The sequence below is a fragment of the Ambystoma mexicanum genome, chromosome 3q (assembly GCF_040938575.1).
Source record: "Ambystoma mexicanum isolate Mex_15411 chromosome 3q, UKY_AmexF1_1, whole genome shotgun sequence".
NCBI lineage: Eukaryota > Metazoa > Chordata > Amphibia > Caudata > Ambystomatidae > Ambystoma > Ambystoma mexicanum.
In genome coordinates, this window is record NC_090926.1 from 990,127,636 (window position 1) to 990,193,295 (window position 65,660).

The 65,660-nt window shown below is 48.1% G+C and overlaps 1 protein-coding gene across 1 annotated transcript; it reads right to left on the reverse strand.

Moving 5' to 3' along the window:
- Window positions 1–4,143: 4,143 nt before the first annotated feature.
- Window positions 4,144–34,527, reverse strand: TSPAN10 (tetraspanin 10). Its single transcript, XM_069655140.1, has 3 exons — window positions 34,357–34,527; window positions 23,171–23,868; window positions 4,144–10,106 (listed from the first exon to the last, which is right to left on the reverse strand). Exons 1-3 carry the CDS (start codon window positions 34,465–34,467, stop codon window positions 9,800–9,802), a joined length of 1,116 nt encoding a protein of 371 aa, XP_069511241.1. The 5' UTR covers window positions 34,468–34,527; the 3' UTR covers window positions 4,144–9,799.
- Window positions 34,528–65,660: the final 31,133 nt, after the last annotated feature.

A 65,660-nucleotide genomic window follows, 5' to 3' on the forward strand; every position in this document is an offset into this window, starting at 1 on the left:
TGAATTCCTCTCCTTGGAATGGTGGACCACTGTCGCTTCGAATCCGCTGTGGAAGGCCTTGGGTAGCGAACATTTTTTCCATTGCGGGTATGACCACCTCTGCCACCGTGGAGGTTACGATTTCGACTTCAGCGTACCTGGAGTGGTCATCAATTGCCACCAATAGGTGTATTCCCTCTTGTATCTTGCAGAAGTCTATGCTAATGGCGTCCCACCTGGAGCACCCCCGCTCGGCAGACAGTATGGGCTTTGGATTGGGCGGGGCTCCCGTTATTTGGCAGGGGAGGCATGTTGCGATGAGCTGCTCCACTTTTTCATCGATGTGTGGAAACCAGACACGGTGTCTGATTCGTGCCTTCGTTCTCACCATTCCCTGGTGACCTTCGTGTGCCGACGCTATGACACTGTTCTGCATGCTCGTGGGGATGACAATCCGGGTCCCTCTTAGGATGAGCCCTTCCTCTGTGATGGATAGGTCTTGTCTTACTGTGAATATGCCATTGAGGAATGCTTTGGCTTCAGCCGTGCGTTGGTGAATGTTCCGCAGGAAGGACCTCCATTCCCCGGAGATGATTGCCTCTTTCACCAGGTCGCAGCATGGGTCAGCTTGTCTAGCCTCTGCAATGTCTTCGATGCCAATGGCTCTTGGCTTCATCGTGTGGACAAGCAGGCAGATGTGTTCCTCCGTTTCTTCTGCCATGTGCATCTCCCCCTGCGTGGCCGCTCTTGGGTGCCTGGACAGGAAGTCTGCTGGGTTTCCACTGCCTGGTTGGTATGCCAGCTCAAAGTCATATTGTTGTAGGTGCAGTAGCCACTTTCCAATCCTGGCTGGGGGGGTGAGATGAGGAGCCAGTGAAGATGGTAAGGAGTGGTTTGTGGTCCGTGTAGGCCTTGAACTTTCAGCCATACAGGTATAGATGAAAATGGCGGCAACCCCACAGCACTGCGATTGCTTCCTTTTCAATGTGGGAGTACCTCTGCTCCGTCAGTGTCAAAGCGCGGGAGGCATTTGTGATTGGCATTGACTCTCCTGTGTTGGTCACTTGGATGAGAATGGCTCCTAAACCCACTGGGCTGGCGTCGACGTACAGCTCAGTCGATAGCGTGGGATTGTAGTATGCCATGGTGGTGTCTGCCGAGAGTGACGCCTTGATCTGTTCGAATGCTTCTTGGCACGTTGGGCTCCAAACCCATTTCGTGCTGGCCTTTGTGAGTTCCCTTAGAGGTTCTGATAGTGTGGCTAGGTTTGGGATGAACCTCCCGCAGTAGGTTGCGATTCCAAGAAAACTGCGTACCTCTGTTGGTGTGGTGGGGGGCGAAGCAGCCTGTATGTCTGCTACTTTTGGAGGATCCGCAGAGATGCCTGCGCTATTGAAGGTGTACCCGAAGAACGAAATAGAACAGTGGGGAGGAATTATAGGAGTTGTTATTGGGACGGATTATAGAAATACTCTGGGGCCTCTATTCAGGGGGTAAAAGGGTGAGAGTATGAGATTGGTTATAATTTCCTGGGATGCATTTTCCTTTTTGTTTCAGAAATATACTGGGGTATGAGGGAATTTGGTTGACAGTTTCCCATAGCAACTGAAGGGGTGTCAGTTAGGGTTACACCGAAAAGGGTGAAATACTGTGTCTTTCCCTTGGATGTTTCCTCATCATTCCCTAAGGTTCTGGGCAGTGAAATATCCTCGTGTTTTTCACACCTTCCACACCCAATCGCCTTCAGCCTCTGCCCGCCCACAGCACTTACCATGGCACTCACTGGCCTTCGCCTCTGTAGCCCTGCACTTCCCCATTTATTTATTACAGCTGAAAGTTCCCTAGCACTTCCTCCACTGGGCACATACACCTGTTGCTCACTCACAAGCACATGCACTCCAGAACTTTCCCCCCAACCCCTTCCCCTCTCCTCTTTCTGCACTTGAACGCTCTGAATGCTCACACGCCTAGTAGGTTCGTCTTTATCCTCCAGTGTATTTATTGTTTTTTTAGCCCATGGACCCTCCCTGTTGTCGTGTGGGTGATTTGAAACACAATATACTTGTTGTACAAGCGCCTAACAAATGCACAATAAATAAATAAATATGCCATGAAGTGACAAAAGGTATTTTTTTGGAATTGGGAAAGTGGTAAGAAGAATGTGCAGCTGATATTGAAATGAATAGAATATGTCAGATGTTGGAAAAAGGATGACGTAAGGCCTCATCATGTGGGAGAGTGCAGTCCAACCAAGTTAAAATGAACTATGGGTGGATGGTGGAACATTGTGTAGAGGGGAAAAGATTGTTCCGCTCAAAGGTCTGATATCCTAGAATTGGCTCATAAGGGTCGTTTGGGGAGGAACATGACCAAAAGGAGAGTCAGGGAGACATATTGTTGGCCTAGCATGGATAATGATGTACAACATATGGTAGTTCATTGTTTTCCATGTGCGGTGAGTGACAAGTCGCACATCAGAGTTGAACCTCCTTTGCATCCTGTAAAAATACAAGTGCAACCATGGGAGAAAACACCTTTAGATATCATAGGTTCTTTACCGAAGTGTTATCAGGGCAAGAGGTTTATATTTGTTTTGATGGATTATCATAGAACGTGGCTTTGTGTGGAATGGTCCAATGAGATTACTGCCAGATCAGTGGTGGAGTTATTAGATGGTGTTTTCAGAGCGGAAGGATTTCCTGCAGTAGTACTAACTGATAATGGAGTCCACTTTCAGTCAAATGTTTTTGCCGAGTACCTGGGGAGTGCAGGAGTAAAGCATGAGCCACAGCTCTGTAGTATCCCTGGCAAAATGGAATGGTGGAGTGGTTTAGCCAGGTGGTAAAAGGGACATCGCAGTGGGCATTAATGTCCAAATTAGATATTTTTAGTGTGTTGAGAGATGTAGTATGGGCATATAGGACAACGCCCCATTCCACCACTGGCTTGTCAGCGTTCTTGTCATTGAAGGGGAGGAAGCCGCTGAGTGAGCTAGCGCCAGAACAGCTAGGTACTTCATGTCCTTGTACACTTAAAAGAGAAGAGTTGATCAGTAGGGCCCAGAAATGCCAAGAAAAGTACAAAAAGTGGTTTGAGGCGACAAGACGAATTTATATAGAATGGTTTCAAGTGAGCGAATGCCGGAGTGAGGGGTAAAGGAGCTCCGTATTTGTCAGCTCCCAGGAGAATAATGCAAATTGTTGGAACTATGGTATTTCTGGACGATGGAACAAAGTGGAGAGATAGGCAGATGGTTAAGTGCCATGAAGGGGAATGTAGAATGTGTGAGAGAAGGGGGAAGTATGGAGAATGTGTTAGGTGAGGACGAGATTACACACAGTGTTGGTGACGTTATAGGTGGGGATGCTGAGGGAAGCTCAAGGGGGATCCCAGCCTGGTAAGTGTTGCAAGGGACATTATGATGTCAGATGTAAGGGGAGAACCAAGTGTTGAGGCTGGAGAGGTACATCAAGATTCAATATCTGGAAAAAGAAGAGTGGAAAAGGGGAATTAGTATTTACATTTGGGAGGAGAACCTGGATGTCCACAGCAGAACAGTGAAAGAGTGAACGAGAGAGGAGTGAGAAGAGGGCAGAGGCTGCAAAGAGCTCCTTCTAAAATGAAAGAGTTTGTGTTGTGTTTATTATCTGAGGGGGGAGGTGTGTAGTGGAAACGGGCAGCGCCTCAGCACGGCCTCTGACAGTGCAGGAGTCGGTCTCTCTGTATGGTAGCGGATGCAGTACGGGTTTCAATCCGACTGCAGTGGACACAGCAGACGAAGAGGCAGACGGTTGTTCGAGTTGTGCTCGGGAGGTCGGGCACGGCACGGTACAGCTCCCTTGATCATACTACCAATAAAGAGGTCGTAGACTTACCTTACTGACTCTGCATCTTCTGTTCACTCCACAACAGTGGGTCCTTCATTTGAACTGTTTTTCAAATCACTCTTGGCCTGATTGCATGCAGTAGGGCATCTAAAAGTATGCAATGAGGATTATAGTGTCTTGGTTTCACTAACAGAAATGGCCATTTGTGAAGCAAAATAATTATACTTCAACTTGTTTCCCTGTGATAGAGGATCCATCCTGTGAAACTACTCACTTGCCCAGAATAATCAAACCGATTATTTTAATGCGTACATTTCTGATGCAATTATGAGCACTGTTCAGAGTGTAAGAACGGCTTTAAAGAAAATGTATATTAAATAAGACACACACATACAAAGTTCCAGGAAGCGCGTGAAACATCATCAGGAAGCCGAAGCAGGTTACTCCAAAACAAATCATTTCAAATAAACGTTCACTTCGAAGAATAGAAATGAAAGTGAAGCGGATACTGACTTTTATTTTGTGCTTCGTGGTCCCTCATCCTCCAGTACTGATTCGACCAAGGAAAGTGCACGTTACATTTATCTTTCAGTAAATATACACCACATGCTTTGAGGAGGGGTGAGAAACGCCCTGGAGGATAATCACTCAGCAGTGAGTCTGTTGCTGGTGCACTGGCTGTGGGCATGCAGTGCTGGGATTTGGCAGAAGGCAAAACACCCACTGAAACACGGGTACTGATGAGTGCTCCAGAGAATTAAACACATTTACTCTGCTGTTAAATATCCGTACATTTGGTTTTAGGTACTTTTCATGTCTTTGAATCTGGTGCTTTGTTTTTACAGGTAAGAGCCTCTGCTTCTTTTACACACATCCACATGTTGTCAGATAAAGTTCAACCCATCCCTTCCAAGCCTGGCCACAGAGCTGGGGCATGCTCACGTTCTACAGGCGCTAGTAAACAAATACCCTAGAGACGAAATGTGAACTAAACTCCCACTGTAAATGCTGGGATCAGGAATGCAAGGGAGACGGGGCTGAAAGGACTGCAAACGAGCCAAGAATTGTGTACCTGTAAAATGTAATTCCAAAATCCTAAGTACTCTGGGTCTCTGCGTCAGAGGTGACAGTAGTTCACTAATTGTAGCGCAGGAATAATAACAGGAAAAGCAGAAATACAAGTACCAGCATGCAAACAGAAAAGTAATCTGGCACTTGGGACAACTTGAGATGTCTGCATATTCAGTTAGACAAAATGTCAATGGAAATCAGGGCTTATGGAGAACATATTTGAACAAGTTGATAAAGAACTGGGTTACTTTCTCCTCATTAACGGTTACAAACTCTCCATTTGTAGAGCCTGGTTGTTTTTCACCAGCTTTATCAAAGATGCACAGTTTTGGAGCAATGTCATGGTTCCATTATTGAAAAGGGAAATTATGTTACTTCATCTCAAGTTGTCCTATCTTGGGAGAAAATTGATTATTTAGTCTTTTTATACTTTTGAGAGTTCTGATCTTCCCCAAAGCACTTATTTGCCCCCAAAATAATATCAAAATTAACTGAACAATCAGGTGCAAATAGAGCCAAGGAAGTCATCTTTTCCATAAAACCCTTCAAGCTACAAAATAGTCAGGGCAATCACTGGTGCTCAAATTACCTACGGCTACATCTGAAACGTCGACCTGCAATCTACGGATTAGAAAGGATGCATAAGGCTGAAACCAAAGCATAGAGGGCAACCCAAAACTTGTACACACCACTCCAGCTCTCTGGAGATGAAACTGGCTCAAAGTATATTCACAAATCAAACTCATAATTCCATGGATTAGTCATGGGTTCTGCACTTCCGCCCTCCCAAATACCTTCAAGCGAAGCTCAGACCTCACATTCCGTCTCAGAGCTTCAGATAAAACTCAATAGCGCATGGTGTGGGGGCGGTGGGATACGGGTGGCTTTAAGAAGCGTACATTGTCCACAGTTGCATACATTGGCTACAACCCCCAGCATGCTACAGGCAAACAGAAATAGACTTAGACTTTGCTTATCTCTGCAAGGAACCAAAACAACAAAAAGAGACATCTCTCGCCATAATCATTTGAGCCTTAGCTCTGCATGAAAATCCACACAGCGCTTGAATATCTTGGGTTTTAAACTCTATGCAAATTAACCAACATTCAAATACAACTCAGATCTCTGCCTATAAGTGCCCGAATGCAAAGGTAAGGAAATGATTGTATGAGCTACTCGCACGCGACATGGGATACCTTGAGAAGTGGGTTTTATTTGTGAGTGTAGTGGGCAAGTAATGGCCTTGGTGGGCAGTGTTATTTCTGCTCCACTACCCACCACCTTGCTCCAGAGAGGGAATTTCGTGTTTCATGGCCATCTGATCCCCAAGCAAAAAGCCATAGTGGTCAGAGTTCACTGGTGGGAGTGGGGAGCGACCAACTCGAATGACATGGAGCAACACCAGAAGGCATTTCACGCATGATACTTCCAGTCAGTCTGGGCCTTGTAGGCAATAGCACTTTGCCTGCTGGGGCATGGAGGCCCAAATTAAGAATGGCCAAAACTAAACTATGGAGAATACATAGTTTTCTCATCTAAGATACCAGAATTGGCTGAAGAGATCAAAGGACTTGGAGGTATCTCGGAGGAAATTCCATGCTAGATCACGACAGGGCTAGTGCAATCATTATATAGCTCTATCACATATTCCATATTTTGGCCATTTTGTGAGAACACAACATTGCCATCCACACCAAATGCTGAGTAACCCATGTACTACGGAATATAGGAATACCCATCTCAGAGCTAGGCTAGCTAAAATATATGAGCCCCCTAGAAGTTCGCTACCCTTCTCTTTAGGAAAAAGAACACCTAAAATTCTGCCTGTCCCTACGCCCACAAGTACCGAATCTGCACATAACCACCCTCCTAAGACAAAAAGCGTCCTAGGACAGCACCTGAATCCTAAAGATCAACTATCTTCCCATCCAATAACTACAGCTCCCACTAACCCCCCCATTAAAGGAGCCTTGATAAACTCTAGATCACTAGTTGTTCATGCCACGGAGATTGCAGATCTGATTCTGAGGAATAACTTAGACTTCCTCTCCATCACCGAGACATGGCTACATGCAGCAGCAGGCCCTATGCTTATGCTAACAGTGCCTAATGACTATACTATTCTAAGACAAGATAGACAAGGGACTAGAGGAGGAGGCATTGCCATTATCTGTAAATGCAGCCTCTCTATGAGATTAGCCCCCTCTTACGATCTACAATCATGCAAAGTATTCTCAGCTAAAGTACCTCTGAATAACTCTCAAACCCTGAACATTCACCCGATATATCGCCCCCCGGGCCCAATTGGGACATTTGAGGATGACATAAACACGACCCTAGCTAATAACCTCAAAAACACCACTCAAGCACTACTATTAGGCGACCGGCTTCAATGACCCTTTGGACCAGCCTGCCATGGCAATCGTGAATACTGTCTCAGAACTAGGCTTCACCCAAAGAAGCACAACCCCTACCCATAAAAATGGTAGAATACTAGATTGGGTGGCAGACCACAATTGCCATGCCAACATCCTCTCCATCTCACCGCTAGCTTGGACCGACCACCACCTACTCTCATTTACGCTCTCTACTAATAGACCCTTTCCTATTCCTACCCCACCCACTCTAACCAGAATTAAAAAGTGTATCACAGTGGATAGACTAATCCCTGCCTTACTCCCCACCCTCAACTCACTTCCTGACAATACTGACCGAGAGAGCATGGTTGTGGAATATGATAAAATTATGACCTCAACTTTAGACCAGATCACAACCATTAAACTCAGACCAAGCAAGACAAAAAACCATCTGAACAAATTGTACACTCCCTTCCTAAAAAATCTAAGGCAACGTAAAAGAAATTGCAAGGCTGCCTGGAAACTAGTATCCTCGCAAGCTAATAAATTAAAGCTCACCAAATTCTCATCCTTATATAAAAAATAAATTTGCCTAGCTAAGCGGGTCTCCTACGACACTCGTATCTCCCAAGCCAATTCCAATATGAAAGAACTATTTACCATACTCAAGGAAATAGAGACCCCCATCGCTATTCCGGACACTTGCAACAGAGATAAAAAATGGTGTGCAGACATCCAACATGCACTCACTCACAAAGTATCTACTCTACAACATAAAATATCCCAAATAAAAGATTCCTTAAATAACCCACCACCACACAAAATAACTGGGAACATAGCTGAAACCCAACCTACCCAATTTAACTTCTCCAAAGTATCCATCCTTGAGGTGGAAAGAATCATTCTGGCCCTCAAACCCTCCAACTGTCAGGGTGATCTTTGCCCTTCACAGCTCATTAAGGATGCAGCTCAAGACCTATCACCTTTCACAGCCAAGCTCATCAACGCTTCCTTCGCCACTGGTACTATCCCCACTAACCTCAAACAATCATGGGTACTCCCACTCCTAAAAACACCAACGTTAGATCCTTCTACAACTACCAACTATAGCCCTATCACAACTGTCCCCTTTGTCCCCTTTCTCTTCAAAATATTAGACAAGGTAACCTATACGCAAATACAAAAACATCTGGAATTACACCACTTTCTAGGAGCTAGACAATCAGGCTTCCGTCCACAACACGGAACAGAGACGGCCCTCATTGACCTCAAGACTCAAGTTTATGAGCTCAGAGACAGCGGGAAATCAGCCCTGCTCCTCCTCCTAGATCTCTCAGCTGCGTTCGATTTGGTGGATCATACAATATTATGCAACCATCTCGACACCGCAGCACACTTCTCCAAGGACGCCATAACTTGGATTAGATTGTTCCTAAGTGGCAGAACTATGAGAGTCTTCTCGCCCTCCGCAGCGGCTGACCCTATACCCATCACTTGCGGCATACCACAGGGACCTTGCGTCTCACCCACACTGAACAACATCTTCACCGAGCCCCTTTTGGATGATCTGGACCATCTGGTGTATCACCTAAACTAACTATGCAGATGATAACCAGATACTCCTCCCACTTTCAGGGGATTACGACATGGATTTGGCCAAGGTGAATAGAGTGTGCATTATCATCCAGGCATGGATGGCCACGCACGGTATCATCTTGGGCACCCCTATCAACCTAAAAACCTAAAAAAACTGGGACCTGACTACTCCTCATTTATAATTGACGGTAATTGTATCAAGGTAGCACAGGAGGTAAAACAAACCGATTTCCACAAGACCCACCAGATCAGCAAATAGGGACCTTCTGTCCATCCCTAGATTTAAACTATTTACAATTGGAGGCAACAATTTCCCTGTTAAAGCAGCTAGACTATGGAACTCCTTGTCCCCCACTCTGAGAACAGACCAGTCCTACCATAATTTTAGAACCAACACCATCTTGTGGCTGAAATCCAATGACTATTAGTCATCCGTTGTTAACCCTTAGCCTACAAAACTGAATGGCAATTAACCACCCCAACCCCTAGTATGCCTTCCCCCACTTTGTGTACCTTTCTGTATATACTGCCACTGTAAAACTGCATCACCTCATGTTTCACTATATATTACGCGCTGAGATAATCTATATCCCTTGCACAAAATACCTGTAATATCTGTAAATAACTGTATACCCTGCTTTGTAGATAATGTACTTTTTATGTAACCAAGCTTTGCATTATCTTGTAACTGCTGCGCCCTGTTACCCCTGGGTCTGTTGTGCATTATAAATAATAAACAAACAAACAGACAACAAATTATGAATGGGATGGTAGGAGTGATTCCGTTTGCAGAGTTGGCAAATGTAATCACAACAGATCAGTAGAAAGGGAGCCTACAGACACACTGGTAACCTGGATGTTTTCCCTGTCTGCATTTAAGCGAGTGCCCGTCCGAACTCTTCCAATAACCTACAGGCCAATTCACCAGCCTGCACCTGTGATTCTAGTCAGTGCCCCATGCTCCATTGTCTACCACTGACTTTTGATCTGTTCAATGTCCTCCAGAACCCTGCAGGCAAGCAGAAGACACATGACCTCCAGGACCAAGAGGATCGCAGCTGCTGTTCCGAGGAGACCCGTGTTGCTGCTGACCCAGCGGACAAGCTGAGGCACACAACCACCCAGGTAGACAAAGTTCTGGGCTGCCATTTCTTCGGCCCTGAGCGCTCCAAAGCCACACTGGGAATTGGCCACTGTCCCGTTCTGCAGTGGATCGATGCAGCAGGAGAAAGGCACCCCGCAGGCGTTGGCACCAGGGGAGCTGCAATTGAAGTATCTGAAAAACATTTAATGAAAATCAGACTTTTAGAGCAGATGGGGCTCATGATTAATCCAACGTCTAATTATACAGCTGATATTGATATAAAAAACCCACTAAGTTGTCTCTCAATTCTTAGTAATAGATAGTATTACTCCTAAACTGAATGGTACTCAATTTGTCAACAGCGGAAACGAGCAGCAAAATGTGGGATAGCTTTGCGACTATCTTTATAAATTTCATTGCCATCTCATTGGCTTTGAAGACAATCTGCGTAATCTTGTTCAATTGCTAAAGGCGATAACGTCGATTAGCAGCCGGATTGGAGCGTTGCCAGCCAGTCACCCATTTTGGTGCTGATCATCCAAGCAATCATTGCTAGTATGGCCACACATCCCGATAGCACTCGCCACTCTGTCAGCTTTCTGGCACCCTTGTATGTTTGGCCTCTTATTTGCCACAGCCACCATCTGCTGGCCCTGTGCTGCACAACCCAACGCAGAGATTATAGAAATAGAAAAAGCAGTTCTTGCAAGTGGCTTTTTTTGACTTTGACCTTCATTTCTAGGACAACGAGGATCAAAATAACTCCTCTTTTGTGTGGTCCCCCAATTCCGCTGACAGGTGCTAATAGCCGTATTACTCAACCCCATTGGCAACACAGGCAGTGATGTCCAATCCATTCACACTCTTATGTTCTTACCATTTCCCGCCTTGTGAACCCCACCTCCCTGCACCGTGCTCTCCCTGCACCGTGCAACACTCATATTTCTCTATTGGGGCTCCTACAGAGTGAGCGGAGACAGCACCAGAGCATAGGAATCTTTGGTTGCGCTATTCCCTATGGAGGTGCTGTCTCGGAGGCTCAGAATCTGTTACTCACACTCTGATTATCTAGATCTGTGCATGTATTTCTGATCTGTCCCCATACGCCTGGAGTTGCCAGAGAGAGAGCGTGTGAAGGAGCCACCAAAAGCACACAAAGGGAGCCATCAAAGCAGAAACAACACTGCTGGCCCTCACCAAGGTACTCACCCAATGCAGTGTGAACTCTCCTAAACTGGTTCAGCCATATTGAAGTCACTCGCTCAGTCACCAAGTCTCTTTCATACCTCCCAGAGAGTTAAGAGTGCAGTGTTTGCGATATACTGGACTAAACGTAGCATGAATGTGCGACCATTGTGGTTCAAAAACGCAAGAGTGTCGGTGGTAGAGCACAGGCAGGCGTTCACATCGACAATGAGAGATGTGTGTGAGGGGTGCAGAGGTTACAGTTTTAGAACAGGAGAAGGCATAGTAAAGAGTGTGAATGGGTAAATACCCTGCCATGAAGAAATATAAAATGGGTTTAAGAAACGCACGATTAGTGTGAGGGGAACCTTTCAAGGTGGAGGAAACATATCATTTTTTGCATTTTGATTAGCATGTTGATCAAATACATCAAGCTCTGCAGTGCAGAGTGACTCATTCTTTATCTTATATTTTAGACTGCTGAGTTCCTTGACCATAAATGGTGCTTTGTTGGTATGGGAAGCAATGTTCCCAGTCAAATGTTGCTTGGTGGCCACCTTCTGATTGTGGGATTGTTGTCAAAAGCTACATTACATTACTGGGAATGGTGCATGTGTCATACAGTGTGTTCAAGTGGAATTCTATGTTATAAAGCAGGGGCATGCAGCCTTTGGAACCCAACAAGGTTTTGGGTTACAACACTAATCAGCCCTACCCAGCGTAGTCCACAGTGAGGAATCATGGGAGTGGAATCCCTGTTATAATGCAATTAAAGCCTGTTCCCATGTCGCTGATAGTGGTGCTAAAGAGGGGTACATGGGCTCTGATGCAGCCCGGACTCCCAACCGGTTTCTCTTGCCCCACCTCTTCAATCTCACAATAATCCGCGAACCCTGCCCCATTACTCCTCCCACAGTTGGATCATTTCTAGGGTCATCAGAGGTTGCCTGCTCTGGCTGAGTGAATGTTTTCTTTCGTCAACTCAATCTTTCTCTCACCATCCCTCAGGATGTACCTTGTGCTCTGTTATTTGTGCCAGCTGATGTTTCATGCTCTGTGTCACATTCAACCTGTGTTACCACTTTTAATCCCCCTTGGGTTTCACCACTTCCTCCTGCACCCCGACTACCTCCTCTTGACTTCCTCCTTTGGGTCCTTATATTACCACCTTCTCCTGAAACCATCCTCCTGTTGATCCCTTAATTGTCACCACCCACTCTTGCCATTCCCCCTTGTTTTGATGGTATGACCTCCACCCTCTAATATCCCCTCCTTCAGACTTTTCTCACCGTCTGATGCCACCACCTCCTTCTTCTTTACCCTCTTAGCTCTCACCACCTCTTTCAACTCTACACTGCTGCCAGCTCTCTTATATTTCAGGCTCTTCTCCTTTCACCACCATCCAGACCCTAGCCTTGTCCAAACATGATGCCCAAGCTCCTGCAACCCACACTGAACAGATAGGGATGTGTGATTCCATACTGTGTTCTCTCCCACACTGTGACGTTCAGTAACTGTTGGCACTGGTGGCATGCAATTGTCTGGCATTGGTGCACCAGAGGCTGGACCAAGCCTATAACTGGCCATCTTAATTGTCCTTCCCGTCCCTGGTGCTGCCAGTCCTAACCAGAGGTCATCTCTGTTTAGAGCATTTTATATAGAGTCTGCAAGCACACTGGGTACTGTGAGAAACCTGAGGGTATTCTCCCAAGTAGACCTCGGGAATCCCTTATTCAGGTGGCCAGGGAGGGGCCGACACTCTCAGACCCCAACCTTGGGGGTGGTCGAGCGAGGGAGGAACACCTGGGTAGGGGAACCTGGGGTCATGTTTGGGAAAATGCCCCAGATGAGACGCAGTATTGTACCGGGGAAGGAGAGGATGACGAGATCCCTTCCTCTAGTGGAATCTTTCTTACAAAGAACCATTGTTTCCCTATGTCCTACCCAAACACTCCCAGTAATTTGTTTTCCCGTCCCTCCGATTATTATTTCCCGCAATCCCAACTTGCTCAGATAAAACACTACCGTTCCCACAATTCCCCTTGTTTATTTCAAGATAATACTCCCGGTCATTCCCGCTTACGTCACCAACTTAACCAATCCCAGCCATCTGGATTTACAAACCCCCCCTAGGGCGAATAATATAATTTCTCATAATAAAACCACACTTTTTGACACAAACATTTTCTTACCCCATGGAAGACAGCAGACTAATTCTAGAGCAGTTTACCTAACATGTCTTGACACAAGAGTCGGGCAGAGCCAGGAAATTGACAGGAATCATGCACACCTGACGGCCCCTTCTCTTCCCCACAGGGATAAAATGTGGAGCAAGAAAGCACAGTCAGCTTAGCAAGGCAGACCGCACGACATGAGGGCCAGTTCTGTCCGGCAGTTCAAGGGTTGGCGAAAGACAGCGCAAGTCGAGAGGAGACCAAGGGGAGAAGTGACCTTGCCCTTGTCGACAGAGACCCGTAAAGCTTCAAGAGAAGGAATCGTAAGGCCAGGAACAATAGCCTGCGTGTCTTGCATCAGATGTCAACGGTATCCGGAGCCTCCTCTGCTGACAGCCAAGCCGGGGAGAGAGGCATGGCCCCATGGTACCTGTTATAATGTACTTGTTGTAAGTGCATGTCTGCAAGGAATTCTTATGTGAGCTAGCATGGAATCCTGTTTGAGCCAGCAGAATTTTTGGTAATGAACTCAGCTCCAAGGTTCCAGTCTGGGCATTGAGCCTGGGTGATGGGACCCAGTGGTCTCCTAAGAGAACATCTTAATTTAACTTACAATAAAGAACTTGTGATTAAGCTCAAGAAGTCAATAAAGAACTTGTAATTAAGCTCAAGAAGTGTACAGAAGTGCTTTCCTTTTTAACATTGGCAAAGAGGATTACCAAGAACCTGTGCAGAGCGGAAGAAGGCTGCTGAGGGGGGAGCAGCAGAAGAAGGAGAGGGACAACTGCCCCCCAGAGAACAAGAAATCAAGAAGTAAGTCCCATCACCCTGGGGTGCAATGCGCAGGGGCCTGAGAAGCAAAGAAACTAAGAAGTTCAGACCCAAAGCATAGAGAAACAGAAGAAGAGCCCATTGTAGGGGGGGCCACACCCAGAGGGCAGAGAGTAGTGAAGAAATGTCAAGTTAAGAGAAGCCCCAAGCAGAGGGTCGAAGTTAAGAGCATGAGTAGCCTGAAGTAGAAGATATACCGGCAGGGTGTGAAGTACAGGAACGATACTTTGTAGCAGAAGCATCGTCCAAGGGGCTGTAAACCGGTGTAAATTGAATTCCACTTACAGCCGGGTACCCAGAGAAGTGAAGTGGTGAAATGTTGTGAAGTTCCCATGCCCATTCAGGCCTTTTAGTGCTTGCTGAATGGAGAGTATTTAAGCGTGACCCAAAGGGGAAAATATTCACAAATGGTTCTGGGTTTAGAACATGCTCCATGTATAATACATGTAGGAGTCGAAAAGGTTTATTAGACCTGTAGCCCTCTAGGTCCTGGAGTTGCTTCTATACAAGGAAGCAACTCATCTTGCAGGTGCCAACGTGACAGGGGGAACTGGGTCAGCTTGTGGAATACAATTGCTGGCCTGAGGATGTTTGTTAAATAAGTACTAATCGGACATATGGATCAATACAGCCCCCTTGCACATAGTACACGTTTCGGCGGAAAAATTATCCCATTTGGAAATGCTTCTGAGGGATACATTTTGTTCTACGTGAACCGCCTTCATCAGGGCGAGTGGGTGGCCCCACAGAAACCTTGAGGTGAATCTCACTGTGAGGCAGGCACTCCTTGTGGGCCGGACCAGTCAAGCCGCACTGTAGGTTGCTTGATTGAAGAGGAAGTGGCTGAATTCAGTCCACAAAAATGGATACTGCAGGGAACATCATTCTTGTTAATGTCCATTATTACAGTCCATATCAAATATTGAATTAGCTTTCCCCCGTTTTTTTCATCATCTTGTAAAGCATGGGTATTTTACACAAAACATAATTTCCTATTTGAGGCTCGCCGCAGATCCAACACAGGATACGCAAAATAATCTAGATGTCATCTTGAAAATAGCATGGATCAGCTGATTTTGCAGCATATGAAGATTCGACCACAGTCACGCTGTGGAGCGCGGCTAGTCAGTCCTTGTAGTTGCAGTAGAGGAGAATGAATGAAATGAGTACAGTTACTGCCCAGGACTGATTTGAAAATGATGATGTAGCGTTTCCGCCGCAGGAGTTGGTGGAGAAAGGAACATTGTGACGTAATGAAGTGAGCAGATGAAGTGAGACGAGCAAACGTAGATTCATTCGGAACTGTTGGTTTGTGGAATGCTCCTACGAAGAAACTACGCTTGCAATGCAGATAGAGAGCATTGAAGTAAAGAATAGAGTAAAGTACCCGTCAAAACGAGTTGACGTCCAGCTATACAGAGGAAGGGAGGCGGTCTTGTACGATCCTATGAGAACGTGACAGCATGAAGGGAAGCGGTTCCTCGCATCAATGTCAAGTCGCGCCGGCATCCGCAAGGAGAAGTTAATGGAAAAAGAAGAACCGTCCGAAAGGCTGCATTAATGGGCGGGTCTTTGTGAATGGAAGAAGAAGAACCATCCGAAAGGCTGCACCATCCGAAAGAACAGAGGGACAATCGAGAAGCGAAGCTCCCGAGTTGCGGGCAACTAGAGTATTCTGTGTAACCTTTACTGAGTTTTGGAGAAATTGTTAACACTGCGAGAGGGGAAGGAGTGTGCGCGTGAAGCAGTATGGAGAGAGTTTGTGTTGTGGCACAGCTGATGTGGCATGTTAAGGCTTTTGATAAGCGTAGGGTCACTCCTTTTATGGACACTTAATGTGGACTACATTTCTTATGGACGCTTAAAGTATGAAGTAAGATGAGATGACCAATGATGTTGAAGAATGAGGTATAGTAGGGTGAACGTGCTAGTATAGCCCAATTGAGGATTTGTAGGATAGAAGTTGCCCAGGTGCAACACGGATTTATAGAATGCCCATGAACTTACAGCTGAATAAGCGTTAAATGTGAGTGTCAAGAACATACTGGTTTTGGTGTCACACAATGGATGGAAGTGGAAGAGTGTCACTTGTGATTTGAGATTTGCCTCATTTTAGCGGAAGGTAGCGCCTTCCCAGTGCTAGCCCTAGTGTCCTAGTGTTCTGGGAGGGTAGCGTTTTTCCAGTGTGTTTGAGTATGAAGTCTGTGTAGGGATTCTGTCCCAGAGCAGGCGAAGGGTAGTGCTTTCCCAGTGTGTTTGAGTATGAAGTCTGTGTAGGGATTCTGTTCCAGAGCAGGAGAAGGGTAGTGCTTTCCCAGTGTGTTTGAGTATGAAGTCTGTGTAGGGATTCTGTCCCAGAACAGGAGAAGGGTAGTGCTTTCCCAGTGTGTTTGAGTATGAAGTCTGTGTAGGGTTTCTGTCCCAGAGCAGGAGAAGGGTAGTGCTTTCCCAGTGTGTTTGAGTATGAAGTCTGTGTAGGGATTCTGTCCCAGAGCAGGAGAAGGGTAGTGCTTTCCCTGTGCGTTTGAGTATGAAGTCTGTGTAGGGATTCTGTCCCAGAGCAGGAGAAGGGTAGTGCTTTCCCTGTGCGTTTGAGTATGAAGTCTGTGTAGGGATACTGTCCCAGAGCAGGAGAAGGGTAGTCCTTTCCCTGTGCGTTTGAGTATGAAGTCTATGTAGGGATACTGTCCTAGAGTTTGAAGTCTGTGTAGCAGGGGAAGGGTAGTGCTTTCCCTGTGCATTTGAGTATGAAGTCTGTGTAGGATAGTGCTTTCCCTGTGCGTTTGAGTATGAAGTCTGTGTAGGGATTTCGTCCCAGAGTTTGAAGTCTGTGTAGCAGGGGAAGGGTAGTGCTTTCCCTGTGCATTTGAGTATGACGTCTGTGTAGGGTAGTGCTTTCCCTGTGCGTTTGAGTATGAAGTCTGTGTACGGATTTCATCCCAGAGTTTGAAGTATGTGTAGGCATAACGTCCCAGTAATTTCTTTAGAGTTCCATCTCTCTAAAAGTTGCTCGGCATATCTCTGCTTTGTGAGTTTCCCTTGTCTGGTTTTTCCACTTTAGTGTTGTCCTTGCAAAGGAGGGGTATGTGTTATGTTGGACTTCTCGTGTTTGAGTTGTCATTGGAAAGGGAGGAGATGTGTTATAATGTACTTGTTGTTAGTGCATGTCTGCAATGAATGTTTATGTGAGCTAGCATGGAATCCTGTGTGAGCCAGCAGAATGTTTGGTAATGAGCTCAGCTCCAAGGTTCCAGCCTGGGCAGTTGAGCCTGGGTGATGGGACCCGGTGGTCTCCTAAGATAACAGCCTAATCTAACTTACAATAAAGAACTTGTAATTAAACTCAAGAAGTCTACAGAAGTGCTTTTTAGCAGTACCAGCCTTGGCTTCAGGTGAAATTGTTAACAGACAAGAAAGCAAAGCCGTTCATCACAACCAGTGAGTCGAGGGGAGAATCGATAAATAAACCGAACTGTGCTGAACAGGAGTAGCGAAAGGCTAATTGAACTTTGAAAACAAAGAATTGTTTGAAGAACAGGGAAAAACCAGCAGAGTCAGCAAGTGGGTGCACACTCGTGGTGATTACCCTATTGTTGAACTACAGGTACAAGAAAGCTTTGGAATAAAGGCGAGAAGAGGGGTCAAACAGGTCATACGGGGGTCGTGTACAAATCCTCGGTACAGTCGAAAACCTTTGACCGGCAGACGATCGTGAAGCAAAAGGGAAATGAATCCTGCTTGACGAAATGAGCGCATGAACAGTGTGTTATAATGGTTGGCAGGAGTGAACCCAGCGGAGGGTTGCTAACGAGAAGGGGCGAGGCCTGAGGTCCCTGTGAACGGTGTATGGACAGGAGTGAACCTACTGAGGGACACCTACAGTGAACCGTTGTGCAAAAGGTGGCCAGAGTGAACCTGGAAGAGGGAAGCCGACTAGCAGGGGTGAACCCTGAAGGGTTGTTCAAAAGGGCATTAAGATTTAGTAAACCAAGAGACATTTAAAGACAAAGAACTGTCCCGATTGTCATTTGGGGTCCGAGCCCGGCCGATGGAGATTCAGGGGTGAAAGGTCACCACCCATAGCTCATTGAGAATGGAACTGTCTGATTAGTCGAGTACGACTGTGAGAGGTATGCTCCCGAAGAGGGGGGACACAGGGGTGAAGCCATCACCCAAAGCCATACATGGAACAGAACGTTTGTGTTTGTTTATTGAGAGTATCAGACCCTCAAATGCAAGGGACTTTAACCATCAGAGAACCTGATAGCTGGAGCGGAACTGTCGTCTTGTGCTTGGGAAAGCTTGAGTGTGTGCTGTGCTCAGGAGACGCACCTTGTCCTGTGCTGAAAACGTGAGAAGGGAGACCCCTGGCAATCACATCCTGACTTATTATTTGAGAACACTTCTTTCTTTATTGAAACCCTAGTCCACACTCTTTCTATGATTAGTTGTAAGGATTTGGCAATAGGTTGGCAATAGGTTTCTTTAGTATAGGCCTTTTTCCTTTGACAAGACACCACAATGACTGCCTTAATTTTCATTTGATGATCGACACTTGCTCCCATCTTAGATTTAGGTTAGATTAGGCGTTTTTCCAACCTGCACATTGTTTAAATAAACACCCTTGGATCGTGATAACTTGTATCTGTCTTTCCTGTTGCCACCATGAGTTCCTTACAGTACACTTTCAGAACACTGTTTCTAATTTAAGACCAACCATGCAGGGAAACAGAAAAACTGAATCCCTAGTGTGAAAATCACTTGACAGGGAACAATGCTTCGGTGTTTGCCAATAGGTGCTACATATTTGCATTTGCAGAGCTGCAACGCTCACCGAGTTCTGCAAACACCTGGACATGTGTACTCTGATTTGCTTATTGGGGAATGCAGCATGGCCGAAGCCTATGTCCAGTGGATTTGGAGACTGGCCAGGGCTGCAACCCATGAGCACTGGCCATTGGTTACATTATTAGGGTCTTGTGGACACTGAGCTAGGATGCAGGGTAGGTGCAGTGAATAACAGGGGTGGTTTGGTTTGGCTGGGGTCATGGTGGAGCCATATGCCATAGGCAATTGAACAATGATTTCCGTCCCCAGCATGCGCTGCTGATAATGACAGACATAAGTATGTGTTGCAAAAAATATCTTTTATAAAGGAGGTTTATTATTCTTTCATAATATGTGAAAAGAGATATTATTAATAACTTATACACAGTGATGTAACACCATGAAACATTTTGACTTATAAAAACCTGGGTTCTCATGAGCACTTGCCCATTCGTACTGCCCCTTCTATTTATGCACTTCTCTCACTGTACACTGCATATGTGCATTTATAGGAGCATTGTGTACAATTTATTTGTATAAGTAAGGAAAATGCAGATGCAAAAGATTTGTAGGAGATTGTTAAGTGGCAGCTGCAGTGTGAAAAACTTAGTATGGTCATAGGGTTATATGTACAGTTTTTGTAAGTGATTGGTGGATGGATGTGTGACTGTTTGAAAGCAGGCATTGAGAGAGTGTTACAAATATAAAATTAAAAAGAGTAGAAGGGCTGCTCTGTGTGATGGTGTTCACCTGCCATTCGGTTCTTTTAATGATCCGTGGCCTGGAAAGGTGACTGTGGAGACCGTGGATAGTTGTAAAGGTTCATCAATTATGGTCCTTATTGTATGCTAGATAAAAGTATTTGGGACAGAAAATATTTTTGTCTAGTATACAAATTAGCAGAGGAGCCAGCCAGCAAGCCCGCGTTTCAAGCCGCCTGATAGCCAGCTCTCCCTGCCGCCATCTTCCCCCCATCCTCCGTCCTATTTTTTTATTATTTGTTTCACCCACTACGTACCTTATTTCGGCAGCGACGGGTGCCGCTGCCGCATTCACTACTTCTCTTCGCCTCCTGCAGGCCGCCATGGAAAGGGAAGAGGGGCTCTGTACGGAGCCCGCCTTCCCTTTCCAAGGTGGCCATCTTGGAAAAGGCTGTAGAAGAGAAAATCCTTTTTTTTGTTTTTAGCACCCTGGGTTGGGTACTAATGGCCTCCATCCCCCCATTGCAGGGGGTGGAACGGGGGCTAACGGCCCGGAGCCCTTCTTATCCGCCCTCGCTTCACTTGGGTCGATAACTTGGGTTGCCGGGCCGTTATCCCGCATTCCAGCCCTTGGAAAGGGGGATGAATGCCACATTATTCCCATTAGCATAACACAAAATGCTAATGGAAATGTTGGAGAATCTTATCAAGTCTATCTACTATATTGAGAAATGTAAAGTAGATGGAGTCTATAAGATTATTATTTTTTTCTATTTTTTAACTGTGAAAGGTGGTTCCTTAAGGAACCTTTTTTTCCTTTTTGTTTGCAGGAGAGGCCAAAAAGTAAGGTGGGCAGGAAATGAGGGAAGAGAGACCAACTACTAATATAGAGGGGCAGGTGGACAGGGGAAGATGTTGCTTGTGTACTACATCTAAGGTAGGGGACAGTGTTTCTCATGCTCCTTGATTACAGCTTCAAAAGCACTTGGAAATTGCTGCTCCTGCAGAGTGGTGTTTTGCACTATATACAGAGTACTGTTGTCTTAGAAAGATATGGATCAACAGCCTCATTTATCACTTGCAAGGTAGCTGGTGGGATTTTGTGTCCCACAGAAGTAGGCTGTGTGATTACAGTATTGGTTGAGGAAGATGAGGTGAAGGAAGGCAGCCTATTACTTGCTAAGAAAGGAACAACTTTTCTGAGAGCATTGCGGTGGTTGGATTTGGTGTGGCGGTGCATGGGAGGAGGTCCCATAGGAGTATTGTCCAGGTAATCCACGACTGAGTACAACGTTGCACTGAGTGCATTTTACTTTGGTAGCTTTAGCCTTTGGTACATTCCCAACAGTGGTAAAGAACTGCCACACCCAGGATTCACTTCCTCTACCTCATCTTCTTGCTTCTATTCATTGTCTTGGAAGTACTGCACTATTTTTTTGTGTAGGTCCTCCAGCTGGTGGTGGTGGTGGCTCTTGGGGAGGAGGGATGAGAATAGCCATTTTTAAGATGAATAGCAGTGTTGCTAATATTCTTCCAAGTATGTGCTCTGTGCTAGATTGTTAATGGATAATGAGTAAGAATAAGTGGAAGAGCTGTGCAAGGGTAAATTCTGAGCTTGAAATTACTATCAGCAGAAAATGCAGTTCTGGACTGTTCACGAAGCACGAAGCACGGACCTTATTGCGAAGTGCGGACGTGATCGCGGACACATCATCATCATGCCAAGCGCAAGTGCATGGTCACGTAACCCTATTTGGCTAGTCCGTGATGACCTCAGACGTTCGCGGACGTCGACGAACACAGACACAATTGCAAAAAGTGTATAGAAGTGTTAAAAATTATGCTAGAAGATGGGGAATGGCAGAGTTTTAAGGTTAAATGTTGTAAATTGGACAACAAATGTTGCTATATTGGGGGTAAGTATGATATTAGTAAGTTGTAGGAAATTACGGGTGCACTGGTAAAACCCTATGAAATTCACTTAAAAAAACTTTGTTAAAGGAACGTTATGGTTAATTTGCACTAATAAAAACCTATGAAATTCAATGAAAAAACGTTGTTAAAAGGGACTTTATGGTTACAAGTAAAACCGAAAAACACCAGAAATTTGCCAGTTATAGTAAGCTAAGTAACCATAACTTTGCCACCACCATGCACTGCTACTACTAACACCCAGGACATCAAAGATGACATCACAAATGGCATTGATGACATCACTGATGACATCACATATGAAATACATTTTGATGAAAAGTCCCTACAAGGGGTTCTGCTCATAATGTTGGTAACAACATGGCAAGGGTGATCGGGAGACCTATCATGAACGACTTAATCTATTAAAGAATGTAGTCATCCAAACAAAACATTATATTGGAGTGCTGTTGTTAATACAGAAACCTAATCATACATACACACAGGCAATGGATGGCTGCAGCATGCATGCACTATAGAAGTACAACATTTTTAATCTGCCCATTTTGGATAGTAAAATAATGAATGCTATTTTATCAGTGTTGAGTAGTGTTAAACATGGAACCAATATCTAATAATTGAAGACTTACTACATACTTGTGTTAGTAAAAACAATACATATGAAGACCCACAATGCATACAAATCAGAGGCACACATAGGAAAACTAAAGTAGGGAAGACAAAAACAACATCATCAGAAAATGTCAATAACATAAAGTTAATTATTATGTATACAACTGAATTGTGTGTTTGAGGCCTGCTTATTGCCCCAAATATATGCACCATGAGCTGAGACCAAAACCTAAGTAAAGTACCTTAACAACATAGGACAAGTTAATGTCTACATAAATATTACCTTTCAAATTTTTAAATTCTCACTCTCAGTGGACAATAACAACTGGACTAGATATGTCAGTAAACAAAAACAAGTGGCCCACATATGTGATGTCATCAGTGATGTCATCAATGACATGTGTGATGTCATCTTTGATGGTCTGGGTGTTAGTCTTGGTTGCTTAGTTTACCATAAATGGCAAATTTCTGGGAGTTTTCGGTTTTACTTGTAACCATAACGTCCCTTTGACAGAGTTTTTTCATTGAATATCATAGGTTTTTATTAGTGCAACTTAACCATAACAACCCTTTAACAAAGTTTTTTCAGTGAAAATATATACATATATTTTTATTTTAAAATAATATTTTATTACAGGGATAGCAAGCGCGATTGCAGGGTGACTAGCAAATGACATCCCTGGGTAGCGATGCAAGTCGTTTGCAAACGGGTACTGATGCGTGCTGTCCTTGCAGGCTTATGTACCTCAACTGGCTGCAATGCACAAAGTGATACACAAGTAAAAACCTTATGAATAGTAAGAAGGCAGGTCATGGACACCTTAATTAGTACATCTGGTACAGGACAAAGTCCTTCCCATGTCTCACAGCTGGATTTGCACAGCGCCAGGAATTCTGACATTAGCTTTTCAGCTATGCAGCATTTAAAAAAAAAGAATAATAATAAAACAGCCACGTTGCCCCACACAGTGCAAGACCAAAACTGTATACTCACAGATTGAGTTTCCAGTCACGATAAGACTCCTCTCCACAGCACTCTAGGCCCAGTTGGATTTCATCAATGATAAATTTCATGTCCACATCGTCCTGGTACCGCACGATCGCCAGCCGCATGGCGCTGCCCACGGAATCCGTGATCAGAGCTCTTAACGCATACAGCATGATCCCGGCAAGAACCTGTAGAACCACAAAGGCCACCACCGCTAAAGTGAAGAACCTAAGCAGGCAGGAGTTCTCTCGGAGGGATCCCATGCAACCAGCGACAGAGACTGCGGTCATCCCTAGGCCTACCAGGACCACAAGGAGCATGGGATCAGTGCCAAGGTGCTGAATCCTCTCCCGGATCAGGGACTCCTTGTCAATGAGACCCCAGACACCCACTCCCAGGATCAACAGGCCCAGGACAGAGAACATAAAGTTGGAGAAGAACAGAATGTACTTGGCACAGCAGTTGCCAGGATTAAATGTGCCGAGAGAAAGTTGCTCATGATGAAGGAGGTACCACTTCTCTGGATTGCCCTCTAGAACATCATAGGCAGTGAAAGGAGTCTTTGATTTTGTATCAGAGGCTTGCAGAACCTCTTGTGAATCAGATGCATGCAGAACATCCTTGGTCTCCAAATCATTCCCAGAACACTTCTCAAAAGGTCCTTCAGAAAGGTAGGACACTGGTGGATCTTCAATTTGGGATGCCTAGGTACGTTATAAAATAAAAACAAATATACAAATTAAAGTTTGTTTGCATAAATGGAACCTAGATTTATTGGCTGGTTTCTAAATGCTATTACATGAAAGTAAGGTATAACTATCGTAATTGATTTGCCAAAGATCACACATTTGACAAGTGGGAATCCAGTATAAAAAGCCTAGTCCCTTGACTTCACAAGCAACAATTGATTCACTTACAATAGGTGCATCTTATGTACTTGAAAAGAAATTGAACGGACGATATTGAGCGGGTAACATCATGACTGACAAGAGAGATGGAGGGGAGAAAGAGAGATGCTTTCACAAACAATTTCACTGACAACTCCACAGCATTGTAAAATTATTTAAGGTATTCATTTTTAATTTATTGGGTATTTATAATACAGCAAGTGGTGTTTCAAGGCGCAACAAGACAAAAGATGGGGGGGGAACAGGGATGGCAAATAACAAAATGGTCCTACTAGGTCTTGTCTCATTCGGATCGTGCAAGTGCAGTAACAAGAAGTGCAGGGGTGGGGGAGTGGGGAGAGTGCCGGTCAGAACGGTGCTGAAGTAGACTGGGCGAGGAGGGCATGGTCCCAGTATGAATCAGTAGGAACAAGGCAGTCAGTAAATGCAGGCAGAGGGTGACATTGGCAGGGGAAAGGGAAGGAAGAAGAGAACAGGAGGGTCTTGAGAAGCTTCTGGAACTTAAGGAGATCTGGCTCAAGTCTGAGAGGGGCGGGAGGTCATTCCAGAGGTAGGCTCCTGCGGAAGAGAGAGATCTACCCTCCAACTCTCAAGGTAGCTTCACAAAAGCATGGATGTAGCGTCTGCCTCACAATGAACACTGCAGGCGGAGGTATTCTTATATTAATATTTATTGTGTAGTCATGAGCACATCAGTAAAGTGCCCAGCCTCCTCTCTTTCCAACTTTGCTCTCTCAAACCGCTGACTCCATCCCTATCTCGAACCCTCCCTCGTAGCGATACTACAATATACCTCTAAAAATGTAACTGTCCATCACGTTGCTTGTTTTTGCATCTAGGGGTGACTTAGCCACCCCTGAATGAAAAGCTATTGACTCGGTTTTATGGGATACACAGAGCTCAAAAAGTACCAGCAAGATGGGACTCTGGTTTCCTTGTTGTCCGCCTCCTGCCAAACACTACAGCATACAGTTCTAGAGGCTATTAACCATAATTCTATGACTACTGATCGGTCTAAATGGATGAGTATATAGACTGCTCATCCCAGACTTGTTTCCTGGAGTGGGCAACTGCCTGGGGAGCAACCCTAAATATCTCAGGGGTTCAGGGGGCGCAGGAAGGGGCCAACCCAGACTGCTGCCTCTGAGAAGCCGGAGAAAAAGTTAAATATTCTTTTGTTACAAGAGATGCTCCAGAGACACACACCTTGTGTCCCATACCTCTTTCGGTGTGTAAAACAAGTGGGTGGTCCCGTTGTGGTGAACTTTCAATAGTGCCAGGAAAAAGAGTGCATATTTGAAGGATAGTGAGTGCAATTTTTCTTCACAGAGTCAAAGGACTGGCGGGCCTTCTGGACCTCCTTGGTTTAGTCTGGATAGAACCCAATGTGGTATCCATTGTATGTAACGGGCGCCGTGGTGCGGGCCGTCTGAAGGATGGCTTCCCTGTCCCTGAAGTTTAGGAGACGTGCAATAAATGTCCGCGGTGGGACACCCGGGACATGCCGCCCGGTGGGGTCTCTGTGCACCCGTTCAATCGAGAAAAACTTAGAAAGCTTTTTGGGAGCAAAGATATGGGCGAGCCAGTCCTCAAGAAAGAGTTCTACAATGGGGCCCTCCTCTTTTTCAGGAATCCAGAGAATCCTTAGGTTGTTTCGTCGCGCCCTTCTTTCACTATCTTCTGCGCAGTATTGAAGCTGATTCACCTTCTTGGAGATTGCGGCAAGATGTTTTTCCATTTGTATGAGTGAGTCTTCTGTGTCAGATATTCTTTGCTCCGACTCCCCAACTCTGGACGCTAAGTTGTGGAAGTCCTAGCGGAGGAAGGAGGAAGGACACATCTGCAGACAGGCCTCCTATCTTTAGTTCTAAGCATGTCCTTGAGTCGCCAATTGCCCTCATGACGTCCGTGAGAGAAATGGCAGTGTCTTAAATTCCCTCTCCTGGGTCTTCACTGCCTTGGGGTTGCAGTGTGGAGCTTGGGGGGATGCCGACCGTGAAGAAGTCCATTTTGCTCTGCAAGGTCTGTCGTTTGCTCTTGTCCTTACCCATTGTGCTTGTTGCGTGTCGGCTGGTGTGCCTGCTTCAGTCCCTGGATCAGTGCCAGCAATGCACCTCAGTGTATGCAGGTCGTTGATAGGATGTGACACTGGCACTTCCTACCAGTCTGGTCCCGACCGTGTAAGATATCTGGTATCGGGTGCACCCTATGGTGTTGGGAAGAATTGCGTAACAGGTTATCGAGTGTTATGCACCCCATGGGGGGGGTGCAATGTCCAGGAATCAGTGCCCTCTGTGTGGGCCCAGTCTCCTTAGGTGGGCATAAACCAGGGGTTGATTAATCAGGTCTCTGTGGGATGATGACGCCCTTGGCTTTAGCGTTGCCGCCGCAGGGGCTTGGGAGACCAGTAGGCACTATAGGTTCCTTACCGCCTCCGAACGTACTGTGGTGCATTATATCCTGGTGGGTTCTGTATTATCGGGGATCTGGCAGGAGAGGCCCCGCGAGAAAGGGCTGGTGTCCAGGAGGCCAGTGACGTGGGCGTAGGGGCCGCCAGGTGCCTGAGCGAAAATGTCAGAGGGAGAAGAGGGTGTTCCGTGGGCCGTTGGCTCCTAGGGTTTGCACTGTGGGGATCCTGGGGCTTCCTTGGCAGCACCTAGTTAGTGATGGACAGTTCATGGGGCAGCCTGGGCAGCCAACAGCGTTCCCCCTGTATAGAAGGCGGGGGAGGCGGGCCATCAGGCGTGCCAGTGCCGGTGTCCTGGGAGGTGTCGTCGTACCTGGGGTCCAACTGCTATAGCATCCAGCCGTGCCTCATACACTTGAGGGGTGAGGGGAGGGGTGCAATGGATCCGGGGCCAGGGCCGTGAGCCTGTGGTTCTGCCCTTTATTGTGTGCTCCTTTGTGTTCACTGCGCGTGGGCCTGCAAAGTGGGGACGCCCGCCCGCTGCTGGGCTTTGGGTCCAGGGCACTGGGGGTCTGTTGTGTACGTTGGAGGGCACTCTTCATCCTCTGGTGTTGCGGGCGTCCGAGGGCGAGGTCTAGGCGTATGGAGTGCCCTGCCGCTGGTCTGCTGGTGGTCTGATTCCAGAACCAGTGGGGGGTAGGGGAGAGAAAAGGAAAACGGCCCCCTCGTGGGACCGGGCAGATGTTGCTGGTTTTGCAGCCGCATAACCTCTGGGAGGCGCTTGTGGGCGTGTGTGCAGGCGCTGTCTCTGGCGCGAGAGGCTTTGGTCCCCCCATGTGCCCTCCTATGGTGCAGAGCAGTTGGTGCACGTATCTTCAGCGTGGGTCCTGCTCTACCGCCATCACCCCGGTGCCTTGGGCAGCAATGACCTGGAGGTCTGCTTCGTGTGCGCAGGGAGCGCGTATGGCTCTGTAGCTCCCCAGACCCTGGGAGCAGGTCCTGAGCTGCGGGGTGCCCCACCTCGATCTGGTGGTGCACCGTACACGGGGCCAGCACTGTGGGAGGTCTCCCGGGCCGATGATTGCCGTGGCCGGTGTCGGGTCCTGTGTGGGTGCCAGGGGGACTTCTGATCAGGCAGAAGGGGTTCCAAGCGGTTTTAGTGGCCGCCACAGGTGCTGTATCTGAGTGCCTCCGTTTCCTGCAGCTGATCCCACAGTGGCGGTACGCTCTCCCGCCCGCCACTCTGGTCCTGGATGGCAAGGCACTGCAGGCGCTTATGACCTGTAGGCGGGCGGGCAGCTTGCCACTTCACTGCTTGGCCAAGATGGCGTCCGTCGCCCCGCCGATGGTCTTCTGCCGTGTTGCACTTTCTGGGCTGCAATTTATATCAGAATTGCAGCAAGCAGTAATCAGCCAGTACCACCACAGTATTGTCTCGTTTCTCCTTTGGGCTCCTCTCGAGCTCTTCGCTCCTCCACCTCTAACTCCCTCCGTGGCAATCGTTTTTCAAAGAAACGAGCTGGGGGTAGATCTCTATCTTCGGCTGGGGTCTCCCTCTGGAACAGCCACTCTAAAAGTTGAGGAGAACCATCTCCGGTTCTGGAAGCACCTCAAAACCTTCCTCTTTGCTTCTGCCTTCGCTCCCCTTCTCCCCTGCTGATCTGCTCTCTTGGTACTGTGCACCTCGTCACCCTCTGTCCCCTGGGCCCAGGTACATGCTCACTCTGCCACTGCCTCCTGACCACCCCTTGCACTGGGGACTGAATCTGTACCCATACAGCCCCCCCCATTTTTCTTCTTTTTCTGCACTTATTCAGACTTACCCAGTCTGCTGCCTTAAACACAGCACTTGCCACTTGCTGGCTGCACTACCACAGTTTGCCTCCATTTTCTATTTATTTTATTTATCTGCGCTCCTCGGCTCTGCACTTTCCACTCTACCCCTTCCATGCACTTTTTCCCTGTTCCCTTTCCCATGCACTTGCGCGTTCTCACTTTCACTGGGCCTAGTAAGATCGTTTTTATGTTGTGTTGTGTTCTCCCTTGTTCCCTTCGCTTGCCTAGTCGTGCTCTGAAACACTTGTGTACGAGCGCAATACAAATAAAATATCATATCATATCATAAACAATTCCCTGGGATGAGGATATGGCAAGATATTGGCTGCGGCCGCCGGGAGCTGGTTCTTCTAGCCATTTCAGTAACTTAAGGAGAATGTGCACGGATGGGGCAAATTATGAGTGGAGGGAATTTTGTGAGGAAGAATTCATAGTTGTAAAATGTGAACTAGTGAAAGCCCCTGCGCTAGCATCTTTTGATGTGGGGGACAATTGTATAGTGATGAGTGATGCCAGTGAGAAGGTCTTGGACAGTGTTGTTACAGAAAAGAAAATAGAGAGAGTAATTGTATTTGCGTCATAAACGTTGAGAGGAGAAGAAAATAAGTAGTCTGCTATAGATCGAGAGGCCCTGCCGTTGGTATGGATTGTGACTAAGTAAAGTCATTTTTGTAGGGAAAAGGTTTTCTTAATCAAAACAGATTGCAAGTTGTTAGTTGGGGTGTTTGGCAATAAAGGTCTAGAGGACATCCTGTAGAATACTGAAGTCGGCAACTACTCTATAGGGACATGAGATGACAGTAGAAGACATTTCAGGAAAGGATTATGTACTAGCAAGACTAATTGGCTATGTGAAGTCCCCTGACCAGAGTGCTGGACCGAGATATTGAGACCGTTCGTCATCTGGTACCTTGAAAAAGGAGCCAAATCCACAAAGCTACGAGAAGCACAGAGAAATCCTTTGTGGGAGTTTTTGTCTGTCGACTGCTGCTGCAAGATCCAATCCAGTGTCCATTCTTTCGTCACCACGCCCAAGAATCCAGAGACCAGGTCCTGTGTTGCTGTATCATGAAGGCGCCAATCTGTGAGCTCTTCTTCACTGCTGAGGGACTGTGTGGTTGAAGGTAGTACTTATCTAAAGTCTTGTGTCCCTCTTGTGTAGCTGAGTGGGTTATTCGTGTGTTTGGGAGTTCGCCCATACCGTTTGTCCAGTCCTAATGCTGGAACGCATCTAGAGAGCATCCTATGAAGTTCCTGAACACTTTCTACTAACTCTAAAGTCTGCACTTACTTATTTCATTGATTTTTTAAAGTGTGCCTAGTACCATATTCGAGTTCGGTTTCTCAGCCTGGATCCGGGATTCTAACCTCTGTTGCTTTGCGTGGTCTTGCTTCCAAGACCAGCGCATTACCCCTGTGCTATCCTCCATTCACTTACTTGTTCGACGAGATATCCTCTGGAGCTCTGACTTTCCTACATCTGAGCCCTACCTACTGTTGGCAACTAGCCTACTATTGTCCCTCTTCTTCCTCTGAGATCACTCATGCCTTAGAATAGGGAAGGACTTTTAATTAGAAGGCCTCTGACTAGAAACTATAAGAAGCGTTGCAAAGTACCTACTTATTAAAGGTGTTAGTGTGTAAGTTTGATTCCTGAAACAGAATATGTTACAAAGTGTTGCTATGTTCCTACTTACCTTTGAGGTGCTTATTGCCCTCTGAAAAGTATAAGACGTTATTTGCTTACCTTTCAATTGTGTTCCACTCTTCTAGAAAGTAACTCAGTTGGCATTACTTTAATATTCCTGAAACTGAATAAGTGTAAAAGTCTACCAATAAGGTTTACTCACCTTGAATTGCTTAATGCCATTCAATATGTGTAACATTAGGTTCTTACTTACCTTGAACTGCTTACTGTCTTTCTGGGAAGTCTGATCGAGTTCTTGCTTACCTTAGAATTATGTTCCGCTCTTCTGAAAAGTATCATTGATATAACTATTCCTGTAATAGAAATGGTGTATGGGTTTATGGCCAATAGATTTTACTCACCCTGAATAGCTTGTTGCCATTCTAAATGTATACCCAGAGTTCTTACTTATAGCTGAAGTGCATATTGTCCCTCTGATAGTATACAAGTTATTTACTTACCTTTGAACTGTGTTCTGAAAAGTAATATGGGTGTAACTGTATCCATACTGAAGGAAGAATAAGTTACATATGTTGCAAGGTGTACACTTGTAACAGTGTTGGTATAACTAGAGTATTCCTAAAACAGAATAACACTGTAGGTTATTACCAATAGGGTTGGCTTACCTTGAATTACATCTGTTCATTCTAATAGTCTACTAATATGTCTATGCCATTCTAAATGTGTATCACTAGGTTTTACACACACCTTGAACTGTATACTGCTATTCTAAATAAGGTTTACACTTTGGTTTGCATACCATTAGTATAGTATTGGTTTTTATAAAAGTGTGTTTATGAATGATAATAGTACTTACCTTTCTAGAGAATTCTCTCTGCCTGTGTATATATGAAATAAACCATTATTTTTACAATACATATGTGTATCAGTGATTCTTTGGACCATATGTGTACTACAAGTTCTTTGTACCTATTTGCAGCCCTCTCTGCCGCCTAAGATAAGCCTGACTGCTCTGTACACACTACCAAATTATACAGTACAGGTCAATACTAACAGTTGGAGTTTACTGTATTGCCCAAGGTATAGTTTTATGAAGCCCCTGGGTGGACCCTAGAAGAACTGCCATAACAGACCTATGCTCAATTTCGTATGCCACTTAAGGCACTGTCTGCATCCCATAAATGAGGAGCACAGATTTATCAGGTGGTTGTGGATAAAATCAGGAAGAAGTCAAATACAGGCTTTCTTGGAGGGGTATTAGTTTTGGTGGCAGTGGGTAGAGGAGAAATACCTTGCCTTTTTTATAGCCATATGCAATGCCTGCACAGCAGAAAGAAAATAAGGCAATGCACATGCCCTTCATTCCCTGCCCATGGCACAGCAAGACAGTCACCTCACCCACGTCATTTCCTGAAAACTCTTTGCTATGCAATCCATAGTTTTGTAAAGGTAGACGGTAAAGCCCCAGGCTAAGAGGAACAGGCAGGCTGGGAAATCCTGCACCCAATAACAGAAGTAAATGGCAGAGCCCACTTTATTAACAATACACATTAAGCAGGGGCAGCAGATAAGCGCATAAGCATCAAAAAGCTCCGAGAGGTTCAAATACAGAGCAACAAATTATACTTGAAAAACATTTAATTGCTGATGTCATACTACAATCTTAGAGAAAGAGGTACAGGCGCCCCTCTGCGAGAACGAACACAGCCTAATGACCTGTTCTATGGGAAGGTACCCACTCGAGTGTCTGTAGACACATTTTAGCTCACTGTACCTTTCACAAGGCAAACTTGAGCAGCCCAGCCCCGGAATGCTAGGCAATCCTCCTTTGAACAAGAGTACCAACAGCAACCCCAGGCACGTGTTTCGGCTAGCCGGGCCTTATCAGCGATTCATTCTCGCAGAGGGGTACCTATGAATATTTTTTCATACTACAATCTTAGTTACAAAAACCTATGGGGTGGAGGGATTGGTTAGGTGAATTGTATGCATACATAAAATATAGGGGTTAGTGTTTTCATTGCGTACAACTATCTGATGGCTCCACCTGAGGCTATGCCTAAAATGATAAAAGTAAAAAGACATCTTCTCTGCAATAGGTAATTGGCTAGGGCAACATGTACTGGGCAACATAATATTGAGAGTTTTGATTGGTTGACATTGATCTTACCAACCTTGGGCATTTGACAGGTCATCAACACACAAGCCGAAATGGCAGCAGGGGGAGAGAAACCCAGAAACGGCTTTCCAATTAAATAAGATACCATTGCTTATTCCTAAGCCATGAGCCAGGGTTTGTAGCTTTGTACTTGGCCTTGCCTTGGTTCTGAGAATTTGTGGGAGTCTAGGCAGGTGCCTATCTGGGTCTGGAGCTAATTAATAGGCAGTGGGCCTCATTACGGGTCCAGCGGTAACCGTGCTGGTGCAACCAGCAGGTAGCCACTGGGCCTGTAATTATCTACTGGGGCCCGGCTTCCCGGTAACACCAGGGGATTACAACCCTGGCGGTCCGGGAAGTCAGGTGTCGGCAAATTGTAAGTCCCCATTCCCTTAGAGTCCTATGAGACTCTATGGGAATGGGGACCACGGAAGCACCGGCACCGTTGTTAACGGTGCCGGTGTTTCCATGACAGCTTACCTACCGTGGCCGCTGTGCCCGGCAGGGTCAGACCTGTTGGGCACAGTGGCTCTGCCAGGCAAACCCGTAGTGTGCCAATCCCGACACAACGGTGCCGGTAAGCTTACCAACACCGTTATTTCCAGACCGGCACACTTATAATGAGGCCCAGTGTCTTCCAATTGTAGGTCAGGTGTGAGAAGACCATGTTCTGAATTATTTTACCTTGCCTTTACTGTGAATTTAGCTCATTTGAGCGCAAGTGCTATTACGTCCTCAACCACTGGGGGCTTAGTCCATCCATTCCTTATACAGTTTTGAGCTTGTAATTCATCGGCACCTGGTATTCAAAGGCTATTTGTTCCTCACTTAATCTAAGAGAAATATGTCTTACGCCTTGGGAATTATTATCGTGTGTTCCTCCCTGAACCATCCATGTACTCCCCAGTGTCTCTGTAGCCTTGGAAAGGGGCTGCTTAGCTACTGTCTGCCTGGCACGGATCTTTCAATTTAGTTTGATGCGGGATAAGACTAGCTATATACATGCATCATTCCTGTTGCATTTCAGCGCATATATTAGTTATGTTATATTCTTCATGTCTTTATGGTGCAAGCAAGATTCTTTGTGTCTAAATGCACGTTTGACCTAATGTTCGTGTTTCTTCATGGTGAGTGCATATTTGCTTTGTGACTATTGCATGTGCGTGTGTCAGTTAACAGTGTGTTTGCTTACTCTCGCCATCTTTAGTTACATCAAGTTCATTTCTTCTTGTATTTGCGATCATTCTGATATGGTCGCCATAAAGCATCGCGTTTTTCACCTACACAATATAGGATTGGGGGAGGGGAAGTTGCCATGAATGACTTATTCATCTGTCTCTTGACATTTTATATGTGGTGGACCTTGGCCAGGTAGTGTGTGGCATGGGGTGTCCCTGGGGAAACCACAGACCTACGTGGAGGCACTCGGAGCTCATGTCATGGTCAGCGGCATCTTTAGCCATATCACATGAAATGTCTTTGAACCCTCAATACTTGCAGGTCTCCTGGTGTTCCAGCGCTGGCAGTCAACATATCTTGGATTCTCCCCCAGTCTGCACTCATGAACATCACAGATTTCTGGCACCCCTCCCCCCCCCACTCTTTTTTAAAAAACATTCCCTATGAGGTCCCCAAAATTGCAGAAGTTCACTATCCGAGGCTACTGTACATTGTATAACATATGTAGGGGGTTGGCGTTACAAATGTGTGTATAAAATAAGACAAGGGAAGGTGTAAGATAAGGGGAGTGTGGATGTGGGGCCGTATGACTGTGGGTGCTATGCTGGGAACTAGGGCCACAGGTGTGGGCTGTCAGCGCTATGCCTTTTACTTGACAGAACTAGGAAATCAGAACTTGCAGTTTTGGGTGCACTATTCTGTACAATGGCCTACAAACCCCATTGCGCATGTGTTGCCACCACTGTTTAATGGGGGAATAACATTGGAAAATATATTTCCAAAGAAGAGCAACATGGCTGGGGCAACTTCAAGCGGAAGGGAGAGATAATAAAATAACTGGCAGAGAACCGGGATAGCCCAGAAAAAAACATAGCCGCTTTCCCATAATAGACGTCCATCTTGCGCAGCACTTTGAATGCTGGCATTGGTAAGTCAATAGTCATCACATGCATGAAAAACAGTAAAGTACAAGTTCCGGGATGAAAAATAATGTTTGATGAAATACGGCAGGTGGGTGGGGCCGGCAAGGGGTGCTCAACGATGGCTTGCGCATACCTTGGGCAGCAGGCGGCTGACCTCCGTGGAGCCTTCATCCCTCTGCACCGCTGGAACCAGAAGGCTAAGCCTCGTCCAAAAGCCGCTCCACGCTCTCTTCATCGCGAGCATCGCCAAGTTGCTTCGCTCTGGGGGCTGAGGTGTTCTCTTCTGTCCCGAAGAGCGCGTCTGGAAGCTCAGCCGCCAGCTCCTCAAGTCACACTCCCATCATGTGAGAGGCCTCGCATTCCTGAGACTCAAAGAGCGCGAAGGGGCAGCGGCCTTTAACAATTAGAGCCGCTTTGAAGGCAGACACTGGGCTCATTAATTGAAAGACGTTTACACAAAATGCGTTTTGGGAAGATCACGCTTTTCCCTGTCGGGTGTGTGCCTCTCATTCATTGCTGTTTTTTTCTTTGCGAACTGGAGGAGGGGTGGGGGCGCTTGTAGCTTTTATTTAGTAAACGTATGATCACAAGTCCCAGAATGCAAAGAAAAAAAACGGTCTGGATGACCTACTAAGACCTGATTTGGGACTATATGACAGCACTGCGGAAGAACATCTGTTAATATCACATAAATGTCAACAATATCCACTCCATTGGGGAGACTTTGAGGCAGTCCTGTTCTAAACTTTGCATTTTGGGGCTTGCAGTCCCGGATTTCCTCATTATAAACCCTTAAACTAGGAGTCCCAGAATGTAAAGCTAAAACTATGATTGATATCCCGAATTGACAGGATGATGTTGGCACGAGGCTGGGAAATACACAAGCACAGTCTTCAAAAGGATCAGCTATTGTCCACATGCAAAAAACTCTACCATGGAAGAGAAGTAGCAACAGCAACGAACATCCTTTAGTGAAGGGGTGCAGTGAAATCCAGCTCCAAGAAGGTATTCGGATATTCAATTTCAGACAGCCTACAAATGCCGACATTATGCATTATCATGTATTATGTTATGGGGGCGTGGCTTGAGCAGCCATGGAGTAGGACGTGCTTCCCGTGGAACTCCGGAGGATCCGACAGATGATCCATACAAACTACCTTTAAAAGTGCGCCACTGGTTCCAGAATCGATCACACACGCATGGGAATGGATGCTTCGCTCATTGTATAAAGATCGAGAAAAATCGTAAGCGGGAGTCTGGAGGAATTGCTTGACGAACGACGGCGGCCGCTCGGTCCATTGTCACACAAGATGGCCGACAACAAAAGAAACAAAACCAGGGTACCCGAAGAGTACGAATAGAGGCGGCGGCCATGGGGAAAGAACGACAATGGCGAGGTGAAGGTGGAATACAAAAACCATCTGTGGGCCGTAGGTCTTGAGTCGTGAAAGCTTAGGCGCTGGCCTGGATGGCAGGGGCCCGAGGTGTGAAAATGCAGGCCGCACCACGACCAGCACGAGAAGCGCTCGCTCGGCATTGAACTAGCAGCGGTGAGAGGAGGTGGAGGTTGCGACTGCCTGGAGACCACCGCGACAGTCGGTAAAGAGCGGAAATTGCAGCTGGGGAGACACTCGGTCGCTGAATCGTGATAGGGATACCCAACGGTGACCAGAAAATGGCGGCGCGAGGGTCCGTGGGCAAGAATAAGACCAAACAACCCACGATGGACATTTTTGCGAAAGCACACCTGTCTCCTGCAGCCACCTCAACCAAAGGCCCGATGGCACAGGCTGAGGGCGCGACAGCGGCTGATAATCGTCAGATTTTGGAGGCCATTACGGAGCTCAAGGAATCTTGGGGGGTTGCGATGATGGACCTACGCATTTCCCTGGAGGCTAAAATTGAAGCAGTGGGCATCGAAGTCTCCCTGCTGAGACAGGATGTCAGGGGACTGGCGGAACGCACAAGCAGCCTGGAGGGCACAGTGAAATCTAATATGGACACCGATGCCAACAATACAAAAGAGATCCATGTCCTCAAGCAAAATGTGGCCAACTTGGAGTCTCGAGCAGAAGAAGCAGAAGGGAGAGCGAGGAGAAACAACATTCGTGTGGTGGGTCTGCCGGAAGGCGAGGAGGGCCAGGACCCGACTGATTATATCGAGAACTTACTCCTACAAGGAATCGGGGCCGGTATACTCTCGCAAGGATTTGTGGTCGAGCGTGCACATAGAGCCCTCATGCGGAAGCCGAGACCGGGGGACCCTCCACGAGCGATAATTGCCAAAATACTGAACTATAAACACCGGGAAAAAATATTGGAGTATTTTCTGAAAGGCGGTACAATCGAGAGGGCCTCGAGCACTATCACGGCATAACCGAATTACACTATGCTGGTCCAGAGGCAGCGGTACAGCTATGTAACCATCAAAAGGAGGCTGCGGGCGGCTGGTATAAAATATATGCTGCTGTACCCTGCGAAATTGAAGGGCGTGTATAAGGGCAAAATGCACTTTTTTGACACTCCGGAAGAAGCAACAACGTGGTTGGATCTGCAAGGCTGCCCGGATCAAGACATGGAGGAGACACAAATGGACGTGAAAAGTGACTCAGACACGGTATGCATTTTGCTATGGCAGCGAGCGAACATCCTAGGCGAAGGCTGAGAACGATGGGCCTGGCTGTAGGAGGCTGATATTTGATAACATATTGCGGATTGTGAGAGACTTGATGGACTTGAATATAGTGGCGGTTACATATGTTTAAACAGTATAGCAATGTGTAGTTCTTGATGTGCTATTGGAGCGGCAGGGCGTTAGCACCCTACCCCCCTGAATTGTAGTTGTAGTTATAGTAGGTTGGCCACTAGGGCGGCCTCACCCTGCGGAGCTTCGAGTACAGGCGAAAGCCGGAAAGAGCTAGATACGGGGGAGCCTGAGATCCAGGGATGGAGCTGGGCAACAGTTGGGGGGGAGAGTGTTGGGGAAGGGTTGGGAGGCGGGGGGGAGGGAGTGGGAAGTTTGGTGGGCTCTTCGTACTGAGCCTACGCAAGAGGAGTACTTATATGGGTGGCGCCACATGTCCCGTTTCAGCGGTTGCAGGTGGTGGCTGAAACAGACGGGAGGATGGTTATGCTGAGAGGATTGGTAGAGAATAGGGAGATAAGTATTGTTAACACATACGCCCCGAACCAGAACACGGTGGCATACATTAGGACACTTAGTGCGAACCTGAGCGTGTGTGTGGGAAGCACGGTGATCTGGGGAGGGGACTTCAACTGTGTATTGAACCCGAGGGTGGATAGATCGGACGGGAAATTGGATAGACCGGCCCCTGCAGCCAGGGCGCTACAGACGCTGCTTTATGACTTTGGGTTGGAAGATGCATGGACAGTGTGGCACCCTGGGAATAGGCAATATTCGCATTATTCTGCCCCACAGCAGTTATCAACAAGGCTGGACTATGTCTTCGCATCACCAGAAATGATAGCCGAGATTGCGCATATAGAGTACAGGGCCAGGGTCCTCTCGGACCACTCGCCCCTGATTCTTGCGTGGCAATATTGCCCCCCGAGGGCGGGGATCCCGACATGGCGCCTACGGGTGGAGGCGTTGAGAGACCCCTTCTTTAGAGAAGATTTACGGGAGGAGATGGTAAACTATTTTGAAACCAATACTGGGAGTGTGGACTCGGTGGGGACGCTATGGGAGGCCTTTAAAGTTGTTATGAGGGGGGCGGCCATGGCGAAATCCAAGGGCCTACAGGGTGGGGTTTCAACAGAACTGAGGGAGATGGAAGCAAAATTGGAAGAGGCCTTACAAGCCGGTGACGATACAGCAGAGAAACTAGATTTGATACTTAAGTTGCAACAAAAATGTTCGGATTGTTGGGAGAGGTTGTGCAACCTTAATTATAAAAGGTACATAGAGAGACAGCATGCGGGAGGTGACAAACCGGGGAGGCTTTTGGCGTGGTTATATAAGAGCGAGACCCCCAGAGCCACAATCAGAACTATAGAGAGGGAAGATGGTAGCGTAGAGGACACCCAGGAGGGGGTTAATCAAGCGTTTGTGGAGTACTATAAAGTGCTATACGGGGAAGACAGGGAAAGTAGCCGGGCAATGATAGAAGAAACACCTGAGGATATGGGGTTGCCCAAGATAAGTGAGGAGGAAAGAGAGGAATTGGACTCCCCGATTACCCTGGAAGAACTGGGGGAGGTGGTGAGGCAGTTGCCTACTAGTAAGACCCCGGGGACAGACGGGCTCCCAAGCAAATTTTACAAGGTATATACAGAAGAGGTCCCCCCCCGCTGCTAGAGATGATAAATGAGGCGTTCGAGACGGGCCGCCTGCCGGAGTCACTGAGAGAGGCTGTTATTGTACCTCTCCCTAAACCAAATAAACCAGGGCGCAGCTGTGGTTCCTTCAGACCTGTGTCAATGTTGAACCAAGACGGCAAGATATTAACTGTGGTCTTGGCAAATAGACTGAAAAAGGTCATTGGTAAGTTAATACATCGAGATCAAACGGGCTATGTCCCCCATAGAAACATCACCAACAATCATAGGCGACTTCAGAGGATCATTGAGTTTGGCAGCGGAAGTGAGAAGGAAATGGCAATTGTGTCCCTGGATGCGATCAAGGCCTTCGACACCGTCAAGTGGCCGTGGCTGCTGGCGGCCCTGAAACACTATGGGTTAGGGCCTGGCTATGTAAGGTGGGCGGAGATTTTGTATAATGAACCGCTGGCCAGAGTAAAGACGGGATCTGTGATATCAGAGAGGTGGCAGCTTAGTAGGGGTACTAGACAAGGATGCCCGTGGTCCCCTATGCTCTACATTTTGGCCATGGAGCCTCTCGCGATCTATTTGAGGCAGCAATATGACACCATAGGCATCGAGGTGAACGGGGAGCGGCATTTGGTCTCCCTATATACGGACGACATGTTGCTGTATGTGCGGTACCCGGAGGAGAACCTCCAGTACATTTTGGAAGTGCTTGGGAGATACGCTGTGCTATTAGGCATAGCGGTGAACCCCCAGAAGTCTAGTGTGTTCCCGTTGGGGGGGTAAACAGGGGTTCCAGCGGAGAGGCTACCGGTTTTACAGGTACCGTGGGCGGTTAGTACTTTTCGGTACCTGGAGATAGATATATATCACACCGTGGGGGAGGAGCATAGGTGTAATACAGAGGTGGCAATACAAAAAATTGAGAAATGCATGCGGTTTTGGGCGAAGCTGCCTTTGGCGATGATGGGGTGCGGGGCGATGCTAAAGATGGTGGTCCTGCCAAGGCTCCTACATCACTTCGGAAAATATTCTGTATCTGATTCCTAAAGGGTTTTTTGCCAAACTGAATAGCATGTGTAGGGACTTTCTGTGGCATGGCACGCGAAACAGAGTGGCGTTATGGAAGCTCCAGAACTTCGATGACAAATGGGGTATAAAGCTGCCCAATTACGAGGCGTACTGTGTGGCGAGCCATTTGCAATATGTTGCCAAATGGCTATCCAATGAAGAGACCTCCGAATTCAGGCTGTTTGGGCGGGATTGTGCACCCTTTTATTTGAAAGAAGTTATGTGGGCACCCAGGGCGGAGATCGTGGGGCGCCCTAAAATGATGTTGCTGGGGTGGAAGGTGTGGCGCCGGGCATGCCAATTGATGGGGAACCCGTCCCCATGCTCGCCGCAGATGCCATTGGTGGTATTGACAGGGGGAGACGCTCAGCTGCGACTGATACTCCGGACCCACTGGGAGCCGGCTGGGGTGGCAACGATGGGGGATATTTGGCAGGGGGGCTCTTGCGTTACCTTTGAGGGGCTGCGGGAAGAGGCTGGGTTGCACAAAGGCCAGTACATCACGTACCACAGAATGGTACAGAGGATTAAGAGAATGTGGCCCGAAACTGTTGGATGAAGAACTGGACGCCACCATCGACATTATATATGATATAGCTGAGGGGGGCCATGAGGTCTCCAGACTGTACGAGATGTTGATGTCTAAACTGGGGAAGGAGGTCACGCAGCTGAGATTGGACTGGGAAATGGAGGTTGGGGCCCAAATGGGAGATGGGATGTGGGAAAGGGTGCAAAGGAATCATAAGAAGGTGTCTAGAAACGTGGGACTGAAACAGATACAGCTTTACATAACACACAGGGCTTATATGACGCCTTGGAGGATATTGAGGTTCGAGAATGCAGGTCGGCAAGCATGCCCCAAGTGCGACGAAGAGAACGCAGGCATGGTGCATATGTTTTGGTCTTGCCCGATCATAGAGAGGTTCTGGAGGGGTGTAAAAGAGAAACTAGAAGGAAGAGGGGTCAAGATAGTAGTGGACACGGTATGGGCCTGCCTGCTGGTGGGGTTCCCCAGACCACTGAAACTCAGGCATGTAAGCAAACTAAGGGACCTGGCGTATGTGCTTGCAAAGAAAAGGATTGCCATGGGTTGGAAGTCATGCAATTTGCCGAGGATAGAGGTGTGGTGGAAAGATTGCAAAAATGGGCAGAAGCCGAAACCATAGCATGGCAAGAGGCGTGCAGCAACGTGGGGGAGGAGGAGAATGAGTCCCTGATGGCCTGGAAATCACTGATAGCCGGATTGTTTGGGTCGTTAGAGGACCCGACTGAACCGGTTGAGGAGGAGACCAAACCACAGGGTGTGGAATCTGATGATTCAAGGCGATAGACTTGCAAGAGGGGTGGGGAGGGAGAGTAGTGGTTAGGGATTTTAAAAAGTGTAATGAAACTGTTGAACATGCACTGTTTGTTTGATTTTATTGTTTGTTTGTTCAAAAATGTAATAAAAACTTCAAAGCTGCCAGAAGCACAGAAACGGCTCTCCTGAACATCCGTGAAGACCTGCTCTCCAATCTTGATTCCAACAACCCCTGTGTCCTCATCTTACTTGATCTCTCTTCTGCCTTTGAAACGGTCAACCATGCCATCCTGCTCAACCGTCTCCGTGATAACCTGGGTATCACCGATCAGGCCCTGGCTTGGCTGACCTCCTTCCACTCCGATCGCCCCTACCAGGTCCAACTTGGGTCCTTCCTCTCTTCTATCTCTACATGTGGTGTTGCCCAGGGGTCTAACCTCTCTCCCTTGCTGGCCAACCAATGCCTGGCACTTCTTGCCCACTGCATTGCCGCTCTCTGCCCCAACTTTCAGTGCTATGTGGATGACACTCAACTCATTTTCAGGCTCCCTTCTGCCACCTCTTCTCCTTCTCTCATCTCTGACTGTCTGTCCGCCATCCAGGAGTGGTGTGCCGCCAATGATCTCTGCCTTAATGCCAGTAAGACCGAGATTCCCCTCATCGCTACACCTGCTCCCTCCTTTCTTGTCACCCTCTGGCAGGCCTCGCTTGGCCCTCCTCCGGCTCCCACCTGTGAGGCTAAAAACCTTGTGGTCATCTTCGACTCCACCCTTTCGTTCTCTCCACACATCTCTGACATCTCTAAGAAGTCACACTACCAGCTGCACCTCCTCAGAGGTATTCTTCCTTTCCTATTATTCCTCTCCTTCCCCCAGAAGCTCACTGTCTCCAAAGCTCTGGTTCTCTCTAGGCTAGACTACTGCAACAGCCTCTTTCTAAATCTTCCTGCCTCAACTCTCCTCACTCTGCAACTCATCCAAAACAGGACTGCAAGACTTTTTCTTGGCATCAAGCCCAGGGATCATATCTCTCCAGGACTGAAATCCCTGCACTGGCTCCCAGAGGCGGCGAGGATTAAGTTCAAATCCCTCTGCATTACCTCAATACCTTCAACTCCCTCTTCCTAAATATCTTCCGTCTCGAGCTCTTCGCTCATCCGTCTCCAACTCTCTCAGGATCAGTCGCTTCTCCAAGCAGCAAGTTGGTGGTCAATCTCTTTCTACTGCTGGGGCCTCCCTCTGGAACAGCCTCCCTGCCTCTCGGAAACTTGAGGAGAACCATCTCCGGTTCCGGAAGCACCTCAAGACCGTCGTCTTTGCTTCTGCTTTCTCTCCTCCTCTCCCCTGTTGATGTCAGGATCGGCAGGTGGAGTCTTTGGAAGGGTTGGAGGCAGTGACCTTTTCAGGGTAACGTTCTAGTCCTCATTCAAGATGGCAGCACTCACTATATCTTCCGGCTCCGCCCCTCCAGCCAGTGCGTTGTATCTGTTTACCTCTCGTTACTGCGCTCCGCTTTTCTGAATCCTTCTCTCGTGATTTCAATTCTGTCATTCTATAGTATCGTTGCTATCAGTCCTTTCTAACCTCTACGGCTACTCGCTGTATTTTCCCTGCTACTCTACTTCGGTTCGCCTGTTTGTTTTCCTCTTTCCGCTAGCTTAGACTCCATATCTCTATTCACGGCGCCTGCCGTTCTGCATTGCTTTCTCTCATTGTTCTACGCGCGAGCTGCTCTCGCGACTTCCATTTCTCCTTTCTACCTTCACGGCGCCTGCCGTTCCGCACTGCTTACTTTCTTCGTTCCGCACGCGAACTGCTCTCGCGACTTCCATTTCTCCTTCCTACCTTCACGGCACCTGCCGTTCCGCACTGCTTACTTTCTTCGTTCTGCATGCGAACTGCTCTCGCAAATTCATTTCTCCTTCCTACCTTCACGGCGCCTGCCGTTCCGCACTGCTTCCTTTCTTCGTTCTACACGCGAGCTGCTCTCGCGACTCTCATTTCTGCTCCGTATATTCGCGGAGCTTGCCTATTCTGCATAGCTGATTTCTTTTTACATACGAGTTTACTTTGTGTTTGTGTACTTTCATTGTGATTCTCAGCATAGGCTCACGGCGCCTGTCCGTTCCCACTTATTCCTGTTTATGATTCCATCTGTATAGGTTTTCAGTTTCCATAGCAATTCCCTTGTTGGCTCTAGTGCTATCTCTCTGTATTTTTGGTACTTCCTCCTTTTCTTTATTAGGTTCCATCCTCTTATTTCTTTTGCCCTTCTCATTCCGTTGGATCATCTCAGGACTTTGGTCTTTGGAAACTCAACTTTCCCCACACCTGCAAGGCACCAGAACCAGGGTTTTTTCTGCCTTCCGGCTTTTTCCCTGGGGCGAGGCTGGCCCTCCTGGAGGTCCGCTTGAGCAGGTTCTCATCTCTGTCACGGTGGCCTCTGAAGGGGCAAGACCTTATTTACACGAAAGAAAAGTATGGAGACTAAAGGAAAGTCTGCCCAAAGAAAGAAAGAAGGACAAGAAGAAGCCTGAAACAGCACTTAAGGAACATACTTCCGAATATTCAGGTGAGGAGAAGGGGGAACTGGAACCGGAATCCTGACAGTTGATCTCCTGGCTGAATCTGAAATTCCACTGGTTACCTGGCTACCCTCTGATTTCAGGTCCAGGTCCCCTCCCCGCCAGTTGCACACCTGCACTGCCCCCCTGGCAATCCTTGCACTCGGGTACTGTTTCTGAATCCCTACAGCCCCTACTAGCACTTGACCCCTGATGTCTGCACTTAGGCTTGTACTTGCCACCAGCTGGCCGCACTTTTTATTTATTTATTTTACTGTTATCCTATGTACTGCACTGCCCCCTCCCCTTCCCCCAGCACCGGTTCCCTTCCCCCCTTCCCTGCACTTGGGCAATCTTAATGTCACCTGGCCTAGTAGGATCGTTGTCTCTGTCTTCCCTCTTTTTCCCCTCCCTTGCCTTGTCGTGCCTTGTGTATGGGAGCGTGAGCTGGGTGTTGTCAGAATCCAAGGCAGTTGAACGCAAGGTTGAACCCGAAGTGTAGCCGTCGAGTTGTTCCTACCAATGTAACCCTCTGGACACGCAAGGTAAATACAGAGGGATCAATTAGTTGAAAGATAAGGAACACCACACGAAGGACCAGGCACTGCAAAGGAACAAGGGCAAGTTACTTGGAGAGTCAATCTCAAAGTATGCAATGAACAAGAAATAAACACAAAGCACTGACCAGAGGTATTAACAACTCTTCCTATATGTTCTGGGTTACTTCTGAGTGCAAGACTGGATTGTAGAGGATACTCTAGGAAGACATAAGGAAGGACATGAGGCAAGGGGAAGTTTTAGAAGCAAGAAATGAGGGCAAACAAGTGCAGAGACTTACCAACATGGGATTTGGAGCGTATCCCTGTACCAATGGAGCACCCAGTGTATTCTGCTTTTAACCCGATGGCACGAGGACGCCTTACCGATCAGTGGAAGTCTCTAGTCCCAGTTCTACCCTGCCGGCACGAGGATGCCTAACAGCTTAAGCGCAAGCAGTGGACAGTCTCAAGTTCAAGCGCTCAAAGGAATACACTGGGGTGTTGTTGGTGTCTTGTAGGATAGGAGTACTTGAAAGAGAGTTGGCAATCCAGTTAATCGAAGAGTGTTGAGTGTTCCTGTTGATGATAAACAAATCCGAATTCGGGTTACAGGTAGAAACAAACCCGCAACAGTAGGCAGAAGAGAAGTCCAAATAACGTTCCAGGTTCGTTAAAGTAAGAATCAATGCGTATGGAATCGGCAGGCAAGCAGGAAGTTAGGAGGCAGGTTGAGTTTGGCACATGTGAAAAGCAAACAAATCCAAATCGGCAAGCAGTGGCATAGTCAGTATGACGGTCCAGGTCTTGAAGGATCACAGGCAAGGCAAGGGGACAGGAGCAAGGCAGGAAATCACAAGAGACAAAAAAACAAAGCAAAAGCAAAGCCGCAATTCTTTCGCAACCAGAAATGGCGATGAGAGCAACCCGGAAGTATTTAACAGGTTGCCATGGAACCTAAACTCCACCCCTTCAGTGTTACGCACTGTAGTGGGAGCGTAGTGCACGCCAGAGTCGCCATGGTAACTTGTGTCCATTGAGCCTATGGAATCAGGTGCGGTGGAGACAAGGCGGGACATTAGGTGACCGTACAAGCACTGGTCTTTTATTATGCAAGCATTGTCTTAAGCCCTGAAACCTATTTCTGGCTGATAGGGAACAGGTTGATGTAGGGCAAATCCTGACAGTACCCCTCCCCAAAGATGTCTTCCTCCTGGCGGACCAGAATCTAGATATCAAGATCGGAGCATGGAAGTTCTTTGCAGGCTCCTACGTCCTGTCCAAAGGACCGTAGCCCTTCCAGTCCATTAGGTAGAGACGTACACCAAGAGAGACGTTGGTATCGAGTATACAAGAGACTTCATACTCGTCCGAACCCTGTACCGAAACCAGGGGTGGACGAGCAGGCAACCGGGTGGCAGGATGGAAGGGCTTGAGGAGGGAGACATGGAACACCAGATGGATGCACCATGCGGTAGGCAGATTTAGGTGCACCGTGACTGGAATCACAAGAGCAGTGACCGTATAGGGACCCACAAAACAAGGCAAGACAGACCAATGCCCCGGTATACGTAGGTTACGTGTAGACAACCAGACCTTTGAACCAACCATATAGCAAGGAGCAGGAGACCTGTGGCCATCTGCGTGTTTCTTTTGACGGACCTTAGCCTCATGCAGATGGGTGGACACAGTTTTCGGAACTCTAGTCAGATCACGCACACAGGCCAATGCGGCAGGACTGTTCGAGGACAAGGCAGGCTCCAAAGGAAGGGTACGGGATGTCTGCCATACATTGCGAAAAAGGGTGAAGTACCAGTAGAAGTGTGTAACGAGTTATTGTATGCAAATTCCGCCATGACAAAAACAGACAACCAGGTATCCTAGTGTTGAAGGATAAGACAGCACAGATACTATTCAAGAGTGGCATTCAGGCGCTCCGTCTGGCCTTCAGTCTGCGTATGATAAGCTAGAAAAGCGATCCTCGATGCCCAAGGATTTCGTGAGAGCCCTCCAAAACTTAGACGTGAATTGCGTTCCACGGTCTGATATGATAATGTGTGGGAGACCAAAGAATTGATACACCTGTCGTAGGAATAAATCTGCCAGGATGGGTGCGTTATGAAGACCTTTGCAGGGTACACACAGGGCCATCTTGGACAACATCTTCCAAGGTTGATCAGGAATAGGCAAAGGATGTAACAAACCTATGGGTTTGGAGGCGACATTTTTACACTGAGCACAGACCGCACAGGACCTGATGTACTCATGTACGTCCTTCTTCATGGAAGACCACCAGCACCACCGTTGTAACAGTTCAAGCGCCTTCCGCACCCCCAGATGAGCTGCAAACCTGGAGTTGTGACACTATTGTAATGCTGTCCTGCGGGTATTGAAATCCGGGAGGTATGTTAATCCAAGGTGATATGGTAAACCCTTGAGGACTGTTAGCACTAGTTCACGCAGTAGTTTGGGATTGGAACCGACCCACTGCAACAAGGAGGTGCGTAAGGGAGGTTTCATTACACAGGCGCAAACGACCTGCTGTGGAAGCAGGAGGGGATCACCATCATGGTCACGTGATGCAACACCATGTATGCGAGACAGAGCATCGGCCTTTGAATGCTTGGACGCAGGCCTGTTCGTGATTTCAAAATGATACATGGAAAAGAATTCATGCCACCTAGCGTGGCGGGCTGTGGTACATTTCCCAGATTGTAAAGTGAGGAGATTACAGTGGTCTGTGATGACCTGTACAAGGACAGAAGTACCCAGGAGATGATGTCGCCAGACTAAAACGGCATTGCGAACAGCTAACAATTCTTTTTCAGCAATGGTGTAATATTTCCGTGTCAGGGCACTCTTGTGAAAGGATTGCGCCAACTGCAACATCAGAGTCCTCTGCTTCGACAACATAAGGGAAGGCAGGATTAGGATGTAACAATACTGGGGCCATAGTAAAGGCAGACTTGAGGTGGTCAAAAGCATTTTGGGCTGCATGATTCCGAGCAAAAGTATTCTTAGAACTTTTAAGGGAAGGCAGGGGGGCCGCCATAGAGGTCAAGAACCTGACAAAACGTTGGTAAAAATTAGCAAAACCAAGAAAAGATTGGAGTTGTTTCAAGGTAGAGGGAATCGGCGAATCTAGAATGGCCTTGACCTTGGCGGTGCTTATTCGTATGCATCGGTCAGGGATATCATAGCCCAAAAACTCCACTGAGGTGGCATGGAAAATACACTTTTCATACTTGGCATATAGCGGGTTCTCGCTGAGTCGTTGCAAAAATGGAGGATACGTGTAAGAAATGTGATTTGTAAGTAGGAGAGTAGATGAGAATGTTGTCAAGACATACTACGACATACATATCCAACATGTCCTTGAATACATCATTGATGAAATGTTGGAAGGTAGCCAGAGCATTGCACAGCCCAAATGGCATGACACAGTATTCAAACAACCCATATTTGATTTTAAACGCTGTCTTCCACTCATCACTGGAGCGCATCCGTACCAGATTGTAAGCTCCCCTGAGGTCTAGTTTAGTAAAGATTTTAGATGTACTCAATTGGTCGAGTAAAACTGAAATCAGAGGGATTGGATATTGGTTACGGATGGTGATTGCATTGAGTTCACCGGTAATCTATGCATGGACGCAAATCCCCCTACTTCTTGGGGACAAAAAATGGGTGAAGCCTCTGGGGAACGTGATGGACGGATGAAGCCAATTCTCAATGACTTATTAGTGTATTGTTTAAGGATGCCATCCTCCTTCTGTGTTAGAGAATAAACCCTTCCGTTTGGAATTTTGGCACCTGGAATGAGATAAATGGGAGAGTCATAGGGTCTATAAGGTGAAGCACTTCTGCGCCCTTAGCATCGAAGACATCCTTGTAAACCGTGTACACCTGAGGCAAAAACACTGAGGAGACTGCACCTACAGTAGGAGCAATTCCCAACAAGGATCGACAGGGATTCATGAGCTTGGTTTGGGACATAAGGCAATGGTTCTCACAATATGTAGACAAAAAACAGAGTTCCCCTGTCATCCAATCAATGGCCGGGTTATGTAATTTCTGCCAAGGCAAGCCCAGAATCCTTCTAAACTGAGGTGCAGTTATTACATCAAAGGAAACAGTTTATGTGGGCCTCATTACACGGTAGGCGGTAACCATGGCGCTATTAGCGTCATGGTTGCCGCTGGTATTTTACCGTGTCCGGCTTGGTCGATGGCGGAATTACCGCCTTACTCCAAGGTGAGCGGGGGCGGTAATTCCTCATTCACCAAGGCACTTCCACATTCCCATTTATGCCCCCATAGGGCATAATGGGAATGGGGAAGGCGCTAATTACGGTACCGCAAATTGCGGTACCGTAATTAGCTCCAAGGTCCCTTTGCGGCACCCTACTTTAACGGTTGGTAAAACCAGCCATTAAGTTTGGGTCCCGCAAAGGGAACTCGTAGTAAGGCGGTAAGGGTTTACCGGTACCAGTGCCCTTACCGGTACCGGTAAACCCTTACCACCTAACGTGTAATGAGGCCCTGTGTGTCCTAAATCTGAGGTCATAACCAAAGGCACGGTTTGCTTGGTAACCAATCCAGAAAGCAGTGTGCTACCGTCCACAGCATTTACCAGTTCCGGACAGACCTTTAGGAAAAGGGACACATTGTTTTCCTGTGGCTCCTGAATCCAGTACAGGTTCGCCATACCAGAGAGGAACCGTCAGGGTTTGAAACAATGCATGAATCGTAATCGGAGATACCATAGTGGAGTCCGTATGCATAAAACTCGGCATCTGGAACCCATCCACTAGCGAGTTTTCGTGTTTCCCGACTTCTTGGGCTTTTTTGGACATACCTTCAAGAAATGCTTCGCAGAGCCGCAATAGAAGCATAGATTGTCTGCCCATCTCCTCTCCCTTTCATTAGGAGTCAAAGGACCCCTTATAGTGCCGAAATGCATCGGTTCAGGATGGTTAGCAGACACAGGAGCTGGTGAAACTAAGACCGGTGTTGGGGATCTCTTCTCTCCCTTTCTTTCTGCTCTTCGAGCATTGATCAGTAGAACGAGGTCCAAGAGCTCATGGAAAGCTGTCGGAACTACCAGGACTGTCGCAAGGGTGTCTTTGAGTGTGTCCGACAGACCCTTATGGAATAGTGAGGCATTTTTGTCCTCGGGCCACCCCGTTTCAGCGACAAGTTGATTAAACTTGGCAACATAGGCAAGGACAGGGGTGACTCCCTGTTGCAAACCCAGAAGTTCCAACTCGGTAGCCTGGGTTTTGTATTGTGTGTCAAACACCCAACTCATAGCCTCCAACAAGGTGTTGCAATCAAACAAGAGAGGACTACCAGCCTACAACAAGGGATTTGCCCAGGCAGCTGCGGTACTAGCCAGATGGGAAAGGACAAAAGCAGCCTTGATAGTGGAATCTGGAAAGGCATTGGGGCGGCACAGGAAGTGCAATCAGCACTGATTCAGAAAGTTGCGATAGACCCTAGGATCCTCATGGAATTGCTCTGGTGGTGCTAAAGGAAACTTCGTAGCCATATATACTGGAGCTATGGCTGCAGTTTGAGGTGCAGGCTCACCTGAACCAGAAGCAACGGCCTTATTAGGTATCTGATCACCTGCCAGAACCCTTGCCTGAAGCTCATCAATCCGAGCCTGTGTGGTAGCATGCGCCGCTTGCATGCCAACACGTAGCTCTGCCACAAGTTGCATTAGTGCAGCCAGGGTCTCGTTGGCATCCTTATTATGTAAGGCTTCTGATTATGTCAGAATCCAGGGTAGTTGAACCCGAGGTTGAACCCGAAGTGTAGCCGTCGAGTTGTTCCTAACAATGTAACCCTCTGGACACACAAGATAAGTACAGAGGAATCAATTATTCGAAAGATAAGGAACACCACACGAAGGACCAGGCACTGTAAAGGAACAAGGCCAAGTTACTTGGCGAGTAAATCTCAAAGTATGCAATGACCAAGAAATAAACACAAAACACTGACCAGAGGTATTAACAACTCTTCCTATCTGTTCTGGGCTACTTCTGAGTACAAGACTGGATTGTAGAGGATACTCTAGGAAGACATAAGGAAGGACATGAGGGAAGGGAAGTCTTAGAAGCAAGAAAGGAGGGCAAACAGGTGCAGAGACTTACCAACATGGGTTTTGGAGTGTATCCCTGTACCAACGGAGCACCCAGTGTATTCTTCTTCTAACCCAACGGCATGAGGACTGCTTATCGATCAGAGGAAGTCTCTAGTCCCAGTTCTACCCCGCTGGCACGAGGACGCCTAACGGCTTAAGCGCAGTGGACAGTCTCAAGTTCAAGCGCTCAAAGGAATACACTGGGGTGTTGTTGGGGTCTTGCAGGATGGGAGTACTTGAAAAAGATTTGGCAATCCAGTTCATCGCAGAGTGGTGAGTGTTCCTATTGATGATAAACAAATCCGAGTTCGGGTTACTGGAGGAAACAAACCCGTAACGGTAGGTAGAAGAGAAGTCCAAATAACGTTCCAGGTTCATTAACGTAAGAATCAATACGTATAGAATCGGCAGGCAAGCGGGAAGTCAGGAGGCAGGTCGAATTTGGCACACATGAAAAGCAAACAAATCCAAATTGGCAAGCATTGGCGTAGTCGGTATGACGGTCCGGGTCTTGAAGGATCACAGGCAAGGCAAGGGGACAGGAGCAAGGCAGGAAATCGCAAGAGACAAAAAACGAAGCAAAAGCAAAGCCACGATTCTTTCTAAATCAGTAGCGGCAATAAGAGCAACCTGGAAGTATTTAACAGGTTGCCATGGAACCTAAACTCCATCCCTTTAGCGTTACACACTGTAGTGGGAGCGTAGTGGTCGCCAGAGTTGCCATGGTAACCCGTGTCCATTGAGCCTATGGAATAGGGTGCGGTGGAGATGAGGCGAGACATTAGGTGACCGTACAAGCACTGGTCTTTTATTATGCAAGCATTGTCTTAAGCCCTGAAACCTATTTCTGGCTGATAGGGAACGGGTTGATGTAGGGCAAATCCTGATGTAGGGTTGCCTGCGTTGCTATCAACGTCATCCTACGTGGCAAACTTCAAAAACCTAACGGAGGGTTTGATTGGTTCAAAGTGAATATCTAAGAATAAGTTCCATATCAGTATAGAACAGTGGAGGAATGTGATAGGATAATTAACATCAGGTAGGGCAGCTAAGCCCTCCCCTTAAACAGGTCACTATGAACGTCACTAAATACATGATGTCCCATTGGCTACACAAACTATAGGACCCTTAATTACATGGTCCTCTATAACTGGTTGGCTTCTAACCCCATCAGTACTTTTCCACCTCCGTCTAGCAGCATGCTCCGATACTTCTCTCAACGTTAGCCTCCCTCAGTTGGGCTCAGACCAACCGCTCACTGTGGACATCCCTCAGTCGGATTCATGTTTGTGACCACAATGTAGTTCACTTAGCTTTTTCACAATGTGGGATTCACTTCCCTTAGCCTTTCGCTTGACGTCCCTCAGTCGGGTTCACTACCGCCTTTCAATCACAATCTCTTCATTTGTAGTATTAAAAAGTTTCAATGTCTTTTTAAACAACCATCTAGTTTAGTTAGGTCCCCCTCATCCAGGCTCAGACCTTCCTTCACCGGCCTTCTAAAGCACTTGCTAGTTCAAACAAAGACTTCTGAGGGGCGATCACATCTCGCTGGGCCACTCTGTTATTCTCTGACAAGTGCGTACTTCACAATATCACAGTTTACACAGTGTTCCCCTCACCTGGGTACAAACGCAAGTTTCACACTTCCCTTAGTCGGGTTCTCAGACCTCCAAATTATTATTTTACACATTTTTCCCATTCATTTCAGAGACCATACAATTCTCACCCTTCAGAGTTTACCAACCCCCCCTAGGACGAGGGTTGATAAACTCGGAGGTAGAAAGAATCCCCATGGGAATACGAGGGATATAATTCCCTATGAAAGCCGCCAGGTTGTCCCAGTTTTGAGGGCAGGCGAGATCAGGCAATTAACCTTGATCAGACACACCTGACTTCCCTTCCCTTTCCCCATAGGGATAAAAGACGGAGCACGAAAGCACGCTCAAACACATGAGTACCCAGCTATTCCAGGACGGCAGTTCAAACGGAGGAGAAAGGCAGTGAAACCCAAACCAGCAGAACCTCCGAGAAGTGAAACACAAGACCAGGAATTGCAGCTGGTGAATGGTGTGATGGATGTCAGAGGTACATGGGACCTGTAGTGTCTGCAGCTGGCTCCCTGGCCCCGCTGCCCATCAGGCTTCTTGCTCTCTTTTGTGTCGCGCGGGCCATACACCCAAATAAGGCGCAGACACGGGGAGCAGGTTCCTACATCTTTCTTTATTTACATATAATCAGGAACTGCCCGTACCCCCCAACAACTCCCTCCCTAACCACAACGTCACTTCCCTTAGTGGAAGACTGCAACGGCGGCCCTCCCCCACAATGATGTGGTGGAGCTGTCGAGTGTTTACTGCACACCATGACAGGGCTTTCCCGCACTGATAGCCAGGGAGGGAAGAAGTGGGTTGCTATCGTGGCACCGTCCTTGACTCCGGAGACAGGAGACACTAACAGAGCTTGGCACAGCCGGTGAGTGGGTAAGAACTGGTAATAAACCAGACTATGTGGGGCTCAAGGTTGCAAAGAGCATCATTACATGAAGAATGAAGACTAATGGACAAAGGTCCTTAGTAAACTCAAATTGGTATCAGAGTTAAAGTGGTCTGGCGCCACGTGGGTTCTTATTCGAAGGACTCTGACTGGTGCCTCGCCCCTGATCAAGGAGAATGTGTTGAACTGATAAACAGAAGTGGTCCTGCATGTTAAATCCTGTGCATAGTCGAAAGTCTTTGGTTGTTGTAGAAACTACAAATACCAAGAGGCCCTAGCGGAGACTGACGTGAAGTGTCAAAGTGGTCATACGAGGGTCAAGCCAAGCTCCCTGTACAGTCAAAGGTCTTTGGCACGTTATTGAAAGGCGGTAGTGAACCCGACTGACGGATGTCCGCAGTGAGTGGTTGGTCTGAACCCGACTGAGGGAGGCTAACGTCAAGAGAAGTATCAGAGCCCGGCTGAGGGGGATCCAAGGGTGAAGAGTAATCGCCCAAGGTAAAGATAAATAGAAGAATCTTTTCTTTTGTTGTTTATGACACATCAGGCCCTCTGAAGCAAGAAACGTTGGACCCAGGAGGTCCTGATATTGAGAAAAGGAACTGTAACCTTGTGCTGGAGAAGCCCAGGGGTGTGCTGTGCTCAAGAGTCATCAGTCGCCTCCACCACGTCATGGATTATATAAAATCTCAGAAACAGGACATGGCGATTGCCTCCTTTGATGTCATGAATCCATTTGACTCGCTGGAGTGGAAATGGCCATTCCGAGTGGTGAAAGAATTTGGGCATCTGTAGATGATTAGGCCTACTATATAACAATCCAGTAGCAATGGTATGAACCAATGGCTGGGTCTCGGGAAATGGGAACTAAGCAGGGGGACACGACAGGGATGTGCAGCGTCCCCAATACTGTTTGATATGGCCTTGGAACCCCTGACAGGGTTTCTACGAAAGGAAATGATAGAAGCAGGGATCGATGCGGGGTGTGTGAAGCATATAGTATCAATATATGCTGATAACCTACTTCTGTATGTGAGCAACCCGCAGGAGAACCTCCCAGCGCTACTAGAAGTATTGAAAAACATCCGGCATATGTCGGGCTGTCAAATTAACGAGGACAAATCATTGTTATTTCCCCTGGGAGGACTATGGGGATGTCACACGGGGACCTACCAGTGGTGGGGATAAAATGGGAGACAGAGTCATTTAAGTATTTGGGCCTACATGTGTTCCACAAGATAGAAGAAAGCTTCGTAGATAACACGGGGAGGGCATTATCGGTACAGTTTTGGAAGGGCCTACCTCTCTCTCTGATGGGAAGAGTAGCACTATGCAAAATGGTGATCCTACTGAGATTGCTTTACATATTCACTAACATACCATACGTGGCAAAGAGAATCTTCTTTAAAATGCTAGACAGCAGGATAGCGGATCTACTATGGAACACAGGGAGAAGGAAGGTGTCCCTAGCGATACTGCAATACTGCGAAGACCAAGGGCAGACGGTGGACTGGGCCTCACAGACTACGAGAAATACTTCATAACAGCGCAATTACAAATGGTACTGGAATGGGGACAACCAAAGGGTGAAGTCCTCAAGGGGCTGGTGGGAGGTCCGCCACCACACCGGAAGGGGGTTGAATTGCTGTGGAACCCGGTGGGAATAAATGGACCACAATTGGGCTCGAGCCAGTCAGAGAAATATGGAGGAATATGTTCAGAAGAAAGGACCCGGGGGGCTCTACGGAGGGGATTTACCCTGGGGGGGTAGACCAGAAACTGCAGCAAGCGATAGGGAGAGCGGAAATACAGAGACTCCAAGATAAGGGATGTGAGGTGGTGGGGGACCTGTTTGAGGGGGGACACTTCTGATGTTTGCAGAATGGTGAGTGAAGTTTGAGCTGGCAGGGACTAAGGCAAGTGTTTCACGTATCTATAAAGCCCTACAGGAGGAGGAACCTAGAGGGGAACTGAAGGTGAAAGAGAAATGGAAGGTGGACATGGGGTACCAGATACCAGAGAAGGAGTGGATAAGAATATGGGAACAGGTCCATAAGGCATCATGGAATGCCAGATTCCACCTGATCCAATTTAACATTATGCATAGAACATATGTGACCCCCAACCAGATTATGGGCTATGAATAAAGCTAGGTGCGGCAGGGGCTCAGCCAGATTCTGGCCTATGATATGGGACTGTAGCGTTATAGCAATATACTGGGACAAGGTAATCAGAGTGGTGACCGAGTTACTTGGAACAAAACTGGAGTGCAACCCGAGAATATGCATTAGGGGGATCCTTCCAGGGGGAAGGAGACACAAAATACGGATTAGTATGGCACGATTCCTACTGATATTAGCCAAACGCTGCATGGCTATTGCGTGGAAACAACCACAAGGACCAGCGGTAACACTGTGGCAGGCAGATGGCCGTAGATGGGGGATAGCCGAACTGAAAACACTGCAGAGAGCGGGGATTAGGGTGGAGGGGGATGGAGTAACAGCAGACTGGGGCCAATTGTTGAATGCCCTGGCAATATCCAATGACCTGAAACCACCATGAGGTGCTGGAAAAGGAGGAGACGAGAAGAGGAGAGAAGGGGAAGGAAGACCCAGGATATGGCAGGGTTAAGGGTGAACCCTTCGGGGAGGCTGCTATTGGAGGCCGACTACCATAAGAGAGGGGGAAGGCGGGTAGGGATGAGACGACTGAGATAAGGTAAAAAGGTCTCATGAGAACTGGTCCAGGAAAAACAAAGGGAGGGTGCAGGGCGAGGTGGGAAACGTTTGACTTGTTTTTGTCTGCTTGTTTATGAAAAATGAAAATAAAAAGTGTTTCTCCGATACTATTTGCTGGGACAAACATTCACCATCTTTACGGACCATGCGGACCATGTGCCCCTCCAGTGGCTGGCCGTACAGAAGGACTCCAACCACCCACCAAGTTTTGCGGTAGTTCCTGACTTTACAGCCCTTTGTGTTTCGGACTGTGCATAACCCTGCTGCCTTCCAGTTGGTTGCTGATTACTTGTCCCGTTACTTCGACCTACCCAAGCAGCCTGGTCCCTTGGTGGTGGTTTGTGATGGGGCAGCCACACCGTCCCATGATTCGGTCGACCAGCCTGGTTCTCATCTATCGCAACCCCTACTTCGCACCTATGGGATGGTCGGCGCTGCAGGACTTAGCTTTCAGCCCAGGAAACCCTTGATCCACAGCAACCCTACCTGTCACCTGAGCTGATCGTGCTAATGATTCCCAGGAAGACAAATTTTGCCCAGGAGCTCCTACCTAAATGCATTTCTCGCCTTCCTCCGCTCAATGACTTTGGGGACGGTCGGTGGTCTTCATGCGAGGGGTGTGGGCTGGGAACGGCACACGAATGCAGTTGCGGTCTCCCGCTGCAAGCGGAGGGGGCTGGGCAGGGAGCGGTACTTGGAGCCCTGGTACCATCGACCCACCTGGTTGGTCCATTTCGGGAGCTCTCTCTATAAATACAACTCCTGTCTGGCACCCGTTGCTAATCGTTCTCCATTCCACAGGAGACCTGGGCAAACAAAGACTGAGAGAACCGCAGCTAGGCGATGACATCCTTACCTGCATGGAGTCCATTTGAAATACCGCTGGAGTCAAGACGAGGATGCAGCTGTAGCTCTAATACAGGAGACCCACCTACTATCGGAAGATTGGGGATAGCTCCGTTCTAGATTTTTCCTACTTCAGCTTTTCGTCTCCAGGAGCTCTAAGAAAAGTGGCACAGCGATCCTTTTCGGGAAGGGACTGAACCCCCAGATCCTGGATACTATATCATGCTCGAAAGGCCGATTTGTGGCAGTCAAATGTCGATTGCTGGGAGATATATACACATTTGCTTCAATATATGTCCCCAACACCGGGCAATCAGCCTTCTACGATTCTGTGGGCGCCACATTATCCCACTTTATAGAAGGCCAAGTTATAATTGGGGGAGACTTCAATGGAGTGCCGACCCTACGATGGACAGATCCCACCACCCCACCCCTGAGACTTTACTCAAGCGCTCAGCCTCCTTCGCCTGTTTAGAACGCTTGAAGTGGTAGACTTGTGGCAGATCCGCCACCCTTCTGAAAAGGACTACTCCTTCCACTTCTATGTTCATCAGACCTTCTCGAGGATAGACCTCCTTCTGATGTTCACCCAGCAGCTCACCTACACCGAAGAGGTATCCATCGGCTCCCGGATTCTGTCAGACCATGCCCCAGTAATCATGGAAATTCAAGCATACATACCAAAGCCCAATTCTCCTCCCAGATGGTCACTTTATGATCCAATCCTTAATGAAATGCCGCTCAGGGATAAGACTGCAAAAGCGATCAAAAACTTCCTCAGAGAAAATCCGGTAGAAGACACCTCCCCGCAAAGACCTGGGACGCCCTAAAGGCGGTGATCACGGGTGAACTAATCGCACAAGGGGTGGCATTCCATCGCAACAGACGCCAAGCCCAACTAGTCTTGGAGGAGGAACTCAAAACAGCAGAAGAGACGCACAAGAAAAAATGCTGGTCCCCCAAGACGCAGCGAGCCATCCGCATCGCTAGGTAAAAACTAAAGGCTCACTATGCCGAACATACGGCTCACATCATGGCCAAAGCCAAACAGTTTTACTATGTCAAGAACAATAAGGCTAATAAGCTGCTGGTAGCCAAACTAGCCAAAGCGAAACGTAACAGTACCATCGTCGGCCTCCGAGACTCACAGGGGAGAATCCAATATGCGGAATCCCAAAAACTACAATTGGCGGTGGAACATCTGTCCCAGATAATGACGGCACCCTCACGGGACCAGAACAAACAAAAAGAGTATCTACGAGAGGCGGCCCTCCCCCAACTACACGATTCGACCAGAGAAAGCCTGGAATCCCCAATCACAGGTGAGGAGGTTGAAGAAGCGATTAAGTCCCTCAAACGCCGGGCCCCAGACCCTGATTGCTTCTCTGCAAGATTTCACAAAATGTTTAAACCCCAGCTGGTTCCCCCCTTGGTGGCACCCTTCAATTCCTTTAGGGAAACCGGGTCGGTGAACCCCTCAATGCAAGAATCCACCATGATCCTCCTTCCTAAACCAGGGAAAGATCTGAGAGACCCGGCCTCCTATAGGCCAATAGCCCTTCTGAACATCGACACCAATCTATATTCCAAGATCTTGGCTAATCGCCTGGCGCGCATCCTACCTGATATAATTCACCCGGACCAGACAGGCTTTATCTCAAACAGAGCAGCAGGCGATAATGTGTGTATAACCCTGAACCTAGTGGGCCTAGCCAAGCGAAACTCCCAGGGGCTGGTGCTGATGGCTCTCGATGCCACCAAAGCATTTGACAAGGTGGACTGGTCCTTTATGCATCTTACTTTGGAGGCCTTTGGATTTGGCCCGGCGTTCCAGACAATGGTCCTGGCTAACTATAAAGCGCCAAAAACACTCCTCAGAAATAATGGTTCATTCTGCGCCCGATCTCTCTGACCTGCGGGACTAGAAAAGGCTGCCCCCTCTCTCTATTGCTGTTCACGCTCATCATGGAACCGTTGGCCCAAAGGATCAGACGGAACAGCAATATTAGGGGCCCTCACACCAACATGTCGCAGCACAAAATTGCCCTATACGCAGAAGATGTGCTGCTCACGATCTCAGAACCCTGCACCTCATTACAACATGCCCTATCCGAAATAGCCAGCTATGGCGAGGTCGCCGGCTTCACCATTACAAATCGGTGGACCTGAGCATTGGTCTCTCCCCGGAGGAGTGGGAGGACCTGAACCCAATGTGCCCCATCGTATGTAAGAAAAAGTCCATCCCCTACCTGGGGGTCCAGAACCCCGCAAACCCGAGGGACACGTTTCAAGCTAATTCCCCTAAACTCTTCAAAGAATTGGAGGATGACTTGAAACGCTGGGCATCTCAGGAAATTTCCCTGATGGGTCGTATAACGGCCTGTAAAATGAACCTTCTACCAAGATTCCTCTACGCCTGCTCATCCCTCCCGGTAGCAATCCCAATGCCCGACTTAAACGAGTTACAGAAGAAGATGCTCCGGTTTATCTGGAAGGGCAAAAAAGCTAGAATCCCAAAGACACTATTAGGGGACGCAAGACTCAGCGGTCTGGGGGTCCCCGACCTACAGGCCTACAGGGTAGCAGCTCAACTAGCTCACGTCCGCGCCTGGTAAATAGCCTCCGACCGCCCAAGATGGGTGGAACTTGAGCAATCACGGCTCCCGCTCCCCCTCACATTCCTTCCGCACATTCCACCCGTCCTCAGAGAACATGGGGAGGGTCTCCTGCTGGCAACTAAACACACATTGACCTCCTGGGACTGGGCGCTGAGGCATAAGGGCATCCCGAGGGGACTCAGCCCCCTAACCCCAATTTTCCACAACCCAACCTTCTCACCCGGGACACTTCCGTGAAACTTCCAGAATTGGATAGCGGGAGGCCTCGAAACACTGGACCAATTATATGAGGGTGCCCTCTCCCGAACATTTGAGCATTGTAAGGAGTGATTCCAACTTCAGGAGAGGGACAGGTTCACGTATCTTCAGCTACACCACTGGTGCTCTCACCCGCAAACTCTCCAAGCAGCCACGCGCCACCTCACAGCCCTAGAACTGACCCTCACTGACCTCTCAGCCCGAGGCAGAATATCCACTCTATATAGACGATTTTCGGGAGACTTTTTGACCACAAAGACCCAGACTATGGCCCAATGGGAAGCGGACTTGGGACACCCGCTGGATGACCAGGCCTGGGTGGACATTTGGACACAAACCCACGCAGCATCCACTTGCGTTACCAATAGAGAATGCGGGTATAAAATACTACTGCCCTGGTACTACTCCCCCCTCAGGCCCCTCAGGCTCCATCACATGAACCATTCCCTTGACCCCCTTTGCTGGAGAGGATGTGGCCGACTGGGCTCTTTCTTCCACATGTAGTGGGCGAACCTGAAGGTCCAACACTTTTGGAAACTATGCCTAGCGGACATCGAACAAATTACCCGGACTCCACTCCCCCTTGAGCCCGGACCCGTTCTCTTGGGGACCCAGATCCCAGGGATCTACCCACGCTCTGGAAACAAAGCCAAACTACTAACCCAATGCCTCCTGGTGGGGAAAATAGTGACTGCCCGCTTCTGGAAAGCTCCGGAAGGTCCCTCGATGATCCAATGGTGGGGGAAACTATGGGACATCTTGATCGTTGAAAAGGTGACAGCGGCAAAAGCCAGAATCCTCCACCGCTTCCAGAACGTCTGGGCCCCCGTGCTGGAATATGACCAGAGATACCCCGCTCGAACCCAATTGGCGAGTCCTGGGGGACCACAACGCCACCTAAAAGGGGAAGTATAATCGAGGTGGTCATAGCAAAGCACAAACTTGTGGGAAGCACACATGAATCAGGGGCAGGGGAGGGTGATGGGTGGGGGGATGTTGTGGGGAATGAATATGTGTCATGCTACATGTTTCACTTATCATAAGCTTTGTTACCTTGCCTTGGTTTAAAATAAAGATATTTTTAAAAAAAATGTAAAAAAGAAATATCGCTGAAGGAGTCTGAAGCAAGACTCAACAGGGTCCTAGTCTTGTTAACCTGAATAAAGGAAGTTTTGTTTACTACCTCAAAATGTGTCCCTCGTTCCTTCACACGCCTACTTACAGAAACAGAAAGGCCCTGTTACCAGATGCCTTGGGGAACAAGAACATTCATAGTAGTAGTGTTTCCCAGACATTTGTCTTAGTCAATTGCTGACAATACCCACGCTATATCAACATATACTAAATCTCCAACATTACATTAATTTATGCAGTAAATAAACAGAAAAGATTCACAATTTTGTATATATCGTATCAACGGTAATTTGCTGTTTTTCCTTGGCACCATTATAACTGCAGGTGTCTGCCATTTATTTTGGGCATGAAACCAACTGCACAGCGTACCAACATGCTATTCCAGTACCCAATCTCAGAATAACAATGGGCAATTAGATGACTGATGGTCAAACCCAATCCTTTAACCTCATATGGTAGTCTACCACGCAGAAGCATTACGTGCACACAACAAGATGCTCAAACACTCACGAGACACCACCAATGTGACAAGTAATGGTACATAAAACACAAAATAATCCACATTGTCAGTATCTGGCTTTTAGATTGTATGATAAACGTTACATACGAAAAAGGGCTCTAGTGCAGCAAACAAAAGCGCTGTCACATATCCCCTGACACCTAGAACGTCCCAGTAGACCAACTGGTACTAGTGAAGAGTGTATAAGGTGCACAGATAGTGGGCCTGTGCAAAAACTAGTATAAGGAGGCCTCTTACTAACCCATGCACAACAGGCTCTCTAAGTTACGGCTGAACCCCAACTTTAATGTTGGTATTGTGAAAAACATGAAGGTGTCTCACCCGCTAGTCCCTGGGGATCTGTCGTCCAGGTGGCCAGGACACAGCCATCGCTATTGGATACAGGTCCTGGGGGTGGACCAGCGCGGGAGGATCTCCTGAATGGGGGGTGCTAGGGGAGTGGAAGTGGGACACTGACAGGTGGGATGACAGGTTTCCTATAACACCTTTTCCCCATCCGACCCTATAGGATATTTAGAAACTCTATTATGCCTGCCCCCACCCCTTTTTCTGAGACAAACACTTTCTTACACCACAAAAGACAGCGTACTAACACCCGAGCCATTTACCTGACATGTCCCAACACACTGGTCAGGTACAGTCAGGCAGATGAAAATAATTACGCACACCTGACAGCACTTTCTCTTCCCCACAGGGATAAAAGGCAGACCACTAAAGCACACTTTGTGCAAGGCCAACTGCACGATGAAGCAGCTATTCTGGACCGTCAGTTCAAACAGAGACAAGACAAGAGGCGACAAGATCCTAAAGGACGACAAGGAGGGAAGTGCCCTTGCCCTATTCAACCCAGACCCGCAAAGCCTCTGCAAAAGGAAAAATAAAACCACAGCTGGCGTGTGGAGTAGCAGATGTCAACGGTGCATGGGGCCTCCTGCACTGATAACCCAGACGAGGAGGCATGCTTGCTACCGTGAACCACGGATGCACAGAGGCAATCGTACCGAGAGAAAGGAACATCTTTGAATCCACAAGAATCTACACACAAGGGAAAAAAAGAAAAAAAAGGAAAAAAGAAAAAAAAAAAGGGAAAAAGAACAAAAGGAAGACAAATAGAGAGCCGATGAGAGAGAAAATTGAATACCAATCAATACTGAATCAGAATTATGAGAAACATGACAAGGAATCTCCCCTGAGGAACCGTGGCTAAAGTCATGGGGAAACACGTGTTGGGAGACAATTTGGGAGACAAAGTTTGTTTATTGAAACTTTAAGTGTATGGAGTATCCAGAACCTATACTGAATAAACAAATTGGAATTAACATAACCAAGTGATTGAGTAATTCTTCCCAAGGAGCGCACTAAAGGGTACCAACTTTATTTCTCGATGCTTGCTACCGTGGTACAGTCCTTGACCCCGGAAGCAAGACAAGCCGATGGGTTCAGCACAGCCGGTGAGTCAGAGAAAGCTGATAGCAAACTGGACTGTGTTGAGCCCAACGTTGCGAATGGCAACATTCTATGAACTTGTGAACAAAGAGCTTGTGTTTGAAAGCTTAAAAAAAAGTCCAGTGAAGGACCAACGGCAGAGTGGTCAGGCGCCATGTGAGCGCTCATTCGAAGGACTGACTAGTCCCCTTTTTGTTGAAACTACCAATACCAGAAGGCCCTAGGGGGGCCGACGCAAGAAGTCAAATTTGTCATACAAGTGTTGAGTAAAACCCCTTGCACACTCGAAATTATTTGACTCTGTCCCATAGGAAAGATGAGAGGAGCAAATCCTGCATTGTGTAAAGCAAGACAAACTTTATTTGTGGCAAATGTGAACCCGGCTGAGGGATGCCTGCTGAACAGGGTGAGGCACGATAACCCCATTAACATTGTGGTGATAAGAGTGAACCGGACTGAGGGATGTCCGCAATGAAACATTGTTTAAAAAGACATTGAGACTCGTGAATACAACAAGTGAAATAGTCTGAGAAAAGGCCGTAGTGAACCCGATGGAGGGAGGCTAAAATTGCAGAAGGATCTGAGCACAGAAGAGGGGGATCCCAGGGTGAAGTGTCATCACCCAACGTGCATACAGAAAGGAACTTTTTGTTTTGTTATTTTGATACATCAGGCCCTCGGAGCAAGAGACTTTGAGGCCGATTCATGGAATAATTACCGTGGCGCAAGTGGGCAAAAACGTGCGAATCGCAGTGGAATAGCGAAAATCGCAGTGAACGTGCGAAAATCGCACGAAAAGCAGCGCACGTCGATTCATGGAAGGCCGTGCGCGAGAAAACCAGCGGATGTGCGAAAAAAAAGTGCGCGGCGCACGTTGGCGCACGTTGGCGCACAGGCCATCTAACAGCGTGCGCCAGGTCACAGCGAAAATCGCACAGGCCACAGCGAAATTCGCACATAGCGCGGCGCACGCAATAAAAGTAGGCGGAACACGGGCGTAACACTCGGAATGGGGAACAACTTGCCAAAACGTGGGCGTCACGGGGGAAGTACAGGGCACAAGTGCGCGGAACGCCCACACGCTCGCCTACAACACGTATTCATGGAATAGAATAGGGGAAAAAAGCGCACGCTCAAACCAGCGCACAGGCACAAACACGACCGCCACAAGAAAGGAGGCGGTAGCGTCTCTGCGGCTGTAAGAAATGTGCGCCAAAAGGTGCGCCAACAAATAGCACCTATATACTGCCATGATGAATGTCCCATACTGTGGCCCTCCAGGAAAAATGACGTGCAAAGGGGTACCCACAAACACGGACACCCGCTGACAAAAAATACGTGTGCATGTATACCGGGGTGCGCGGGAAGTGTCACACGCGATTTGCAGGGTACGTGCATCACAGGGGTTCGCGTGAAGTCATTCACACGATCGGGCCTGGGGGAGCGGGCTACGTGTATTACAGGGGTTCGCGTGAAGTTCCTCACGCGATCGGGCCTGGGGGAGCGGGCTACGTGTATTACAGGGGTTCGCGTGAAGTTCCTCACGCGATCGGGCCTGGGGGAGCGGGCTACGTGTATTACAGGGGTTCGCGTGAAGTTCCTCACGCGATCGGGCCTGGGGGAGCGGGCTACGTGTATTTCAGGGGTTCGCGTGAAGTTCCACACGCGATCGGGCCTGGGGGAGCGGACTACGTGTATTACAGGGGTTCGCGTGAAGTTCCACACGCGATCGGGCCTGGGGGAGCGGGCTACGTGTATTACAGGGGTTCGCGTGAAGTTCCTCACGCGATCGGGCCTGGGGGAGCGTGCTACGTGTATTTCAGGGGTTCGCGTGAAGTTTCACACGCGAATAGCCTGGGCGCGTGTATTTCAGGGGTGCACGGAAAGTTTTACACGCGATTTCTGCACGGTACGTGTATTTCAGGGGTTCGCGTGAAGTTTCACACGCGAATAGACTGGGCGCGTGTATTTCAGGGGTGCGCGGGAAGTTTTACACGCGATTTCTGCACGGTACGTGTATTTCAGGGGTTCGCGTGAAGTTTCACACGCGAATAGCCTGGGCGCGTGAATTTGAGGGGTGCGCGGGAAGTTCCTCACGCGATCGGGCCTGGGGGAGCGGGCTACGTGTATTACAGGGGTTCGTGGGAAGTTCCACACGCGAATAGCCTGGGCGCGTGTATTTCAGGGGTTCGCGGGAAGTTCCACACGCGAATAGCCTGGGCGCGTGTATTTCAGGGGTGCGCGGGAAGTTCCACACGCGAATAGGCTGGGCGCGTGTATTTCAGGGGTGCGCGGGAAGTTCCACACGCGAATAGCCTGGGCGCGTGAATTTGAGGGGTGCGCGGGAAGTTCCTCACGCGATCGGGCCTGGGGGAGCGGGCTACGTGTATTACAGGGGTTCGCGGGAAGTTCCACACGCGAATAGCCTGGGCGCGTGTATTTCAGGGGTTCGCGGGAAGTTCCACACGCGAATAGCCTGGGCGCGTGTATTTCAGGGGTGCGCGGGAAGTTCCACACGCGAATAGGCTGGGCGCGTGTATTTCAGGGGTGCGCGGGAAGTTCCACACGCGAATAGCCTGGGCGCGTGAATTTGAGGGGTGCGCGGGAAGTTCCTCACGCGATCGGGCCTGGGGGAGCGGGCTACGTGTATTACAGGGGTTCGCGGGAAGTTCCACACGCGAATAGCCTGGGCGCGTGTATTTCAGGGGTTCGCGGGAAGTTCCACACGCGAATAGCCTGGGCGCGTGAATTTGAGGGGTGCGCGGGGAGTTCCACACGCGAATAGCCTGGGCGCGTGTATTTCAGGGGTGCGCGGGGAGTTCCACACGCGAATAGCCTGGGCCCGTGTATTTCAGGGGTGCGCGGGAAGTTCCACACGCGAATAGCCTGGGCGCGTGTATATCAGGGGTGCGCGGGAAGTTTTACACGCGAATAGCCTGGGCGCATGTATTTCAGGGGTGCGCGGGAAGTTTTACACGCGAATAGCCTGGGCGCGTGTATTTCAGGGGTGCGCGGGAAGTTTTACACGCGAATAGCCTGGGCGCGTGTATTTCAGGGGTGCGCGGGAAGTTTTACACGCGAATAGCCTGGGCGCGTGTATTTCAGGGGTGCGCGGGAAGTTTTACACGCGATTTCTGCACGGTACGTGTATTTCAGGGGTGCCGGGGAGTCCCACATGTGATTTGACAGTGTGGGTCCTCCCAGGTGTACCCTGTACACCCTCCACGGCCCCTGCAGGCAGCCCACACCACAGGGGACTACCCTGCATCCCTGGTCATGTCCCGCAGGCAGCCCACCCAACATGGGCATGCCCCCCAGCAAAGGCACATGTCTCCTTGAACTAATGAACACCAACACATGTCCCCTTGCACCCCCACCCCCCAGCACTGTGGGGCACATGCCAGCAGTCCCCCACCCATGTCCAACTCATGTCCCCCACCACCCCCACCCCCCAGCAGTGCAGGGTCACCCTCCACCAGG

What these genes read in the sequence shown, in the direction of transcription:
- TSPAN10 (XM_069655140.1), bottom strand. Translation starts at nt 34,467, where the DNA reads ATGCTCGCGATGAAGAGAGCGTGGAGCGGCTTTTGGACGAGGCTTAGC. An exon ending in TCAGCCGCCTGCTGCCCAAG is followed by an intron (nt 23,869 to 34,356) that starts GTATGCGCAAGC and finishes TAACGTACCTAG; the next exon opens with GCATCCCAAATTGAAGATCC. An exon ending in CGTGACTGGAAACTCAATCT is followed by an intron (nt 10,107 to 23,170) that starts GTGAGTATACAG and finishes AATGTTTTTCAG; the next exon opens with ATACTTCAATTGCAGCTCCC.